General features: G+C 45.6%; 1 protein-coding gene across 1 annotated transcript; it reads right to left on the bottom strand.

Moving 5' to 3' along the window:
• Positions 1-3,305: 3,305 nt before the first annotated feature.
• LOC141073047 (uncharacterized) lies at positions 3,306-48,046 on the bottom strand. The gene is made up of 5 exons (XM_073560366.1): positions 48,030-48,046; positions 34,128-34,236; positions 21,630-22,021; positions 18,072-19,692; positions 3,306-4,771 (listed from the first exon to the last, which is right to left on the bottom strand). Exons 3-5 carry the CDS (start codon positions 21,880-21,882, stop codon positions 3,568-3,570), a joined length of 3,078 nt encoding a protein of 1,025 aa, XP_073416467.1. The 5' UTR covers positions 21,883-22,021; positions 34,128-34,236; positions 48,030-48,046; the 3' UTR covers positions 3,306-3,567.
• Positions 48,047-52,155: the final 4,109 nt, after the last annotated feature.

The following is a 52,155-nucleotide window of genomic DNA, read 5'->3' as shown; positions in this document are numbered from 1 at the left end:
TGTTTGCCTGTTTTGGATTGCATCACACTTTTGACTCAAATTGAGTCTGTGATCTATTAGTATACCCAAGTCTTTTTCACATGTGCTGTTGCTTAGCCCAATTCCTCCCATTCTGTATATGCTTTTATAGTTTTTCTTGCCCAGATGTAGTACTTTGCATTTCTCCCTGTTAAAAACATTTGTTAGTTGCTGCCTACAGTTTTAGTTTGTTGAGATCTTTTTGAATCCTCTTTCTCTTCTCTAGTATTAGCTATCCTTACTAGCTTTGTGTCATCAGCAAATTTCATCAGTTTACCCTCAATTCCATCATCTTTATCACTGAGGATGTTGAACAACACCGAGCCCAGGACAGAGCCCGCTTGAGACATTCTTTCATCTAGAGTGCAAACGTTTATGACCACTCTTTGGGTTTGATCTCTAAGCCATTAATGGCAATGGCCATTAATGAATCCACCTAACAGTAACCTTGTCCATTCCATAGTCATTTTTTTCATTAAGGATAGTATGAGATACTTTGTCAAATGCTTTGCTGAACTCATGATAAACTACAGTGTTTTCCTGATCTACTCAGTTATTCCATCATAGAATTAAGTTAGGCCCACATGACTTATTAGTTACAAACTCATGCTGGCTCTGGCTAATCGCTTCATTCTTATAAAGGTACTTGCGTACATGTCGTCTATTTGTTTGCTCAAAGATCTTTCCTGGTATAAAAGTAAGGCTCACAGGTCTATAGTTCCCTAGGTCCACCTTCTTCCCCTTTTTGAGGATAGGGACAACAGTTGCTATTCTCCAGTCTTCTGGGACTTCTACTGTTCTCCAAGAATTTTCAAAGATTATAGAGAGTGGTTCAATAATTTCCTCTGCTATCTCCTTCAGTACCCTAGGATGTAATTCATCTGGACCTGGGGACTTGAATTCATTGATGTTAGCTAAGTGTTCCCTCACCATCTTACTGTTTATAAATACTGTGGATTCTTCTATTCCTTCAATAGTACAGCAAAGATCAGTTGATGGTATATTTACTTTCTGAGAGAAAACACGTGCAAAATAGGAATTTAACAGTTTGGCCTTCTCAACATCATTTTACAATTTTCATCCTGTAAAAATCCTATAGCATCTTTGACTTTTATTTTACTTTTGACATATCCCCAAAATCTTTTCTTATTGCTTTTGACGTCTCTTGCAAGTCTTAAAGGGATTCTGTCACCCCATTTTTCGACTATCAGCTGCCGGCACCGCCATCAGGGGCTTATCTACAGCATTCTGTAATGCTGTAGATAAGTCCCCGATGTAACCTGAAAGATAAGAAAAATGAGTTATATCATACTCACCCAGGGGCGGTCCTGGTCCGGTTTTGGTCCGATGGGTGTCGCTGTCCGGTCCAGCGCCTCCCATCTTCTAACGGTGACATCCTCTTCCTTGCTTCCCGTCGTGGCTCCTGCGCAGTCGCACTCTGCTCTACCCTGTTGAGGGCAGAGCAGAGTACTGCAGTGTGCAGGCGCCGGACTAGTTCATAGAGGTCCGGCGCCTGCGCACTGCAGTACTTTACTCTGCCCTCAACAGGGCAGGTAAAGTACACGTGCGCCGCGACGGGAAGCAAAGAAGAGGACGTCATTGCTAGAAGATAGGAGGCGCCGCACCGCGACACCCATTGGACCAAGACCGGACCGCCCCCAGGTGAGTATAACACGCTTTTTCTTATCTTTCCGGTTACATCGGGGGCTTATCTACAGCATTACAGAATGCTGTAGATAATCCCGATAGCAGTGCCGGCAGCTGATAGTCCAAAAATAGGGTGACAGATTCCCTTTAATTTATTATCAGTTATCAATAATCTGATTTGTGCCCTGCAGGTTCTGCAGACAGCATCATATTCTTCTTTAGATATGCCTCCCTCTTTCCATTTGATATACATTTCTTTATTGCTTTTTAACACGTCTTTAAGTTCTGTGCTCATCCATCCTGGTTACCTGAAATGTTTCCTACTCTTCCCTCTTTTTGGAATTGTTAGGAATTGTGTCTTGAGAATCTAATTTTTCAAAATTTCTAATTTTTCCTGGACATTTAGAATATCCAGCAATTGGATCCCTCCAATTCTTTCTGAGTCCCTTAAAATCTGCCTTTCTGAAATCTAACCTTGAAGTCTTCACAGGTTTTCCTCATCTAGTTATCCAAAATTCTATGCCAGCATGATCGCTGCCTCCTAGGGACCCAGCCACAATTTCCTCCTCAACTATTTCCTCCCTGTTTATAAGGATTAGATCCAAGGTAGCAGATCCCCTTGTTTTCTCCCCTACCTTTTGGAAGATAAAGTTGTCAGCAAGAGAGGATAAGAATTTGCTGGAACTGTTACGTTGCCTGAAAGAGATTCCCATCAAATGTCTGGATAGTTGAAATCTCCCATGATTACTACATCATATTTTTTGAGAACTTGGCCATGTGATGGATAAAGAGTTCATTCCTATCTTCAGTCTGTCCAGGTGGCCTGTAGCAAACGCCTACAATGGTGTCCCTTCCATTGTTCGGTCCTTGTATTCTTACCCAAACAGTTTCCACAGAACTCCCAGTCTCTGAAGCTTCAATCTCTGTGCAGGTATATGCCTTTCTAACATACAATGCTACACCTCCTCCCCGTTTATTAAGTCTGTTTTTTTGTAAATAAATTGCATCCTTCTAGCCTTGTAGTCCAATCATGTGTATCGTCCCACAAAGTTTGAGTGATGCCAATAAAATAATCTCTCTCTTCCTTTGTTAGTAGCTCCAATTCTCCTTGTTTGCTGCCCATACTCTGTGCATTTGTATAGAAACATATTCGTTTGTGATCAGTTTCTGAAAGATGAAAACTTTATGGGTGACAAAATATGACATAAACCAAACAACCTCCTACGCACAGTATGACGGTGGCCCCCACAAATTTGAGAAAGGTCCCCACAAAGAAAGTGATGAGTTTCTCCACACACAACATGATGCTGTCCCACATGTATGATGAATCCCACAGTATATCAGCCCAACACTACCCCCTACACAGTATGAAAACCCACAATTTTTCATTCCAGTAATTTCATTTTATGTTCTTATGAAGCACGTAAAGGGTTAAAAAACTTCCTGAAAGCTGTTTCGTATACTTTGTGGGTGGAATTTTTAAAATGATATTCCATCAGTGGAATTTCCAGTATATAGACCCCTCAAAAATCACTTCACAAACTAATAGGTTCCTAAACACGCTTTGAAAATAACAAAAACTTTCTAATACCCTTTTAACTCTTGTGACAAAGTAAAGAATTATGCTGACATAGTAGACACAAGGTAAATGTTATTTATTTTTGTCTAGTATAAGTATCTGGTGTGCAGGGATAAACGTTCAAAGTTTAAATATTTTTAATTTTTTTGGTCAAATTTCTATAAAGCAAAACATATTGATATAAATGTATTACTAAAATAAAGTACAATGTGTCAGGAAAAAAGAAAACTCACATAACTGAGATATGTTGAAAAATTCCATCGTTATTACCACAAAAAAGTAACGTCAGATGATTTGAAACATTTTGCTAGTTCACTAAGGGGTTAAAGTGGCATCTTCCCACTGTGAGTTCTCTGGTGTCTAACAAGTTGTGATTTCTTAGTAAAACATTTCCCACATTCTGAACAGGAATACGGCTTCTCTCCTGTATGAATTCTTTGATGTGTAACAAGAGATGATTTATCTGTGAAAAATTTCCCACATTCTGAGCATGAGAATGGCTTCTCTCCTGTGTGAGTTCTCTCATGTCTAAGAAGTTGTGATTTCATTGTAAACAATTTCCCACATTCTAGGCATGGAAATGGCTTCTCTCCTGTGTGAGTTCTGTCATGTACAGTGAGAATAGATTTTTTAATAAAACATTTCCCACATTTTGAACATGAAAATGGTTTCTCCCCTATGTGATTTTTCTGATGTGTAACAAGAGACGATTTATCTGTAAAACATTTCTCACATTCTGAGCATGAAAATAGCTTCTCTCCTGTGTGAATTTTCTGATGTGTGGCAAGATGTGATTTATCTGTGAAACATTTTCCACATTCTGAACATAAAAATGGCTCCTCTCCTGTGTGAATTTTCTCATGTAAAACAAGATGATTTTTCTTAGTAAAACAATTCCCACATTCTGAACATGAATACGGCTTCTCTCCTGTGTGAATTCTCTGATGTACAACAAGATGTGATTTATATGTAAAACATTTCCCACATTCTGAACATGAATATGGTTTCTCTCCTGTGTGAATTCTCTGATGTGTAACAAGATTTGATTTATATGTAAAACATTTCTCACATTCTGAACATGAAAATGGCTTCTCCTCTTTGTGAATTCTCTGATGTATAACAAGAATTGATTTATCTGCAAAACATTTCCCACATTCTGAACATGAGAATGGCTTCTCTCCTGTGTGAATTCTTTCATGTATAATAAGATGAGATTTCTTCGTAAAACATTTCTCACATTCTGAACATGAAAATGGCTTCTCTCCTGTGTGGGATCGCTCATGCACAACAAGTCTTGATTTAAATGCAAAACATTTCCCACATTCTGAACATGAATACGGCTTCTCTCCTGTGTGGGATCTCTCATGCACAACAAGATTTGATTTAAATGCAAAACATTTCCCACATTCTGAACATGAGAATGGCTTCTCTCCTGTGTGGGATCTCTCATGCAGAACAAGTCTTGATTTGTAAGCAAAACATTTCCCACATTCTGAACATGATAACGGCTTTACTCCTGTGTGAATTCTCCTATGTTCAGCAAGTTTTGATTTATCTGTAAAACAATTCTTAAATTCTGAGCATGAAATTGGCTCTTTAAATTTGGGCGCTCTGTGATCTTCCACACTTCTTCTGTCATTTTTTTTTTGCTTAAGAGTTTGTGATGAAATAGGAGATAGTTCTTTGGTATAAAGGACTGAGGGTATATCTGAGATGTTGCCATGATCTTCATATGTTTCTTGTTTGATGCTACAATCATCTGCCTTAAAATCTGCATATATCACATGTCCTTCGGAGCTGCTGGTACAGTGATCTGCCAAGAATAAAACTGATTTATTTTTGAACAAAATAAACTTAAAAATTCTTTTCATCTAAATCTGAAAATGAAAAATGTAAGAAAGTAAGAAATCTAAAATGTGTATGGTATGTACAACTTCAATGAATGACTAATTACAGTGTAATTTACATGATGTGATGACTGAACAAATAATCAATTGTAATGTTCCTTCCCGATCATTGCCTTTCCTTCTGAAAATAAAAAAATCTTCTGCAATAATAATACATACATGAGAGAATGGAAACAAACCATCACTGCTACATCAAAAGAAAGCTAATAATCCCCAATCAACTTCCTATATCATCATTCAGTTATATTCTTCCTGCAGCAGTGAACTGCGTGTGGGGAACTCAGCTGGCAGGTCAGCTCATCAGACTCTACCGAGGGAGGAAAGAGAGAGAGGAGGAGGGAGATGGGGGCAGGCGCAGCTATAGATGCTCACTGCGCAGGCGCCAGATTCCCAGCCCCGCAGTGTGAATACATCATAACAGACTGCAGGGTGGGATCTGGGGCCTCCGCTACACGCAGGCGCGATAGCCTGATGTCAGTTCTCTGGCAGCGCGCACTGCACATGCCCAAGAACTGTTGGCACAGTGCAGGCGCCGGGCATGTAACAGCAACACAGGAGGCGGCGCAAAGATGCAAGAGGGGGATGATGGACGGCTGGGAGGCGGCTGACACAGGGGGAGACACCAGACCTCTGGGACTCAATACAGGTATGGGGCGTAATTTATAAAAGTCAATATTTCAGTGTTATTAGGGATCAGAAACATAAGAGTCACATTCACAGAATGCAGCCTTAGTGCTGCTGAAGGTGGCTGTTTAACTTAAAAACGCCCTGGGGGGGGGGGTGACAGGTTCCCTTTAAATCCATACTGTAGATGCACAGCTGATGTTATCACACAAAGCGCTATCACATTGTCGCCATATACAAACTGTATTTTAGGTTAATGTGGGAATCTATAGCAAAAAAATGAAACAACACATAATAACATAAAAGCTATAGCCCAGAAATGTCCGGTGAATGAGGAGAATGTGACTTATTCATTTCGTGGTGACTCCTCATCAGGACGGTTACCTATAAGATCTTCCTCTTTGCACCGCCACTCATCTCCCCGCACAATTTTTTCATCTTTCTCCATTATGGCTTCAGGATTATTCTTCAGATTTTTGCCTGGATTTCAAAACTGTGAAAATAATAATAATGTAAAAGTCACAGACAGAAGGAAAACTCACGTGGAATGTTCTAGATGGACGCTTTTACTACAAGCTCGTGTGACACCTGCACCGCCAACCGATGCCGACATCACCACCTCCTATATCACCAGTACCGCCCTCAGAGTCAGTATAGCAGTGCCTAGTGATACAGTAAAAGCCGGGTGTCACGGGGCATTGGGGGGGGTAGACAGGTGATGTGGAACCGGGACTCCTGAACTGCCCCTAACACTAAGGGGGTACCCTGACTTTCCTTTACTTGGGGGTACACTTGAAGGTAGTGAGGCCCAAGTCCCCGACCTGTCCCTGTCTCCTGTTTAGCCCTGAGGTAAACCCCCAACCCCCTCCCCAGGAGGTGAGACAGGGAAAAAGTGTACTACACAAAATCCCAAAGGAAAGAGGGAAAAACAGCAAAACACTTATCTTGCTCTGCTGCAGTCATCAGGCAGCAGAGTGAATCACTGGATAAACTTTTCGCAGTGGCTCAACACCTAAGAGCCAGCTGCCACCTTCACCACCTACCTCTGCTGCGGACACCGGGCAGTCAGAGTTCACACCAGTTTCAGCAGTGGCTCTTCACCTCAGAGCCCGCCGCTCACTTCACTGTGGTTTGCATCCAAAAGGAAAATGCTGCTATTACCAACACCTGCTCATAGACCATGTGACCCTATATAGGAAAAGGGAATGGTCAAATGATCAGGGGCCAAAAGCTGCTATAACCCCACTGACCACCGGGGGCAAAAGGCAAACTAAAGAAAGTATCAGATGTAATGACACTTGTGGCCACCGGGGGCAAAAACCCATATCAAGCCCCCAGAAGCCTGAAAATAAAGGTTTTCATGAGGGAACCCAGACTCTGACACGGATCCAAGAATTGGACCGTGACACCGGGGTCGCTGGAGCAGGGTATGCTAAGTGTACCACATTACGAGAAAGTGATTTACTTCTTTACTTTGTCTTCGCTTTTCGGATGCCCTAACGTGTTTATTTTTCCATTATATCAGGGTGTGTGCACACGCACACGGGTCCGCAGCGGATTTGGCCCTGCGGATCCGCAGCAGTTTCTGCTGCGTTGTACAGTACCTTTATTTTCTATGCAAAATGAAAACTGCAGTGCAGATGCTGCGGAAGTTTCAGCGCGGATTTGCTGCGGTTTCAAATCCGCAGAAAGAATTGACATGTCAATTCTTTCTGCAGATTCCGCTGCGGTTTGCCATATGCTCCATTGTAGAGATGATAAACCGCAGGGCAGAACCGCAGGCTAATCCACAGATAAACCGCAGGTCTTCTGACCTGCGGATTTATCTGCGGATTTTACTAAATTCGCGCGGAAAAAATCCGCAGAGCATTCCGCAGCGTGTGCACGTACCCTAAGAATTTTTTTTATTTGGAAATGTTAAGTATTAATAAATAGTACACTACTTTTGTGTAAAAGAAGGTTTTGCTGACATGACATTACATGTGATATTTTAGTTTGGCTGGATGTAAGTTTAGAATTCCATGAATGGACACAACAGCTGTTATGTGAGACATATACATTGACTTGCGAAAGTATTCAGCCCATTGGCATTTTTCATGTTTTGCTGCCTCACAACCTGGAATTTCACTATTTTTGAGGGTTTGCATCAGTTCACGAAAAGAACATGCCTACAACAGTGAACATTTGGCTTTCTTTTTATTGTGAAGCAAACAACAAATAGAACGAAATAACCGAAAACTTCACTGTGCATAACTATTGATCCTTTCCTAAAGTCAGTACTTTGTAGAGCCTCCTTTTGCAGCAGTTAGAGCTGCAAGTCGCTTTGGATAAATCTCTATCAGCTTTTCACATCTTGCCACTAGGATTTTTGCCCATTCATCAAAGTAAAACTGCTCCAGCTCCTTCAAGTTAGATGGTTTCCTCTAGTGACCAGCATTCTTCAAGTCTGAACACAGATTCTCAATTGGAATAAAGTCTGAGCTTTGATGCCACTCCAAAATGTTTACACTTTTCCCATTGAACCACTTGAGTGTTGCTTTAGCAGTATGCTTTGTGACATTGTCTTGTTGGAAGATGAACCTTCGTTTCAGTATCAAATCACTGACAGCCTAAAACAGGTTTTGCTCAAGACTATTCCTGTATTTCACACCATCCATCTTCCCTTTGACTCGGACCATTTTCCAAGTCCCTGCTGCCGAAAACATCCCCACAGCATGATGCTGCCACCACCATGTTTCACTGTGGAGATGGTATTCTTGGATGATGAGCTGTGTTGGTTTGGCACCAGATGTAGCATTTAGTTTGGTGGAAAAAAATTCAATTTTGGTCTCATCTGACCACAGCACCTTCCGACTTACATTTGGGAAGTCTCCCACAAGTCCTTTTCCAAACTCAAAATGAACCTTACAATTTTTGGGGGTAAGTAAAGGCTTTTTTCTGTCCACTCTTCCATATTGGCCTCCTCTATGTAGTGTACAGCTTATTGTGGTTGTGTGGAGAGATACTACAGTCTCTGCTTGGGAACTCTGAAGCTCCTTCAGGGTTACCTTTGGCTTCTGTGCTGCCTCTCTGATTAATGCTCTCCTTGCCCAGCTTGATCAGAGATTGGGATATTTTTGTATAACTTCTCAACAACTTTGTCCCTGACTTTTTTCGAGATCTCTTTGGTCTTCATGGAGTTGTTTGGTTAATGGTGCCTCTTGCTTAATGGTTTTGCAACCTCTGTGGCCTTTCAGAGGCCACAGACCTTGTGACACTTAGATCATCAGTATATACACTTAGGACTTACAAAAAGCTGGTATTATCTCAGGTCAGAGACACTACTCCTCTCAGCCTGCACATTCCTTCATGTTTTATATTAGCAGTGACACAGCTCAGCTTCCTGCCATGCTCCAAAGGATGTCTGAAAGCACATTAAAAAATCTAAGTGCGGTATGTGGCACTCGGGGGCATGGAAATCTCATTGGGACATCGAGTATTTTCCATTTACCATTGAGATTATCACTGATGTCACTACCAGGCATCAGTTTTAATTTAACCCTTCCTATACAAGTAGTAAATCTATTCATCCGTTATCTACAAATGGATATTAACTAGCCCTGGCCTTTATTATAAAAGGGGCACTGGCCAGAGATCCACTAACAATGTTATATTATTATATCCTTGCATCCAGTGTTGCAATCGGGACTCTATTGGGACACAGCTGTATAAAACATAATAGCTACTCATATACAGCAGTGTCCCAATATATGGTCAGAACTTGGGTGGATGTTAATTATTTCTACTTTTAAAATTTTATAAACCTAAATAAAAGTAAATTTTTATTCACATCACATTTTCCCCTTTCCTACTAATCTAACTCTGCTTTGTTTGAAAACTGCAGCTCACATAATTCTGCATCGTGCGGTCAAAGAACCATGAATGTAACAGATGTGATATCACAGAGCACAATCCCTCCGACATTCAGAGATTTACCTCCTGTCTCTCTCTTCTTGCTTCTTCTTTCTTCCCTCCTTTCTTCCCTTCTTCCTGGTTGACTCTGGATCCGCCTCTCCCTGTAGGATTGTGCCGTCCCGAGAGACACCTCGGCGCACCGCTGGCAGAAGCGCCCCTGAAAACACGGACAGATTACATACAGTTTTGTAGGACAATGTTAGTAGTTTGAAATGTATGCGTTTGGGAATTGGGAGCCAATGAAGAGATTTGCAGAGGGGAGAAACGGAAGAGTAGCGAGGAGAAAGGTGGATTAGTCAATTAAGGATGACCTGGAGATTTGCAAGAGTGTTTGCATGGAGGCCACAAAGGAGGATATTGCAGTAGTTGAAGCCTGACAAGAAGGAGGATATGGCTGATGGACACTCTGGGATTCTGGACAGCAGAGAGGTGACATCAGGGCCAGAGAGGTAGATCTGAGTATCATGAGCGAATAGATGGTACTGGATGCAATGGGACTTTATGAATTGTCCTAGGCCAAAGGTATAGATTGAGAAGAGTAGAGGTGCCAAGACAGAGCCTTATGGGACACCAACAGAGAGAGGGTAGGATGAATGTTAGGGACGGCGGAACGCATTAAATATTAAATAATAGAAAGTGTGTTCGCCGCCCGGGGTCCACCGTGCAGTAGGTGTTAAAACCGCTGCTAGACAATGGCAGACGCGCTATATGGCGGTATAATGTGCACGGGTTCAACGTCACCCGATGTGCGCAGAGCGGACTCTTAACTCACAGAGGCGCTGTAACATAAACACCGAGCCTGTTAGACTCACAGGTCTCAGCGAAATTGCACGCACGGTATCTGGTCACAGGACACGGGCCCAAGACAGGGGACGGTGTCTGTCTAGACCTACCGTGCAGCGTCGCTACTGCGGACGCCGGCAAGTGCTGCTGAATGCAGCGTGGCGGCAGACACAGCCGCTATGCGATAGTGCCGTGAGAGACGTGACACCACCGGACGCTAGTGTAGAGGTGCGGTGTGCACAGTGGCCTAAGGTTTGCCACTGACTGGCGCTGACTCTTTCTATAGTTCCCTATCCACATGCATAATATCAGAGGGAGGGGAATCTTAAAAAGTCAGTCACCAGAATCATACATCCATCACCATTCACACATCTAGCAAGAAGAGTCTATACTAGCGCATGGCCGAACGGCCATGCGGGCCTTTTATAGCCGTGCGCTGCCGGGACCTTCCAGATCTCTGAGATGGACCAATCAGATCAGGAGAAGGACCTGAGCGGGATGAGAGGACTTAGCCTCTAAAGTGGCTTGCTGCAGGACAGCCTGCGCTGCTATTGCTGACCCAGAGGTGGCAGCAACAACCATTCCTACGGAGCTGGTCTGAGCAGAGCGTCTGGGACGCCGAGGTTGCTGTCCAGGCTCCTGAGTGGTCAGTGGAGAATGGGAGACCACCGGATGCAAGGCTCTGGATTCCCGCTGTACAGCTGCAGGAACCCGACGCCTAACATTGAGGAGGTAATATGGGAGTGGGAGACACTAAACGTGCAGTTGGAATGGTATGAGGAGATGCAAGGGAAGAGAGGATTTGTAGAAGCAGAGAGTGATCAATTGCGTCAAATGCAGAGGACAAGTCTAGAAGGAGGAGTATAGAGAATTATCTGTTAGCTTTGGCTGTAAGTCGATAGTAATTTTGATCAGAGCAGGTTTCAGTGAAGTGGTGGGGATGGAAGCTGGATTGTAGGTTGTCAAAGAGTGAGATGGGAGGGAAGTTGAGCATGGAAATGCTGTTCCGAGTAGATTGGAGGCAAACGGGTGCAGCAATAGGGGGCAATAGCTAGATGTAGAGCTCGGGTTGAGGGATGGCTTCTCTTGGATAGGTGTCATGCCTGGAAGCAGAAAGGAATATACCAGAAGTTAGCGATAGGTTGAAGAGGTGGGTTAGGGCTGGGATAAGCGTGGTGGGGAGTTTGAGGAGGAGGCAGTATGGGGTCCAGTACTCAATGTCAGTGAGTACTGCCATGTACGAGATGGGCGAATGAGTCACTGACTGACGCGAGTATGGCGTTGTAGAAAATGATGGCACTGTCTGTGTCTTGGAGTGAAGATATGGAGGACAGCGGTATAATAGAGTCAGAGTGTGTAAATATTTGGGTGTCCGAGCTTTCTGCAGCGGGGGGCACTGATTGTTGGACATGGGGGGCAGGTGAGGAGGACAGGGATGAGAAAGTGAGTAGATGGTGGTCAGATGGAGGCGAGGTGATTTAGTGAGGCTAGATAGGGAGAAGAGGTGGGTGAAGGTAAGGTCTAAGGTATGTCCGTCTGTGTGTGTATCTAATCTTATGTGTGATACCGTCTTCTTTTTCATTGTATCTAGTCACATGTGCTATTGGTTTCTAAACTAATGTATCTAATTTGTACATGTAAGATACAATCTGCTGAATCACTGTATATAGTGCAGGCACCCATCATACCGTAGCTGAGCTATGTATCCTCTCATGTGTGATTCTGACTGATGAGCTGCTGTATCTGATCTTATGTGCGATACTGTCTGCTGAGCTGCACATCTAATCCTATCACGAGTGATATTGTCTGCTGGGCCACTATATCTAATCACAGCATATGTGATATCATCTGCTGAACTGATTAAACCTTTCCCAACATATGACGTACTGGTATGTCATATGCCATCTGCATGACTTTGATCCAGGCTCAGGAGCTGATGTTCTGCTGGCAGATGATGGCTGTGTTATTGAGCCATCATCTGCCACTAACAGCCGTGAGTGGAGTGGCGCTCTGCCCATGGCTATAGACCTGTTGAATACTGGTGCCACTCTATCCAGCCATCGGCCAACCTCAATGCAATTTTACTGATAGAAACCAAGGACGTCTACTCGGTCCGTGACTGCACAGATAGATAACCCAGTGATAGCTCTGAGTACCGATAATGTAGATGTCAGTAGCTGCCACCTGCAGTCCCATGTAACACCACTGATAACACAGTGATTATACACGACAGAATAAAACCTAAGTGCAAAGAGACGTTCAACATGTTGGAAAAAAACTGCTGCTCACATAATTCTGCATCGTGCGGTCAAAAACCATAAATGTAATAGATGTGATATCACAGAGCACAATCCCACCGACATTCAGAGATTTACCTCCCGTCTCTCTCTCTTCCCTCCTGTCTCTCTCTTTCCTCCTCTCTCTCTCCCCTCCTGTCTCTCTTCCCTCCTGTCTCTCTCTCTTCCCTCTCGTCTCTTTTTCCTCCTGTCTCTCTCTCTTCCCTCCTGTCTCTCTCTTTCCTCCTGTCTCTCTCTTCCCTCCTGTCTCTCTCTCTCCCCTCCTGTCTCTCTCTTTCCTCCTGTCTCTCTCTTTCCTCCTGTCTCTCTTTCCTCCTGTCTCTCTCTCTCCCCTCCTGTCTCTCTCTTCCCTCCTGTCTCTCTCTCTTCTCTCCTGTCTCTCTCTTCCCTCCTGTCTCTCTCTCCCCTCCTGTGTCTCTCTTTCCTCCTGTCTCTCTCTTCCCTCCTGTCTCTCTCTCTCCTCCTGTGTCTCTCTTTCCTCCTGTCTCTCTCTCTTTCCTCCTGTCTCTCTCTTTCTCCCCTCCTGTCTCTTTCTCTTCCCTCCCGTCTCTATCTTTGTTACCTCAGTCTCGCCTTCCTTCTTTCCCTCTTTCTTCCGACTTCCTGGCTACCTCTGGCCCCGCCCATCCATGTAGCCCCGCCCCTCCCATGTGACCCCGCAGGCTGATAGCTGTGAGGCTGTAGAGGGGAGGGAGCAGCTGTGAGGGTCCTGTCTCCACTGCTGACTGCAGGCTGTGGGGATTCCTGCTACTTCACCAAATACTTAGCTGTCCTGAATATTGAGCTCATGTTGTCCTTAGCAGCCCACTATTCTTGCTGCATATGCACTCCTGCCTTTGCATTAATTGAACTGTCATTTCTTGCACAAAGCCAGAGGAATGAAACCAGAGACACAAGACCAAGATGTATGAGGGGCGCAGAGGCGTTATGAGGCACAGTGGTACTATGAAGCCCCCGTGAGGCACTATGAGTCGCTGTGAGGCACTACAAGCCCCAGAGCCTCCGTGAGGTGCTATGAGGCAGAGATGTGGGGAGGAGGACTGCAGTCACCGGGCACATACCCAGGGGACCGCCATCAGGGTTCCTGAGGGAACGATACTGGGAGAACAGTAAAGGGAGAGACTTGACTGAAGTTGTCAGGGAAACGGGGCGGGGCAAGGGTAAAAGGAGCAGGGGGCGCGCTGAAGAGGCTGTTGGGAGAGAGTGTGACAACAGACAGGAAGCCGTGTGAGACAGAGGACCGAGGGAGCGGCCGGTGTGTTGTGGAGAGACCGACAGGGCCCTGTGAAAGGAAAGCTGTGGACTAGTGACATGTGAGAGCCTTGCACCGGCGGCCGCTGCCCTCATACGGTCACATACAGCCGCCCCTGCTGTTTTCCATCCTGCTGTAACAGGTCCACGACCTCCACTGACCGCTGCGACTAGAGACTATTCCTTTACAGCAGTCAGGACACTGCCCCCCTGCCTTCTCCCACAGCTGCGGCCCTGTCATCACCAGCCCCAGGGGGGCGCCACCTCGCTACAGGCGGCAGTAGAGGCCCCCGTCCGGTTTGCTGAGGGACTCTGGGCAGAGACTGGTGAACGGTTACATTTAGAGACTGTGTCATCACCGCGCCCACCGGCATTGTTCCTTCAGGGCCTGTTGCGCCCCATTGGCACCGTTTCTTCAGGGCCTGTTGCGCCCCATTGTCATCATTTCTTCACGGCCTGTTGCACCCCACCGTCACCGTTTCTTCAGGGCCTGTTGTGCCCCATCGTCACAGTTTCTTCAGGGCCTGTTGCGCCCCACCGGCATCGTTTCCTCAGGGCCTGTTGCACCCCACCGACATAGTTTCTTCAGGGCCTGTTGCGCCCAGTTTCATCCTGGAGTATCGAGGCGACAAGGCAGCCGCATCAGCGACCTCTACGCGGCCACGCCTGTGAACCTGACAGACCCCTGGAAGCATAAGTTTATTATAGTAGATAAGGACCCCCAGTTTGGTCATACGTGGCCTATAGCACCCCGGGCAAACCGGGTTAGTCGCATCCATAATAAGAAAGTGTTGTTAGGTTTGTTGAGTCCCTAAGTGGACTGGTTATTGTTAACCCCTTTTGTTTGCTCAATATAGCCCCAGCGGCTACAGTTTATAAAAGTTGTTTCCACAAACCACACTCAGTCTCGTGCCTCGTCACTGCGTCATGCGAACCTGCTGAACCCTACACAGACTGGGACTGCGCTTGCGAGACCTGACTTAAAATTACATTTAAGAAAGCAATCCATCTGAATTCAGGATAAACCTCCACTATGAGTGGTATATTTCAATTGTCCGATTAGCCCCACCTGAAGGAGCCAATTTAATGTTGGCACAGCTGCAGGGCAGTCTTCAGAGATAATGTGCAGAATTAACCCCAGGTGTTCTCCTATGGACAGAGTAGACAGGCTAATTCTGGTTTGTTGGACAACAGTGAAAACATCTGTTTATTTAACCACAAAATGCTCGGCCTAAAGGCCCTTCTCACATAGCGAGATCACTAACGAGATCGCTGCTGTGGGACGCCCTCACACCCAGGGCAGTGGGGTACTCGGTACCGGGCCCGATGGTCCTTAATGGGAGATGTCACGGTAGCTGGAACCTGGCCCATGGCCCTGGGAGCCTATTGTAAATGTTCAGTGTCAATGTGTAAGTCGTGACGCCACCTGTGGTGTTCGGCAATGAAGATGTAAGCCGACGCTGCAGACAGATCCTCTGGGACAGAAGGTGTGGTGCAGCATTGATGTTATAGCCCTCCACAGGCAGGGCTGTAGTCCCAGGGCAGAGTAGGTGAAGTGACACGTAGATGGTGTAGTGTCAAGCGCAAGGAATGTAGCAGTGCTGGGCAGGTTGGTGCAGGAATAAGTGGACACCAGGGCATGTAGTTCCAAAGCTTTACTCACAGTCTGTTGTACAAACAGGTGCCTGCCTCCGTGCCGTGTCCTCCGGGTCAGGGACTCAGTCAACCTCCAGGCCAGATGGAATACTCCTTTCCAACACTCCGCCAACATGTGCCTTTCTGAACGCCTCCTCTTATAGTGCCTTTAAATGAAGTACTCCTAGTACTGAGTTACACTGGAGTCCTTCCTGTCCGATGTTCTTATGAACTCTAATTGTACAGCAGACAGCTGTAGCCTGCTTCGGGGACTTCTTGCTACTTAGTCCCGGCTCACTATCCAGTTGCTGTTGTGCCCCCAAGTGTTGTGTGGGAATAAAGTGGTCACTACTTCTATTCCTCCGGTGTCTGCTGCAGGACCATTAGTATCCATACAACCTCGGGACCGGGCCCCAGCCTTGCGCTTGGAACTTCTAGGAAGGGTTCTCTTCTAACCCACGTCCTCTGTTCCCTTTTCCTCCTCACGTTCCGTACTAGTCTTTCTTTCTATGGAGAATCAGGCTTTCAGTCTATGTTGCTCTCTCTCTTCCTTTCCCGTGCCAGCAGACCCAGGTCACTGGGATCTGCTGCAGCACTTCCATCCATCTATCCCTCTCTCCAGGGATCTTCTCTCCAACTCTCTAACCAACTGACTGTTGTCCTAAACTCTTCCTGCTCCTTGTAATGTAATCTAACTCCACCCACCTCCCAGCACGTTTCGTGTTCCAAGCAGGGAGCCACCAATGGGTGCTTTGCTATACTCCAAGCAGGGAGCCGCCGAAGGTACTTTGCTACACTACTCTGTGGTGTGGGGTGCAGGTGATGGAGCGTGGTCAGGAGTCTCCACCTTACCTGGATGGTTGGATACCACACCTCAGGAAGAGGTGCAGTACCTCTGTGGCGACTGAGCCTCAGGGACGCCACAGATGCGTCACCGATTTTGTAACGCAACAGCGATCACGCTACATGTGACACATAGCGGCGACCGGGCCCCCTGCTGGATATCGCTGATCGTGCTCGAATGCCCTGGGCCATTTTTTCATCGTCGGCGTCCTGCTGGCCAACATGCATTGCTGTGTTTGACGCCGACGAGCGACCTCGTTGGCGACACAGAACTCAGCGATGCAGGCTGGAATCGTTCAGAATAGCTGCTGTGTGACAACGCACCAGCGATCCTTACCAGGTCGCTTCGTAGTCGGGATCGCTGGTGCGTCGTTGAAGAGATCTGCCTGTTTGGCAGCTTACTAGCGACCATGTAGCGACGCACCAGCGATCGTTACCAGGTCGTATCATTGTCGGGATCGCTGGTGCGTCGCTATGTGAAACGGGACCCTAAGTTAAACTTTGAAGTCCAATCAAGAGTCCTGTGCAGCCATGACATGTTACCCAGACATGAGTCAAATCTTTAGCCTCGAGGTCCAAGGCCTAGCTTCCCCATAAAGACAAACTTCAGCAGGAGACCCTAGGCCCAGCTTTGGCATGAAGGCATGAGGCTAATATCAAACCAGAGTCCTAATCCGTGAAGACAGCATTAACACCATGCATTTACCTGTGCTGCTTCTGCTTACCATTAGAGGAACAGAGGAAGCTGGTAATGCTGAAAACCCCCCATGGAAGGACACGGTGTCACAACTAGGAATACTGCATTACTGCATTACTGCAAATGTTGGCTGGTTGTTGGCTAAAGGACCTCTACCCAAGAGTTGTTGGCCCTGGACTGCTTGACAGCGGGAAGGGAAGGCCAAGACCACCCGATCTCCCTGAGTCCATACTCTGACACTCCACAGGAGATATCGTCACTCTAGGAGCAACCTCTCATGCAACACTCTCCTGTGGGGATAGAGAAAACACTGAAGGGTGGAGGTGGGTGCGGCCTTTTAACCTCTCTGTGATTCTGTCCAGTAATAGGACAAGGAAAGATTACCTCCTGGTATGCTGTCCAGAGAGACCAACTTGAAAATAAGTTTTGTGAATTGACCTAAATTAATGAAAACTTGCTGTTAAACTTTTAACTCTTCTGACAAAATAAAAGGACATCTGAAGAATTATGGTGACATAATAAAACATAAGGTAAATTTTATTAACTTTTTTGTTTAGTATAACTATTTGGTTTACGGGTGTAACCCAAGTTTGATTATTGCAAATTATTCATATTTTTTGTTTGACAAGCTTCTTACATTTTAATAAGTAAAAGCAAAAGTTATTGATTTAAATGTATTACTTACATCAATTAAATTTTTCAGAAAAAAAAATATTCCAGGTAACTGTGATAACTTGAAATATTCCATTGTTATTACAACAATAAAGTGACACGTCAAATTTGAAAAACTGACTTGGTTACTAAGAGGTTAAAATTGTTTATTCTCAGTGTGACTTATCTGATGTCTAGTAAGATGGGACCTCTTAGTAAAACATTTTCCACATTCTAAACATGAGAATGGCTTCTCTCCGGTGTGAATTCTCTCATGCGTAACAAGATGATATTTCTCAGTAAAACATTTCCCACATTCTGAACATGAGAATGGTTTCTCTCCGGTGTGAATTCTCTCATGCCTAACCAGATAAGATTTTGTTGTAAAACATTTCCCACATTCTGAACATAAAAATGGCTTCTCTCCTGTGTGAATTCTATCATGCCTAATAAGATTACATTTCTCAGTAAAACATTTCCCACATTCTAAACATAAAAATGGCTTCTCTCTAGTGTGACATTTCTCATGTTCAGCAATATTTGATTTATCAGAAAAACATTTCCCACATTGTGAGCAATAAAATGGCTTCTCTACTGTGTGACCTCTCTGATGTATAACAAGTGATGATTTCTCTTTGAAACATTTTCCACATTCCGAGCATGAGTATGGCTTCTCTCCGGTGTGAATTCTCTCATGAACAATAAGATGAGATTTCTTACTACAACGTTTCCCACACACTGAACATGAAAATTGCTTATCTCCTCTGTGAATTCTCTCATGTGTAACAAGAATTGATTTCCTTGTAAAACATTTCCCACATTCTGAGCATGAAAATGGCTTCACTCCTGTGTGATTTCTCTGATGTACAACAAGAGTTGCTTTTTCTGTAAAACATTTTCCACATTCTGAACAAGAAAATGGTTTCTCTCCGGTGTGATTTCTCTGATGTATAATAAGATGAGATTTCTTAGTAAAACATGTCCCACATTCTGAGCATGAATATGGCTTCTCTCCTGTGTGACTTCTCTGGTGTGCATCAAGAGTTGCTTTTCCTGTAAAACATTTTCCACATTCTGAACATGAAAATGCCTTCACTCCTGTGTGAATTCTTTCATGTATAAGAAGATGAGATATACTATTACAACGTTTCCCACATTCTGAGCATGAATATGGCTTCTCTCCTGTGTGAGTTCTCTGATGTACAACAAGATTTGCTTTTCCTGTAAAACATTTTCCACATTCTGAACATGAAAATGGCTTCTCTCCTGTGTGAATTCTCTCATGTATAATAAGTTGAGATTTCTTATTAAAACATTTCTCACATTCAGAACATGAATACGGCTTCTCTCCTGTGTGATTTCTCTGATGCACAAGAAGAGTAGATTTTTCTGTAAAACATTTCCCACATTCTGAACATGAATATGGCTTCTCTCCTGTGTGACTTCTCTCATGTACAACAAGACTAGATTTGTAAGAAAAACATTTTCCACATTCTAAGCAAGAAAATTGCTTCACTCCTGTGTGAGTTCTCCAATGTTTAGCAAATTTTGATTTATCTGTGAAACATTTCTCACATTCTGAGCACGAAATTGGCTTCTTTCTTGTGCGTGCCTTTTTATTTTCTACAATTCTTTTATTTTGCTCAACACTCTGTGAAGAATTAGGAGAAAGTCCTTTGATAGGAAGGGCTGAGGATATATTTGAGATGTTGTCATGATCTTTATATGTTTCTTGTTTGAAGCTATCATCTTCTACTTTAATATACGAAGATATCAGATGTCCTTCGGAGCTGCTATTATACTCATCTGCCAAGAATAAAAGTGAAAGGATTTTTTAACAAAACTTTAAAAATCATATTCATCTACATACAAAAATTACAAATTTAAAATGCTAAAACCTTCATACAATTGTAAGGGTGTGTGCACACGCTGCGGATTCTGCTGCGGTTCCACAGCGGATTTGGCCGCTGCAGGTCCGCAGCAGTTTTTGCTGCGGTGTACACTACCATTATTCCTTATGGGAATAAAAAACCGCAGTGCAGAAGGTGCGGATTTTTCCGCGCGGATTTCCTGCGGTTTTGAAACCACAGAAAGAATTGACATGTCAATTCTTTCTCCGGATTCCGCTGCGGTTTGCCATCTCCTCCATTGTGGAGATGAAAAACCGCAGGGCAAAATCGCAGAGCAATCCGCAGGTCTTTTGACCTGCAGATTTACCTGCGGATTTTACAAAATCTGCACCCCATTCCGCAGCGTGTACACGTAGCCTAAGGCATGTACTAATGCTTTATTATTAACTGATTAAAGTGTCATTTACATGATGTGATGACTGCAAAAATAATCAATTGTACTAACGTTCCTTCCCAATCATTGTCCAATGCAAACATCAAACAATAAAACATTTGTGTCAATGATCCTATGTTTTATATATACCTGTATTTTTCGGATTATAAGACGCACTTTTTTCCGCCAAATTTGGGGGGAAAATGGGGGTGCATCTTTTAAATATTCCTTACCAGCTGTGGTGGAGCAGGGTCCCAGGGTCGCTGCAGGCCGCAGGCTGGGAAGAGGGGATGTTCGGATGTGTGTCGCGCCGTTGTGGGTATACTGTTGTCATGGGAAGCCTAGGTAACTTTAGGCTGAAACCCCGGGGCCCCTGCGGTGTCCCTCAGACTAGGGGAAACCCTGTCTGTCCCTCAACCCAGGGTTTACACTGAAGGTGTGCCTGCCTGGGCCTCCACCCTGTCCCTGTCTCCTGTCCAGCCCTAAGCTGAACCCACCACCCTCCACCCAGTGAGGAGACCAAGCACCAGACCCCACAAATAAGTATGGACAGGGATAACGGAAATGCACCACACCGCGAACACACAGGGGAATACAGTAATGTGCAAGGTCAACCAAATAATACAACACAGGGAGGCAAAATGGCAACAATGGAATATACTACACCAGAAACCGTATGCTCCTTAGACCACCACTCCAGACCGGTATCGCTTAGCACAAGGCAAGAGCTATAGTCGGCAACGCCCATAGTCACACAGGGCAATTTAAAGACAGAGGGCGTGGCTAAGCCCTCAGCCAGAATGACAGCCTGGTTAACCCAATCCAAGCCGGATCAGAAGACCAACCAGCGCCGCTGAGAATCATGTGGTAGGATGGGGTATTACCACAGTCTGCTGGACACCCTGGTGCGAACAGTGTCCGACATGACAACTGTGCTGCGGGTGATCTCATCTCCCAAGATCTTGGTGTCGAGATCTCCATCTGCGCATGCGCTGCCCCTGGCAGCCATTTTGCCAGAGTCAGCCGCATAGGAAACCATAGAACTGCGGGGGCTCTGGCCTTTCACAAAATGTCGGCAGTGATCCCGCAGCACGCGACACCCACAGCGGCGCGCCGCACATCCGAAAACACACTTATCCCAGCCTGGAGCCTGCAGCAATGCTCCACTCTTGCCTCTTCCAGCAGCGACCCTGGGAACCCGCTACACTGGGGAACATTGCCTAAGCAGAAGGAATCAACTGTTTTTCCAGGATAACCTTTTATGCGGCTTGATTCATACGTCCTTCACAAAGGTTAACCTGCCCAATTCCAGCCTTCCTTGCTGAAGCATTCTCAGATCATCACCGATCCTCCACCAAATTTCACATTGGGTGCAAGACACTGTGGTTTGCACGCTTCTCCAGGTCTCCGCTTACCCATTAAATGACCAGGTGTTGAGCAAAACTGAAAATTAGACTCACCAGAGAAGATTACCTTACTCCAGTCCCCAATGGTCCAATCCTTATGGTCTTTGGCAAACTTCAGCCTGGCTCTCCTTTGCTTCTCAATGATGAAAGGCTTTTTTCTAGCTTTACATGACTTGAGCCCTGCCTCTAGGAGCCTGTTACGAACTGTTCTTACCCTGCACTTCACCCCAGCTGCCATTTGCCAGTCCTTTTCTAGGTCACTTGATGTCATTCTGAGGTTGCTGAGTGACATTCGAATAACGGTCATCCCGGTCAGTGGAGAGTCGATTTCGCCCTCTGCCGGTGTAGCTTTATTGCCCCCAATGTCTGCTGCTTGACCTCGTTGTAATGGACTGCCGTCTTAGAAATTTTAAGGATGAAGGCAACATGACGCTCACTGTATCCTTCTGCAAGTAAAGCCAGAATTGAGCCCTTCTTTTCCTCACTCAACAATTTTCTTTTCAACTCCTTTGGCATGGTTAAAAGTTACTTTTTCATTCCTATTACTTTTGGGATATTACTAGCACTTGTTTTGCAATCCAGCTTGTCCTATTGCAAGAGGATTGTGAACACCACCGCAGGGTTTTTTATACTTTCCTTAGTTAAATAAGATTTGGTTCATGTGATCACCTAATAGGAAGCACATTAAGTAGAATGAAGCTATTTTTTATAAAACTGTGCAGTGGTCTCTTAATTTTTGCCAGAGCTGTATATATATATATATATAAATATATATATATATATATATATATATTAGGGATGTGACTCGCTTAGGTGCAGCGGGAGACAATCATGAGACAGGTTCTTCCCAAAGTTCATGTGGTTTATTCACTTCATAAACCCACAAGGCAGCGTAACACTGAAAGTAACCTTCAGCTCAGGCAAAGGAACACAAAACGTCCGTGGTTGGAGGCTCGGACCAAGAGTCACAGCCCATGCTGGGAGCTGTAGTCCTCCCCATATACACTTTCTGTAGTGTCCCACCTGACCTGGACACATGGAAGTCTGTCCACACTCTGACAGACTCTCTCACACTCACCTCAATTACATAGCCCTGTAACCACACCCACAGGTGATCACATGGCTATGAATCACTAAAGGTTCTATTGCACAGACACACACAGGCTTCCCTGACACAGTGTAACAGAAATATCAGCAGTACCTCTGCTGATCAATACACCCTGGAGTCTGCATCCCAAGGCCACCCACCTTGAGACCCATAATGGTCATTTAGGACCCTGCTCCTGTTACCACACTGAATGTGCCTGTACACCCGTCCTGGGACACCCACACAACGCCCCCTAGCTGACATAGTGGTCACTACACCACTATATATATATATATATATATATATATATATAGATATAAACTGTATATGTCTGCAGCGCATCTATTGTATACATAGAAAATGTGCTGCAATATAAATGCATAAGAGAACGGAAACAAACCATCATTGCCCCATCACAATGAAAGCTAATAAGCCCCAATCAACTTCCTATATCATCAGTTAAAATGATACGATGATGTTGCAGTCCTTACGGGAAGTAGACAGTTGTAGCAGTCATCTTTCTCTGAGCAGTGACTGTTACATCTCCCTTTACTGCCTCAATGACTGGAAGAAACCGGCTACAGAGAAAATATAACTTCACTTCCTCCCAGCAGCTGCTCTTCCAAGAAAAAAGTCCATGATTTAAATACTATTTACCGTACCTACAGATTATCTCTATATCTTTATAAAGGCAGATAATGGCCTGTAACAAGCACTGATGGATCATATGGGAGCATTTTTCTTCCCTCTCTCCATAACAAACAGATGAATGCTTGGTCGAATGTTCATCTCTACAGAGGATTCGGGAGAGACATCGGACAGCAGACTCAGAGAGGTATAATTGTGTATACTAACATTAGGTGACCAGAAAAATGCCCAAAAGAACAAGTCCGAAGCTATGAAGGCCCACAAGAAAACCCACAACCTGTTATGCTATATAGCTCCGGAGCCTGTAAACAGTGTGGCCACAGCTGCATCAGCATGCGCCCATTTTTCTGTGTGTGAATACGGCCTTAGACCTCTTTAACTCCTTGACAGTGCGGCCAATTTCCATTTGTGTATTTCCATTTATTTCCTCCCCTTCTTCCCAGTGCTATAACTCTTATTTTTGTCTCCACATGGACATATGAGGGCATGTTTTTTGGGGGGACAAGTTGTACTTTTGAATGCCATCATTTATTATACCTCATAGTGTAGTGGAAAATGGGAAAAAAATTGCGGTGAAATTGTGAAAAAATACAATTCTGATATTGTTATTTGGGAATTGTTTATATGGTGTACATTTTATGGTAAAAATGACCGCGCTATATGATTCTCCTCATCAATATGATTACAGCGATACCAAACATGTCTAGTTTTTTTTAATTATTTAGTGGTGAAAAAAAAAATCATAAGTTTGAAAACGAATGTTTGGTTTGTGTCACCATTTTCCGAGACCCGAAAGATTTTAGTATTCGACCGATGTAGCGGTGAAAAGTCTTATTTTTTATGGGGCGAGAAAACGGTTTTATTAGTACTATTTTGGGATAGATGTGACTTTTTGATTGCTTCTTACAGCCCTTTTTGTGGAATTGCAAAAACCAAAAGCGTAGTTTTGTCGTTCTTGAATTTTTTCCGTTTACAGTGTTTACTGAACGGGTTCATTGTTTTTGCATTTTAATAGATTGGACTTTTTTGACATACTATAGTCTTTGGATTGTAAGACGCACTGTTTTTTTTTTGGGGGGAGGATAGGGTGCATCTTATAATCCGAATGTAGCTTTCTGGGGGGTGGGCGGATGCGGTGGAGCAGGGTTGCTGCTGCAGGAAGCTGGAGGCAGCAGTGGGGCGATGCTGCAGGCTCAGGCTGGAAGGAGGGGGATGTTCGGCGGTGCAAGGCTGCAGCAGGATCCAGGCTTTCAAAAATGTCAGGAGTACTCTCACTTTCCATCCTTTTCACTGCGGTTTACTTCGTAAAAATGTCCGACGGAGGCGCCATATGCACAAATTAAGATCTTGGTCATTAGCTGACCCCCTGCTGTCATGACAATGCATCGGTGACCCGCGATAACCTCACTGGCGTACTGATGGACGGAGAAAATGACGCAAGCGTGCATGTTGGCGCGTGTTACATTCTGCTGTATTGACAGCGGTATTTAACAGGGTAACAATTGCAGGCGGAGCACTGCTCCGCACACGACTTTTAGCTCCAGGCCCTGGCTGAGATACACAGCTATCACTTGCCGGGTATGGGCTGGCTCGCTGCGGGAGCACACTCCATATACCTACTTCTGACATGTGTCAAACATGCTGTTTTGAACTGCTGATATGTGCCTCTAACAGCCGTGGGTGGAATCGCGATCCACCCGCGTCTGTTAATCCATTAAATGTCGCTGTCAAACTTTGACAGCGGCATTTAACTCGCGCTTCCGGCAAGCGCGCCGGAAATCCTGCCCATCAATGACCCCATCACGTGATCGTGAGTCACCAATGGATTGGCATGACAACCAGAGGTCTCCGGCAGACCTCTATGGTTGTCACTGCCAGATTGCTATGAGCGCCGCCTGGTGGTTGGCGCTCATAGCAAGTGAGCAATTCTGCTACATACAGGCAATCTGATCATCGCCTGTATGTAGCAGAGCCGATTGGGTTATGGCAGCTTCTATTCTCCCATGGAGACTATTAAAGCATGACAAAAGTAAAAAAAGTATTAAAAATATTAAAAAAAATAAACATTCAAATCACCCCCCTTTCACCCCATTCTAAATAAAACAATAAAAAAAAATCAAACATACACATATTTGGTATCGCCGCTTTCTGAATCGCCCAATCTATCAAGATAAAAAAAAATTAACCCGATCGCTAAACGGTGTAACGAAAAAAAAAGTAAAAACGTCGAAATCGTATCTTTACCAAAATGGTATAAGTAAAAGTAAAAACGTCAGCTCGGTGTGCAAAAAAATAAGCATTCACCAAGCCCCAGATCACGGAAAATGGAGACGCTACAGGTCTCGGATAATTGCGCAATTTTTTTAAAACAAATTTTGGATTTTTTTTTCACCGCTTAAATAAAAAATAACCTATACATGTTTGGTGTCTATGAACTCATAGTGACCTGGAAAATCATAATGTCAGGTCAGTTTTAGTATTTAGTGAACATGATAAAAAAAAAAACATAAAACAACTTTGGGATTGGACTTTTTTGCAATTACACCGCACTTGGAATTTTTTTCCCCTGTTTTCTCGCATAAGACATGGTAAAACCAATGGTGTCGCTCAAAAGTACAACTCATCCCACAAAAAACAAGCCCTCATATGGCCATTTTGACCAACAAATACAAAAGTTAGGGCTCTGGGAAGAAGGGGAGCAAAAAATGAAACTGCAAAACCAAAAATAGCTCTGGTTGTTAAGAGGTTAATATACACTGCTCAAAAAAAGAAAGGGAACACTTAAACAACAGAATATAACTCCAAGTAAATCAAACTTCTGTGAAATGAAACTGTCCACTTAGGAAGCAACACTGATTGACAATCAATTTCACATGATGTTGTGCAAATGGAATGTTAGGGCTGGCGGAACGCACCAAATTATAAAATAATAGTAGGTGCGTTCGCAGCCCGAGGTCCACCGTGCAGAGGTGGTATACTGCTGCTAGGTAATGGCGGAAGTATAAAGCAGTGTGGAAAGGTCAAACATGGGATACGTCACCCAGTGTGAACAGGAGCGGACTCTGTTAACTCACAGAGCCGCACTACCGCTGAACATAAATGCCGGGGCCTGTTTAGCTCACAGAGCCCGGCTAAAGCGCGCACAGAAAGCGGCCACAGAACTCTACCCCAAGGACACGGGGTTAGAGTCCCTCTAGGCCCTCTGAGCGCACGGCGTCGCTGCCACGAACGCCGCTATAGACGCTGGCAATGGAGTGTGGAGCACGTGCACTGAGGTGTGCCGAGTCACTGATGATGCCTAAAGCCTGACTCAGACTCTGACCTACCTACACCAGAGACATTCATACGTGCATACACCATTCACTCCTCATAGTCTGAAATTACAGTCTATCCTAGCGCATGGCCGAGCGGCCATGCAAACCTTTTATAGCCGCGCGCGTCCGGGACCCTCCTGGCTTCTCGGATGGGCCAATCCGAACACGCGCAGGACCTGAGCACGTGACCTTCGATCTCCAATGGGAGATCACTCCATGGGCATGCTCATTGGCCCGACATGGGGACTTAGTCCCTGGAGAAACTCGCTGCTGAGCAGCATGCATTGCCATAGCTGTGCTAGAGGTGGCAGCAGCAAGCAAACCCACAGAGCTGGTCTGGGCAGAGTGCCGGGTCCGACAAGTTTGCTGAGCAACCTCCTCTGTGGCTGGGGAGGAATGGGAGCAGAGCTCGGGATTCCCGTTGTGCAGGAACCCGACGCCTAACATTGCCCCCCCCCCCCCCCTCTGAGCCTTGCTCAGCTCGAATTCCGCAATGAGAAGTGAAGCGTGGATGTTCTCCACTGGCTCCCAGGACCGAGCCTCTGGACCATGACCCTTCCAATCCACCAAATAAAACTTTTTACCCCGCATCATCTTGCATCCCACAATGGCATTGACCTCAAACTCGTCAGACGACAGGTCTGATGTCCCGGCAGATGGCTCAGAAAACCGGGACATGTGAACCGGCTTAAGTAGGGACACATGAAATGTGTTAGAAATAGCCAAGTGTGGTGGAAGGGCCAGGCGGTAGACCACAGGATTGATCTGCTCGAGGACCTTGAAAGGGCCAATATAGCGCAGTGCGAACTTAGCGGATTCAGTCCGCAGCCTGATGTTTTGGGCAGAAAGCCACACTAAGTCGCCAGGGGCGAAGGTCAGAGCAGGACGCCTGTGTGCGTCAGCGGAGGCCCTCATTCTCTCCTTGGAGGCCCGGATAGCATCATGCGTGTGATCCCAAATGTCACGTGCCTCCACTGCCCAGTCTGCCACCCTAGAGTCGGTGGATGACACGGGCATGGGCACGCGGATGCTGGCCGTAATTTAAGAGGAATGGGGTCTGACCGGTGGAGTCGGCCACAGCGTTGTTCAAACCGAACTCCGCCCACGGCAGCAAGGATGCCCAGTCATCCTGCCTGGCCGAGACAAAATGTCGCAGATATGTCGCCAGGGTCTGGTTGGCTCTCTCAACCAACCCGTTCGTCTCAGGATGATAGGCCGAGGAGAGATTTAGCTCGATGCTGAGCAGAGAACAGAGCTCTCTCCAGAACCGAGACGCAAACTGAGGACCCCGGTCGCTGACAATCTTATCCGGTTTGCCGTGCAGGCGGAAGACATGTTTAATAAACAACGCTGCCAGTCCTCGTGCAGAAGGTAGCCGCGAGAGTGGCACCAGATGCACCATCTTGGAGAACTGATCGGTCACCACCCAAATGATGGTGCTGCCACTGGACTTGGGCAGACCCACCACAAAATCCATACTGACCATCTCCCAGGGCCTGTCCTCTACCGGCAGGGGATAGAGTAACCCAGTGGGCCACTGCCGAGAGGACCAATTCTGGGAGCAAGAGACTTTAGTCCCTGACGTTACGGGTCATATCTGGCCACCAGTATGTCCTCGCCAGAAGCTCAGAGGTCCGTTTGGTCCCAAAATGTCCACCCACCCTGGACGAATGAGCCCAAGAGAGGACCTCCGGTCGCAGATGAGCAGGGACAAAAGTCTTGCCCGGAGGTACAGACTCGAGGGCGACCGGAGCCACGGTCCTCAGGCTCTCAGATGGGACTATCAGCCGAGGCTCCTCCTCCTCCGATGACACCACGGAGCGGGAGTGAGCATCGGCTCGGACGTTCTTCTCCCCGGAGAGAAAATGCAAGGTGAAGTGGAATCGGGAGAAGAACAAGGATCATCTGGCCTGGCGAGAATTCAGCCGCTGGGCTGTTTGCAAATAGACCAAATTCTTGTGGTCGGTGAACACCTGAAAAGGGTGGTGGGCCCCCTCCAGGAGGTGTCTCCACTCTGAAAAGGCCAACTTCATTGCTAGCAACTCCCTGTCCCCGATGGAATAATTCCTCTCCGCCGGAGTGAAGTTCTTGGAGAAGAAGAAGCATGGGTGCTTCCGACCTTGCAAGTCGTTCTGGAACAGGACCGCTCCAGCACCGACGGAAAAGGCATCCACCTCCAGAATGAAGGGTTTATCCACAACGGGGTGATGTAGAATGGGAGCGCTAGCGAAATGGGTTTTAATAGAGGAGAAGGCCTTGGAGACAGGTTCTGACCACAACTTGGGGTTTGCACCCTTCTTGGTGAGGGCTACCAAGGGCGCTACCAAAGTTGAGAAGTGGGGAATGAATTGGCGATAGTAATTTATGAACCCCATAAAGCGCTGCACCGCTTTGAGAGAATGGGGTTCCTGCCAATCCATCACCGCCTGTAGCTTGGCAGGATCCATGGCCAAACCCTGGGTAGAGATGATATAGCCCAAGAAAGGCAAGGACTCCTGCTCAAACACACACTTCTCCAACTTGGCATAGAGGGAGTTTGCCCGCAGGAGGTCGAAAACTTTGCAAACATCTCTCCGGTCGGAGTCAATATCTGGAGAGTAAATGAGAATATCATCCAGACAGACTATAACCGAGGTGGTAAGCATATCCCGGAAGATATCGTTCACAAAGTCTTGGAAGACGGCTGGGGCAATACAGATATTCATAGTGCCAGTCTCTGGTGTTAAATGCCGTCTTCCATTTGTCCCCATCACGGATGCGAATCAAACAGCTCCGATATCAGGGATAGAGGATACTTATTCTTAACGGTGATGGCGTTAAGACCCCTGTAATTGATGCAAGGACGTAGTTCCCCACTCTTCTTCTGGACGAAGAAGAATCCCACCCCCGCTGGTGACACTGACTTCCTAATGAATCCTCTTGCCTGATTCTCCCTGATATATTGAGACATGGCCTCTGTCTCCGGGAGAGATAGGGGATAGACTCGACCCCGGGGAGGCTCAGCACCAGGCAAGAGGTCAATAGGACAGTCATTGTTGCGATGCGGTGGAAGTGTCTCCGCCGCCTTTTTGGAGAACACATCCGCATACTGTCGATAGTGTTTGGGAAGCGAGGAAAGATCTGCGGGGACCTCGGTGGAGGCAACCTGGACGCATTCCCTCAGACATCTACCCTCACATGACTTACTCCAACGAAGATTTCTCCCCGAGGACCACTCTATATGGGGAGAGTGATACTGCAACCAGGGGACCCCTAGAAGGACCTGGTCGATACCCTCGGGCATGACGAGGAGGGATATTGTCTCCTGATGAGATGGAGACACCGAGAGTGACAGTAGAGCGGTTTGGTGGGTAATCTATGAGGGCAGAGTCGTGCCATTCACTACTCTGACGGTGAGTGGCTTGGACATCATAAGCAGTGGTATCGCGTGCCGTTGAGCAAAGGCAGATGACATAAAATTGCCCTTCTCTCCGGAATCCACGCAAACCTCCACCGCCAGAGTGGAAGAACAAAACCCAAGTGTCCCCTTAAAGGACAACTTGGAGGAAAAAGCAGCGGATTCTAGTGAGCTGCCTCCTACGGCCACTAGGGGCGAGCGTCTTCCCAGCCGCTGTGGGCACTGGTTGGCAAAGTGACCGGACTGCCGGCAACCACGACAGATCACAGGGGCTCGAGCGGGCCGGGGCCTGAATCCCTCGCAGGAAGCCCTCCGACGCTCGGACGCCCTATCGGGAGATTCCAGAGGTTTAGCAAAACTGGGTGCCAACCTAAACCTCTGCCTACACTGGGACCGCTCCAACCTTCGCTCGGCAAAGCGAAGGTCTATACCGGTGGAGACGGTGATAAGCTCCTCCAGTGTAGCAGGAATCTCCCTGGTGGCCAGAGCGTCCTTCACATGGCCAGCCAAACCTCTCCAGAATGCCGGAATGAGGACCTTATCTGGCCACTCTAACTCCGAGGCCAGCGTCCGGAACTGGACGGCAAAGTGGCTGACCATGCACGAGCCCTGTGACAATGCCAGCAGCCGGAGCGCGGTGTCATGGGTGACTCGCGGTCTAAGGAAGACATGCTTCAGAGTGTCCAAGAACCGTGATGCATTCTGCACCACATGATCACCACGCTCCCACAGCGGTGTGGCCCACTCCAAAGCCCTACCCGACAAGAGGGGAAACAATAAATCTCACTTTGGCCGCTCAGAGGGGAATCGTGCTGCCAGCAGCTCCAGCTGTATCGAGCACTGGCTCACAAAACCCCTACAAGAGGCACTATCACCCGAGAACTTCTCGGGCAGCGGGAGGTGGGACAAAGTCGGGGCAGGGATGGCAGTGGTCACATGGGAGACAGCCTCTGTGGCTGTCTGAACAGCGACTGCAGTAACATCCGCAGCTGAGGCTGAACGCTCGAGAGCCACCAACCTGCCCTGCAGCTACCGGATGTACTGCAGCAGTCGCTGTTCGTCCGCCATTACTAGCCAGACCCTGGCGCTAGGATAATGTTAGGGCTGGCGGAACGCACCAAATTATAAAATAATAGTAGGTGCGTTCGCAGCCCGGGGTCCACCGTGCAGAGGTGGTATACTGCTGCTAGGTAATGGCGGAAGTATAAAGCGGTGTGGAACGGTCACACGTGGGTTACGTCACCCCGTGTGAACAAGAGCGAACTCTGTTAACTCACAGAGCCGCACTACCGCTGAACATAAATGCCGGGGCCTGTTTAGCTCACAGAACTCGGCTAAAGCGCGCACAGAAAGCGGCCACAGAACTCTACCCCAAGGACACGGGGTTAGAGTCTCTCTAGGCCCTCTGAACACGCGGCATCGCTGCCACGAACGCCGCTATAGACGCTGGCAATGGAGTGTGGAACACGTGCACTGAAGCGTGCCGAGTCACTGATGATGCCTAAAGCCTGACTCAGACTCTGACCTACCTACACCTAAGCCTGGGCGCTAGCAGGCTAGGCTGCACAACACATGCGTACCAAGGGTAGGGGTTTCAGAATGAGTCAGTCACCAGAGACATTCATACGTGAATACACCACTCACTCCTCATAGTCTGAAATTACAGTCTATCCTAGCGCATGGCCGAGCGGCCATGCAAACCTTTTATAGCCGCGCGCGTCCGGGACCCTCCTGGCTTCTCGGATGGGCCAATCCGAACACGCGCAGGACCTGAGCACGTGACCTTCGATCTCCAATGGGAGATCACTCCACGGGCATGCTCAGTGGCCCGACATGGGGACTTAGTCCCTGGAGAAACTCGCTGCTGAGCAGCATGCATTGCCATAGCTGTGCCAGAGGTGGCAGCAGCAAGCAAACCCACAGAGCTGGTCTGGGCAGAGTGCCGAGACCGACGAGTTTGCTGAGCAACCTCCGCTGGGGACGAATGGGAGACCGCCGGGAGCAGGACTCGGGATTCCCGCAGTGCAGCAACAGGAACCCGACGCCTAACATGGAATAGACAACAGATGGAAATTATTGGCAATTATCAAGACACTCTCAATAAAGGAGTAGTTCTGCAGGTGAGGTCCACAGACCACATCTCAGTACCAATGCTTTCTGGCTGCTGTTTTGGTCACTTTTGAATGTTGGTTGTGCTTTCACACTCGTGGTAGCATGAGACGGACTCTACAACCCACACAAGTGGCTCAGGTAGTGCAGCTCATCCAGAATGGCACATCAATGCAAGATGTGGCAAGAAGGTTTGCTGTGTCTGTCAGCAAACTGTCCAGAGGCTGGAGGTGCTACCAGGAGACGTGGAGGGGGCCGCAGGAGGGCAACAACCCAGCAACAGGACCGATACCTCCGCCTTTGTGCAAGGAGGAACAGGAGGATCACTGCCAGAGCCCTGCAAAATGACCTCCAGCAGACCACAAATGTGCATGTGTCTGCACAAACGGTTAGAAACCGACTCCATGAGGATGGTCTGAGGGCCCGACGTCCACAGATGGGGGTTGCGTTCACAGCCCAACACCGTGCGGGACGCTTGGCACTTGCCACAGAACACCAGGATTGGCAAATTCGCCACTGGCACCCTGTGCTCTTCACAGATGAAAGCAGGTTCACACTGAGCACATGTGACAGACGTGACAGAGTCTGGAGACGCCATGGAGAGCGATCTGCTGCCTTCCATATCCTTCAACATGACCGGTTTGGCAGTGGGTAAATAATGGTGTGGGGTGGCATTTCTTTGGAGGGCCGCACAGTGTTGGGCTGTGAGCACAACCCCATGTGTGGACATCAGGCACTCAGACCATCCTCATGAAGTCACATTTGTGGCCTGCTGGAGGTCATTTTGCAGGGCTCTGGCAGTTCTCCTACTGTTCCTCCTTGCACAAAGGTTTTCCACATGCTGCTGGTTTGTTGCCCTCCTACGGCCCCCTGGTGTACTGGCCTGTCTCCTGGTAGCGTCTCCAGCCTCTGGACACTACGCTGACAGACACAGCAAACCTTCTTGCCACAGCTCGCATTGATGTGCCATCCTGAATGAGCTGCACTACCTGAGCCACTTGTGTGGGTTGTAGAGTCTGTCTCATGCTAGCACAAGTGTGAAGTCACAACCAACATTCAAAAGTGACCAAAACATCAGCCAGAAAGCATTGGTACTGAGATGTGGTCTGTGGTCCCCACCTGCAGAACCACTCCTTTACTGAGGGTGTCTTGATAATTGCCAATAATTTCCATCTGTTGTCTATTCCATGTTAGGCGTCGGGTTGCCAATAATTTCCATCTGTTGTCTATTCCATTTGCACAACAGCATGTGAAATTGATTGTCAATCAGTGTTGCTTCCTAAGTGGACAGTTTGATAGCACATAAGTTTGATTTACTTGGAGTTATATTCTGTTGTTTAAGTGTTCCCTTTATTTTTTGAGCAGTGTATGTTTATGAAGTGTTATACATTTATTACATTTATGACTAGTCATTTAAATCACTAATTATATGTCTGTGGCCTGGACTGTTCTTGAATAATGAAGAATAATTGGTTTCCATATATTGCATACCTCGATGTGTGGAGAAGCTGTATGGTCGTGCATTAGGAAGTCATGGCAATGGTGCAAATATAAGGCTGGATAAGCCCAGGTATTATTCTGCTTTCTCTTATAATCTACTCCTGGCTGTAACTAGGAGGAAATTTTCTGAAAATGAGTATGTTAGAAGTTCTGCTCAGTTCAGTATATCAAATAGGTTACATTTTAAACCTGAAGCCACGATGGTTATCATAAAAAAAAGACTAAACGATGTTTGTAACGTGTCATCGTCGATGATCTATCATCTCAATCTATTCTTAAATCCATATTGTAGACGTACAGCCGATGTTATCCTACATAGCGCCATCACATTGTCAGCCATATATAAACTGTATTTTAGCTGAGTGGGGGGAATCTATGGCCCAAAACAACTGAAAAAAACAAAAAACTTCTATCCCAGAATTGTCCGGTCCGGTGAATGAGGAGAATGTGACTCTTCTCTTATTTATTTCGTGGTGACTCCTCATCAGGACGGTTACCTGTAAGAACTTCCTCTTTGCACCGCCACTCATCTCTCCGCACATCACTTTCTCCTTTCTCCATTATGGATTGTGGATTATTCTTCAGATTTTTGCCTGGATTTCAAAACTGTGAAAATAATAATATATAATAAAGTCACAGACAGAAGGAAAATTCTGATTTCCTTCATTATTTTGTCTTCACATTTCGGATGCCCTGACATTTTTATTTTTCCATCGTATAAGAACTGTTTTACTTGGAAATTTTGTATTTTTGGGGTACAATTTTTAGTTGGGTCATAAGCAATTTTTTTTTTTAATGGTGTTCACCTGAGATATAAATGGGATGTTAGAGGAATCCGTCCATCCTTTTTTACATGCAACTCAGTATGGTCTAAATCAGTGTTTCCCAAACTCCAGTCCTCACGGCCCCCACGGGTCATGTTTTCAGGATTTCCATAGCATTGCACAGGAGAGAGAATTCCTGATGCCTTGATGATACTTCCATCATCTGAGCAATTCTATGGAAATCCTGAAAACATGACCCGTGTGGCCGCAAGGACTGGAATTTGGGAAACACCGGTCAAAACTAAAGAGATAGGTAGATGAGAATTAGAGATTTTGAAGAAAAGTGGTAAAAAGATATCAGCCCAATAAATGATGACATAAGGGATGAAATAGAGCAAGAAATGCCATACAAGGTTAAGAACCCAAGAAAAGGAAAAATGAGCAGGGCAGTTAGATGCCCCAAGGAATTGCACAATGCAGATGGGCATGTATGAAGGAATGACGAGGATATGAATGAGGTATCGATAAATAAAAAGAAGATGCAAAAGTCAGAGGAAAATGATACCAGTAATAATAAGGTACAAGTATATACAGTATCCAAAGTTTGGACACATCATACGAAGAGAGCAATCACTGGAGAAGGACATCATGGTCGTAAGAATAGAAGAAAGAAGGCGAAGAAGAAGACCAACAACTTGATGGCTTCAAACTATCAAGTTAATGGCGGAGAAGACCCTGGTGGACCTATCTAGAATTGCACAAGATCGATCTTTCTACAGAGCGTTCATCCATCAAATCGCCAAGGCTCGAGACTGAGCCGAAGACCGTTAATAATAATATACAGTATATAGTGCTGCCAGCTATAATCAATAGGCATAAAATATAGTAATGCTAGACATCCAACATATATAGTGGTGACTGGAATCACAGACAGCACAAAAAAGCATCCAAAACATAATTTAAAGGGAAGGTACCTCGATTTTTAATGTTGCATTAATAATTATTGATTATTTAATCATTTATTTTTAATACATACAGTTGTGGCCAAAAGTATTGACACCCCTGCAATTTTGTCAGATAATACTCAGTTTCTTCCTGAAAATGATTGCAAACACAAATTCTTTGGTATTATTATCTTCATTTAATTTGTCTTAAATGAAAAAACACAAAAGAGAATGAAGCAAAAAGCAAAACATTAATCACTTCACACAAAACTCCAAAAATGGGCCAGACAAAAGTATTGGCACCCTCAGCCTAATACTTGGCTGCACAACCTTTAGCCAAAATAACTGCGACCAACCGCTTCCGGTAACCATCAATGAGTTTCTTACAATGCTCTGCTGGAATTTTAGGCCATTCTTCTTTGGCAAACTGCTCCAGGTCCCTGATATTTGAAGGGTGCCTTCTCCAAACTGCCATTTTTAGATCTCTCCACAGGTGTTCTATGGGATTCAGGTCTGGACTCATTGCTGGCCACCTTAGAAGTGCTTTCTCTCAAATCATTTTCTAGTGCTTTTTGAAGTGTGTTTTGGGTCACTGTCCTGCTGGAAGACCCATGACCTCTGAAGGAAACCCAGCTTTCTCACACTGTGCCCTACATTATCCTGCAAAATTTGTTGGTAGTCTTCAGTCTTCATAATGCCATGCACACGGTCAAGCAGTCCAGTGCCAGAGGCAGCAAAGCAACCCCAAAACATCAGGGAACCTCCACCATGTTTGACTGTAGGGACCGTGTTTTATTCTTTGAATGCCTCTTTTTTCTCCTGTAAACTCTATGTTGATGCCTTTGCCCAAAAAGCTCTACTTTTGTCTCATCTGACCAGAGAACATTCTTCCAAAACGTTTTAGGCTTTTTCAGGTAAGTTTTGGCAAACTCCAGCCTGGCTTTTTTATGTCTCTGGGTAAGAAGTGGGGTCTTCCTGGGTCTCCTACCATACAGTCCCTTTGCATTCAGACGCCAACGGATAGTACGGGTTGACACTGTTGTACCCTCGGACTGCAGGGCAGCCTGAACTTGTTTGGATGTTAGTTGAGGTTCTTTATCCAACATCCGCACAATCTTGCGTTGAAATCTCTTGTCAATTTTTCTTTTCCGTCCACATCTAGGGAGGTTAGCCACAGTGCCATGGGCTTTAAACTTCTTGATGACACTGCGCACGGTAGACACAGGAACATTCAGGTCTTTGGAGATGGACTTGTAGCCTTGAGATTGGTCATGCTTCCTCACAATTTGGTTTCTCAAGTCCTCAGACAGTTCTTTGGTCTTCTTTCTTTTCTCCATGCTCAATGTGGTGCACACAAGGACACAGGACAGAGGTTGAGTCAACTTTAATCCATGTCAACTGGCTGCAAGTGTGATTTAGTTATTGCCAACACCTGTTAGGTGCCACAGGTAAGTTACAGGTGCTGTTAATTACACAAATTAGAGAAGCATCACATGATTTTTCGAACAGTGCCAATACTTTTGTCCACCCTCTTTTTTATGTTTGGTGTGGAATTATATCCAATTTGGCTTTAGGACAATTCTTTTTGTGTTTTTTCATTTAAGACAAATTAAATGAAGATAATAATACCAAAGAATTTGTGTTTGCAATCATTTTCAGGAAGAAATTGAGTATTGTCTGACAAAATTGCAGGGGTGTTAATACTTTTGGCCACAACTGTAATTAAAAGTACCACTTTAGAAGTTTTTTGCTTATTAATTTTTACTTTAACCGCTGGGGGCTACCATTTTCATTTGGGGGTATGTAAGAGTCTGAGCACGACAGTTACTTCACATACGGCAGCCCCTGGGCATAAGAGACTGTGGCCGGATGACGACCACTTCTCTTGTATTGAGGCCACTCTTCAGGCCTTTAGCTGCGACCTGGATTCGTCAGTGCGTGCGATGACAGGAGCTGTCGGGAAGAGGAGCTGCCGGGGTGAGGTGAGAATCTGCGGCGGCGAGCGGTGACCGCAGCTTGTCAGCCGCAATCACTGCTGACCTGTTTAGAGCACACAGACAACACAGAGCTGCGTGGGAGCTCGAGGAAGGTAAGTAGAAGCATTTATTTATTTTATTTGCATTGAATATTTGGGGGACCTATACCATGATGGGAACTATATACCTAGATGAGGGGGCCATATACAAGGATGCACTATATGAGGCCATTATACTGTGGGGCGTGGATATAGTGAAGTGGACAGAAGGGGGTCAAGCATTACACTGCTGATCTCATAGAAGTGCACAGAGCAGGGTAACATTTCTACGAATTCAGTGGTGTAATGTATGACATCGCTCCATCCACTTAATAATAATAATACATTTTATTTCTATAGCGCCGACATATTCCGCAGCACTTTACATTTCAGAGGGGACTTGTACAGACAATAGACATTACAGCATAACAATAATCACATAGATTATAACAAATACCAAGAGGAATGAGGGCCCTGCTCGCAAGCTTACAGTCTATGAGGAAAGAGGTAGACACGAAAGGTGGGTGGTAACAGTTGCCCTGATTGTATGGACCAGCCATAATGTTAGGTGTGTGACAGTACGGACACAGAGGGCTAATGGATGCATAAAGCATGTGGGAACATGATGCGGGAAATCTGGTTATGGTAAAACTTTTGGCTGTGCCACACAGGGATAGATTAGGTTAATGTGTAGAGGCGATAGGCCAGTCTGAATAAATGTGTTTTCAGGGCACGCTTAAAATTGTAGGGATTGGGGACTAATCGTATTGACCTGGGAAGTGCATTCCAAAGAATTGGCGCAGCACGTGTAAAGTCTTGGAGACGGGAGTGGGAGGTTCTGATTATTGAGGATGCTAACCTCAGGTCATCAGCAGAACGGAGGGCGCGGGTAGGGTGGTATACGGAAACAAGGGAGGAGATGTAGGGTGGTGCTGAGCCATGGAAGGCTTTGTGGGTGAGGGTAATAAGTTTATATTGAATTCTGGAGTGGATGGGTAGCCAGTGTAATGACTGGCACAAGGTCGAGGCATAGGTGTAACGATTAGTGAGGAATATGATCCTGGCTGCAGCATTCAAGACAGATTGGAGAGGGGAGAGTTTGGTAAGAGGGAGACCAATTAGAAGAGAGCTACAATAGTCGAGACGAGAATGAATAAGAGAAACAGTACGAGTTTTTACGGAGTCAAAAGTAAGAAAAGGTCGAATTCTAGAAATGTTTTTGAGGTGCAGATGACAAAAGCGAGCCAGTGATCGAATGTGGGGGGCAAAGGAAAGCTCGGAGTCAAGTATGACCCCAAGACAGCGGGCCTGTTGCTGGGGAGTAATGGTGGAACCACACACAGAAATGGCAATGTCGGGTATAGGTACATTAGTAGAGGGAGGAAACACAAGGAGTTCAGTCTTTGACAGGTTCAGTTTCAGATATAGTGAGGACATGATGTTAGACACAGCGTTTAGACAATCGCCGGTGTTTTCTAGAAAGGCTGGCGTGATGTCAGGAGAAAAAGCGTATAATTGGGTGTCATCAGCATAGAGATGGTACTGGAAACAAAATCTACTGATTGTTTGACCAATAGGGGCAGTGTACAAGGAGAAGAGGAGGGGGCCTAGAACCGATCCTTGAGGAACCCCAACAGTTAGGAGAAGGTGAGAGGAGGAGGAACCGGCAAAAGATACAGTAAAGGAGCGGTCAGAGAGATAGGAGGAGAACCAGGAGAGAACGGTGTCCTTGAGGCCAATGGAACGGAGCATAGTGAGGAGGAGCTGATGATCCACAGTGTTGAATGCTGCAGAGAGATCCAAGAGAATTAGCATGGAGTAATGACCATTTGATTTAGCTGTTAGCAGATCATTAGAGACTTTAGTGAGAGCAGTTTCAGTGGAGTGTAAAGAGCGGAAACCGGATTGGAGAGGTTCGAGAAGAGAGTTATCGGAGAGATAGCGGATAAGACGGGAGTGGACAAGGCGTTCCAGGAGTTTAGAGATGAAGGGAAGATTAGAGACAGGTCTATAGTTAGCGGCACAGTTTTGGTCGAGGGATTAGTAGTATAATGAATGACACCGCTCCGTCCATTTCTATGTGATCAGCAGTGTAATGTGTGACCCGCCCCTTCCACTTCTATGGGAGTAGTAATAAAGTGGACAGAGCGCGGTCACACATTATCCCACTGCTCCCATAGAAGTGGCACAGTGAACGCTATGGAGTGATGCAGACGCAGAGGGGGATTGATGGGAGAGAGCATCCAGCTCCCTCACTCATCATTGCTTTCAGCTGTATCGGCATCTAGCTGATACAGTTGAATTTGTGATGCGGGCTGGGGGGCCCAAAGCTTGGCTCCACCCCCTGCCCAACAGACCTCACAGCGGCTGCAGCCAGGGAGATTGTCTCCATGCTCTGCCATAGAGGTTAACTGCATCAGCGCCCGCCAATACAGTTAACAGTAGAATAGCTCCAGGTGGGCCCCTCAGAGTGCAGGGCTCGTGGCAACAGCCCCCACCAGTAGTTATGCTACTGAGTATAACATATTACACCACTGCTCCCATAGAAGTGGACGGAGCGGGATCACATCTTACATACATTAGATACTGTGTATCTAACCCCATCCTGTGTGATACACGCCGCTGAGCTCAATATCCAATCCTATCATGTGATAAACTACACTTAGCTCTGTATCTAATCCCAGAATGTTTCTCTAAGTGTATCTAATCACGCACGTGCTACACTCCACGTATCTAACCCCAGCTTACGATACAGTGAGCAGCACCAACTAACAGAATCAGCGCTGCCGGACGTCCTCGGTAAGGCTAGTTTCACATTTGCCGCAGTATGTGGATGCCGCCGCATGCATCAATTTGACAATGTGGCGCCCGCATAAAATTCCAACGTGATGCGTTCTACATGGGTTGCCGCACCGTCAAAATGACGCATGCGGCTGCGTCCGAATACTGCGGCATGGCCTGCGTGCCCAATGCTAAAGATAGGGTGCGCAGGCCACATGAAGCCGCATGCAGAAATAGGCGGAGCTGACCGGAGGAAATACCAAGCATTTTTAAATTAGTTTTCATATTTTACTTCATTAAAAACAAAATGATAATGTCTTTTAAAGACGTTAATACTTTAAATTTTATTAATTGTCCACCTTCAAACTAAGCATGAAGAAGAAGAAATAGTCAGAGATCAGCTGCAGCCCAGACTTCCTTTTCATGTTCAGTTTTTCTGAAGGCGGGGACAGTGACACCAGCAATGACTGGGTGCCAGACATCGCGTGTCATTCCACCGCATCACAGCCCACGGGACTGCGAGTGCCGACACCACAGGAATGGCACTGGCACAGGGAGGTGAGTATAAGCTATTTTTATTTTATCAGGGCCAAACATTTACATCAAAAAGGGGTTTTCCTAGTAGTGGACAACCCCATCACATATCTAATACATGCTCCCAGATGTGTCTTCTGGATATCCAGGTAGTCAGTCCTACACACACAGGCCCGGATTGGTAATATGCCCAACCGGGCATTTTTCCGCTGGGCCGCTGTCATGTGGGCCGCTGTCATGTGGGCCACGGGCTTGCCAGCTGATGCGGCCACTGGCCTGGCTGTTGTTCCTGCCGCCGGCCCTCTGGGCGCACTGCAGGGAGATAAGCCGCCATGCACCCCATCCTCGCCCTAGACCCCCCCCGCAGCCACTCACAGCATCGCTTGTCTGCTCTCTTCTCTATACACAGGACCTGTGATGAGGTCACAGGAGGGGAGGAGTCAGGGGTCACATGATCAGGCGCCTTTGTCCAGACCCCTGATCATGTGACTCCTGACTCCGCCTCTCCTGTGACCTCATCACAGGTCTTGTGCACACAGCCCTGCCTCTTGGTGTCTGCCAGACTCTGCTGTGCTGGTTGTCATGGTGCTGGATTCTGGATGAGGTAAGTATGTGTGGGGTCAGAAGGGGTTTACAGGGTAGATGTAGCAGAGCTGTGTGTGTATGAGGTGTACGGAGCGGAGCCGTGTGTACGAGGTGTACGGAGCGGAGCCGTGTGTGTACGAGGTGTACGGAGCGGAGCCGCGTGTGTACGAGGTGTACGGAGCGGAGCTGGATGTGTGTGAGGTGTACAGAATGGAGCCGCGTGTACGAGGTGTACGGAGCGGAGCCGTGTGTGTACGAGGTGTACGGAGCGGAGCCGTGTGTGCACGAGGTGTATGGAGCGGAGCCGCGTGTGTACGAGGTGTACGGAGCGGAGCTGGATGTGTATGAGGTGTACAGAACGGAGCCGCGTGTACGAGGTGTACGGAGCAGAGCCGTGTGTGTACGAGGTGTACGGAGAGGAGCCACGTGTGTACGAGGTGTACGGAGCGGAGCCGTGTGTACTGGGTGTACGGAGAGGAGCCGCGTGTGTACGAGGTGTACAGACCGGAGCTGTGTGTGTACTTGGTGTACGGAGCGAAGCCGCGTGTGTATGAGGTGTATGGAGAGGAGCCGCGTGTGTATGAGGTGTACGGAGCGGAGCTGGATGTGTATGAGGTGTACGGAGAGGAGCCGCATGTGTACGAGGTGTATGGAGCGGAGCCGTGTGTACGGGGTGTACGGAGGAGCCGTGTGTGTACTTGGTGTACGGAGCGGAGCCGTGTGTGTACTTGGTGTACGGAGCGGAGCCGCGTGTGTACTTGGTGTACGGAGAGGAGCCGCGTGTGTATGAGGTGTACAGAACGGAGCCGCGTGTACGGAGAGGAGCCACGTGTGTACGAGGTGTACGGAGCGGAGCCGTGTGTGTACGGAGTGGAGCCATATGTGTACGGGATGTATGGAGCGGAGCCAAGTGTGTACGAAGCATACAAAGCGGGCTTTTCCCACGGACACAGGAGTATACGGCGGAGCCCCGAGGAGCATTTTAAAACTCACACATGATGTTCCACCGGAAGTGATATGCTGGAAGCTGACCGGAAATGAGATAATTTCATGAGGAGATTGTGACGGAACTAGGAATGCTTCAGTTCCATCACCATGTCCTTCTCCGACAGCGAAGACAGCAGGATCGCCTTGGAATCGGGGATGCCGGCCATGTGAGCGGATCATGATATGTCCTGCATCAGGAAGCTCAGGTGGGCACTACAATGGGAGCCAGGCTGCTATAGTACCTTTATAGAATCTTTCTTTATTTCTTTCTCTTTTTATTTCTCATTCTGTGTTCTGTCTTTCCCTCAGTTTCTTTCTCTCTCTCTGTTCTTTCTTTCTCTCTAATCTTTCTTTTTTCTTTCTCTCTCTCTCTGTACTTTCTTTCCCCTTTCTTTTTCTTTCCTCTCTTTCTCTCTGTTCTTTCTTTTCTTTACTTGTTTCTTTTTCTCTCTGTTCTTTCTTTCTTTCTCTCTGTTCTTTCTTTCTCTCTCGCTCTCCTTTCTTTCTCTCTCTGTTTTTTTTTCTCTCTCTGTTTTCTCTCTTCCTTAGTGCCAGTAAGTGTGCCCATAATGCCAGCCACTGTGCCCTCAGTACCAATGTGATCAGCAGTGCTAAATGGGTGCAGTTGGCTGTGGACATGGGTGTGACTAGTTGCGAAATGGATGTGGCCGGGGCGTGGGCTAAGATTTGCTTGACCCCTTTACTCCCAAGGGTGGTTTGCATGTTAATTCCCTGGCCAATTTTTACAATTCTGACCACTGTCCCTTCATGAGGTAATAACTCTGGAACGCTTCCATGGATCCCTGTGATTCTGACATTGTTTTCTCGTTACATATTGTACTTCATGGTAGTGGTAAAATTTAATTCATATAGCTTGCGTTTATTTGTGAAAAAATGGAAATTTGGCGAAAATTTTGAAAATTTCGCAATTTTCCAACTTTGAATTTTTATGCTCTTAAATCACAGAGATACGGCACTCAAAAAACTTAATAAGTAACATTTCCCACATGTTTACGTTACATCAGCACAATTTGGGAACCAAATTTTTTTTCTTGTTAGGAAGTTATAAAGGTTAAAATTTGACCAGCGATTTCTCATTTTTACAACACCATTTTGTTTTTACGGACCACATCACATTTGAAGTCACTTTGAGAGGTCTATATGATAGAAAATACCCAAAAGTGACACCATTCTAAAAACTGCACCCCTCAAGGTGCTCAAAACCAGATTCAAGAAGTTTATTAATCCTTCAGATGCTTCACAGGAATATTTTGAATGTTTAAAAAAAAATGAACATTTAACTTTTTTTCACAAAAAAAATTACTTCAGGTTCAATTTTTTTTATTTTACCTAGGGTATCAGGAAAAATTGGATTGGAAAAGTTATTGTGCAGTTTGTCCCGAGTACGCTGATACCTGATATGTGGGGAGAACCACTGTTTGGGCACATGGCAGAGCTCAGAAGGGAAGGAGCGCCGTTTGACTTTTTCACTGCAAAATTGGCTAGAATTCAGATTGGAGGCCATGCCTCGTTTGGAGAGCCCCTGATGTGCCTAAAGAGTGGAAACCCCCCACAAGTGACCCCATTTTGGAAACTAGATCCCCCCCAAGGAATTTATCTAGATATGTAGTGAGCACTTTGAACCCCCAAGGGCTTCACAGAAGTTTATAACATACAGCCGTACAATTAAAAAAAATCATATTTTTTTCCACAAAAATGATCTTTTCACCCCCAATTTTTATTTTCCCAAGAGTAACAGGACCATAAAAGTTATTGTGCAATTTGTCCTGAGTACGCTGATACCCCATATATGGGGGTAAACCACTATTTGGGCACATGGCAGAGCTCGGAAGGGAAGCAGCGCCATTTAACTTTTTTGGCTGGAATTGAGATCGGACGCCATGTCGCGTTTGGAGAGCCCCTGATGTGCCAAAACAGTGGAAACCCCTCAATTCTAACTCCAACCCTAACCCCAATACACCCCTAACCCTAGCCCTAACCCTAGCCCTAATGGGAAAATGGAAATAAATAATTTTTTTTTAATTTTATTTTCCCCTAACTAAGGGGGTTATAACGGGGGGTTTGATTTACTGTATATGGCGGGTTTTAATTTTTGGCAGCTGTCATACGCTAAAAGACGCTTTTTATTGTAAAAATAGTTTATGCATCACCACATTTTGAGAGATATAATTTTTACATATTTTGACCCACTGAGTCATGTGAGGTCTTATTTTTTGTGGGACGAGTTGACGTTTCTATTGGTATCATTTTCGGGCACGTGACATCTTTTCATCACTTTTTATTCCGATTTTTGGGATGCAGAATGAACAAAAAACCAGCGTTTCATGAATTTCTTTTGGGGGGTGCGTTTACACCGTTCCGCGTGCGGTAAAATTGATAAGGTGGTTTTATTCCTCGGGTCAGTACGGTTACAGCGATACCTCATTTATGTCTTTTTTTATGTTTTGGTACTTTTATGCAATGAAAACAATTTTATATGAAAAAATAATTATTTTTGCATCGCTTTATTCTGCGGGCTAAAACTTTTTTATTTTTTCGCTAATGATGCTGTGTGGTGGCTCGTTTTTTGCAGGACAATATGACGTTTTCAGTGGTACCATTGATATTTATATGCGTCTTTTTGATCGCGCGTTATTGCGCTTTTTGTTAGGCGGTATGATAATAAATGATTATTTTTTGCTTCGTTTTTTATTTTTTTTTTTCTGCTGATGTGACCGCTCTATAGGGGAGATCATCGTGGGACAATCGTTATTAAAGAGGGACTGCATCGGACAGGGAGTATACTGTTGGTTTGTTTCTTTAATTTTTTGTTACAGGAGATGATGGCTTTACTTGGATTTAGGCGTGTAATAAAAATATTGAAAAAATGTGTTTTATTTAATTAAAATACTTTATTCTTATGTGTGTGTCCTTTTTTTAACCCTTTGATACTATAAGATTAATAATGGATAGGCGTCTTATTGATGCCTCTCCATTATTAGCCTGGCTTAATGTCACCTTACAATAGCAAGATGACATTAACCCTTTATTACCCCATATGCCACCACTACACGGCAGTGGGATGAGAGAGGCTAAGTGCCAGAATGGGAGCATTGCACAGATGCGCCATTTCTGGGGCGGCTGCAGGCTGGTATTTGTAGCCAGGGGGGCAATAACTATGGCCCTTCCCAGGCTATGAATATCAGCCCGCAGCTGTCTGCGTAGCCTTTCTGGCTATAAAACATAGGGGGACCCCATGTCTTTTTTGGGGGGTTCCCTTGTTTTAATAGCCAGTAAAGGCTATGCAGACAGCTGCAGGCTGATATTCATAGCCTGGGAAGGGGCCATGGGTATTACCCCCTTCCCAGGCTACAAATATTGTCCCCGGCCGTCAGCTCTTCCTCTCTGGAGCAGAAAGTTGTGCAGGAGCCCACGTCATTTTTTTCCCGTTTTTTTTTTCAAAATTACACATATTGTTCATTAATAAACATCGGCCTTGCGATTTTACATCTATCTATATCCATGGATATATCAAAAGATAGATATATCTATCGATAGATACAGATATTTCTATCGATAGATATATCTATCGATAGATATATCGATAGATAGATATATGTATAGATACATAGATATATCTATGCATATATCTATCTATCCATATATCTATGTACATTTATCCATAGATATACAGTCATGGCCAAAAGTATTGACACCCCTGCAATTCTGTCAGATAATATTCAGTTTCTTCCTGAAAATGATTGCAAACACAAATTCTTTGGTATTATTATCTTCATTTAATTTGTCTTAAATGAAAAAACACAAAATAGAATGAAGCAAAAAGCAAAACATTGATCATTTCACACAAAACTCCAAAAATGGGCCAGACAAAAGTATTGGCACCCTCAGCCTAATACTTGATTGCACAACCTTTAGCCAAAATAACTGCGACCAACCGCTTCCGGTAACCATTAATGAGTTTCTTACAATGCTCTGCTGGAATTTTAGACCATTCTTCTTTGGCAAACTACTCCAGGTCCCTGATATTTGAAGGGTGCCTTCTCCAAACTGCCATTTTTAGATCTCTCCACAAGTGTTCTATGGGATTCAGGTCTGGATTCATTGCTGGCCACCTTAGAAGTCTCTAGTGCTTCCTCTCAAACCATTTTCTAGTGCTTTTTGAAGTGTGTTTTGGGTTATTGTCCTGCTGCAAGACCCATGACCTCTGAGGTAGACCCAGCTTTCTCACACTGGGCTCTAAATTATGCTGCAAAATTTGTTGGTAGTCTTCTGACTTCATAATGCCATGCACACGGTCAAGCAGTCCAGTGCCAGAGGCAGCAAAGCAACCCCAAAACATCAGGGAACTTCCGCCATGTTTGACTGTAGGGACCGTGTACTTTTCTTTGAATGCCTCTTTTTTCTCCTGTAAACTCTATGTTGATGCTTTTGCCCTAAAAGCTCTACTTTTGTCTCATCTGACCAGAGAACATTCTTCCAAAATGTTTTAGGCTTTTTCAGGTAAATTTTGGCAAACTCCAGCCTGGCTTTTTTATGTCTCGGGGTAAGAAGTGGAGTCTTCCTGGGTCTCCTACCATACAGTCCCCTTTCATTCAGATGCCGACGGATAGTACGGGTTGACACCGTTGTACCCTCGGACTGCAGGGCAGCTTGAACTTGTTTGGATGTTAGTGGAGGTTCTTTATCCAACATCCGCACAATCTTGCGTTGAAATCTCTTGTCAATTTTTCTTTTCCGGCCACATCTAGGGAGGTTAGCTACAGTGCCATGGGCTTTACACTTCTTGATGACACTGCACACGGTAGACACAGGAACATTAAGGTCTTTGGAGATGGACTTGTAGCCTTGAGATTGCTCATGCTTCCTCACAATTTGGTTTCTCAAGTCCTCAGACAGTTCTTTGGTCTTCTTTCTTTTCTCCATGCTCAATGTGGTACACACAAGGACAGAGGACAGAGGTTGAGTCAACTTTAATCCATGTTAACTGGCTGCAAGTGTGATTTAGTTATTGCCAACACCTGTTAGGTGCCACAGGTAAGTTACAGGTGCTGTTAATTACACAAATTAGAGAAGCATCACATGATTTTTCGAACAGTGCCAATACTTTTGTCCACCCTCTTTTTTAAGTTTGGTGTGGAATTATATCCAATTTGGCTTTAGGACAGTTCTTTTTGTGTTTTTTCATTTAAGACAAATTAAATGAAGATAATACCAAAGAATTTGTGTTTGCAATCATTTTCAGGAAGAAACTGAGTATTATCTGACAGAATTGCAGGGGTGTCAATACTTTTGGCCATGACTGTATCTATAGATATATGGATAGATCTATCTATCCCACATTTATCTATCTATAGATAGAGGGAATGAGATAGATAGATCTATACATAGATAGATCTATTAATATCTATCTATCTATCTATCTATCTGTGTGTGTAATGGAGTGTGGGTTGGACAAATGTAATAGAGGAGGTTGGACCAGAAATGATATCACAAATCTTTTTTTTTTTTTTCTGTTAAATAACATATCTTTATTTAGCATACAAAAAAGCATACAAATCCGCATGATAAAAACGCATGAAAAACCCGCGGATTTTTACCTGCGTTTTCTGCCAAGAGGTGCAGATTCTGTGCAGAAAATACTGCTGGCAAATCTGCAACGTGTACACATACCCTTAATGTAATAGATGTGATATCACAGAGCACAATCCCTCCGACATTCAGAGATTTACCTCCCGTCTCTCTCTCTCTTCACTCCTGTCTCTCTCTTACCTCCTGTCTCTCGTCTTCCGTCTCTCTTGTTCCTTCTTCCTGGCTGACTCTGGCCCCGCCCCTCCCTGTAGCCCCGCCCCTCCCATGTGACCCCGCAGGCTGATAGCTGTGAGGCTGTAGAGGGGAGGGAGCAGCTGTGAGGGTCCTGTCTCCACTGCTGACTGCAGGCTGTGGGGATTCCTGCTACACTGCACCAAATACTCAGCAGTGAGGGACACTCACTTCAGGAGACTCTCCGATCTCTTCCCAGATTTCAGCTCCATGAAGGAGGAAGAGAAAACATAGATCCTGCTGGGAGAGGAAGAGAGCGCAGTGGAGATAGCAGCGCAGTATGTGAGCACATGCTATAGGCCAGGGGTGGGCAATTAATTTTCCCAAGGGGCCACATGAGAATCTGGCACTGCTGTGGAAGGCTGAACCAATCGGCTGAACTTAAAGTGGTGGTCCGAAACCAAAGGTGAATTTCATATTAAATGTATATCTATTTAGTGTAGTAATCTAATCTCGTTTTCTAATATACTTCAAGGAAAAATTCCCTAACGTACCCTCTACATTCTGACTTACTGTCTTTATTTTTAACGTCCCATGACATTTTGCTTGAGATTCACAGCGCATGCTGGGATACTCGATTGAGGGGGCTGCCACAGACTCTGCGCCCTCTCTGAAATGAGGCGCCATCATGTAAATTGTGACGTATACTCGGTAAGAGCTTCTTATGCTATATTCCTGTGAATGCACAGTGACAGTGCGCTCCCTTGCTGGCTCTAATGAGAAGTGATGACCCGGCAGGGACCAGTCCAGTCTCTGAAACAAATGACGCTTCTTTTCAATGTGGGGAAAGCAGGAGTGGCAGTGACCGCAGCCTCTGTCCCCTGATGATGTCCCATGTGAGTACCCCAAAATGCACTGCGATTCTCAAACAAATGTCCTTGGAAGTAAAAAAAACAAAACAAAAAACAAGCAGACAGGAAATTAGAGTAGAAAGGGAAAGGTAGAAATTTTTTATTTGAAATATATTAGAAAAGTGATTAGATTATTGAATTAAGTTTAGTATGAATGTCACCTTTGGTTTCGGATCACCCTTTAACCCCTTTCTGACATCAGACGTACTATCCCGTCCATGGGACCCGGGCCCCTATGCCCATGGACGGGATAGTACGTCTACCGCGATCAGAGGCGCCCACGTGGTGAGCGCCGCTGATCGCGGCCGGGTGTCAGCTGATTATCACAGCTGACACCCGGCACAATGTGTCAGGGGCGGTCACGGACCGCCCCCGACACGTTAACCCCTTGCACACCGCGATCAAACACGATCGCGGTGTACCGGGGGTTAAAGGGAAGCATCGGCAGGGAGGGGGCTCCCTCTGTGCTTCCCTGAGCCCCCCACGGCAGCGCAAAGTGCAGCGCTGCTGCGGGGGGCTCCTTTCCTGCAGGCCCCCGAATCAAAGATGGCCCCCGTCGCCATCTTGGATTCGGGGGCCTGCAGGAAGCTGGCTACCTCAGTGCCTGCAAAGCGCAGGCAAGAGGAAGTCTTCTTCAATGCCTGTGACAGATTGCTGATCTGTCACAGTGATCTGTGATGTGACAGATCAGCGATCTGTCACAGGACAGTGATGTCCCACCTGGGACTATTTAATAAAGTTAAAAAAAAAAGTGTTAAAAAAATTAAAAAAAAATCGCCAAATAAATTAGAAAAAAAAAAAATATTCCCCCAAATAAATCCATTTTTTGGAAATAAAAAAACCCAAAAACAATAAAAGTACACATATTAGGTATCACCGCGTCCGTAACGACCCGCCCTATAAAACTGTCCCACTAGTTAACCCCTTTAGCGAACCCCTTAAAAAATAAAGATAAAAAGCGAAGCAAAAAATAATGATTTATTATCATACCGCCAAACAAAAAGTGTAATAACGCGCGATCAAAAAGACGCATATAAATATCCATGGTACCGCTGAAAACGTCATCTTGTCCCGCAAAAAACAAGCCGCCACACAGCATCATCAGCGAAAAAATAAAAAAGTTATAGCTCGCAGAATAAAGCAATGCAAAAATAATTATTTTTTATATAAAATAGTTTTCGTTGCATAAAACCGACAAAACATAAAAAAAGACATAAATGAGGTATCACTGTAACCGTACTGACCCGAAGAATAAAACCGTTTTATCAATTTTACCGCACGCGGAACGGTGTAAACGCACTCCCCCAAAAGAAATTCATGAAACGCTGGTTTTTGTTCATTCTGCGTCCCAAAAATCGGAATAAAAAGCGATCAAAAAATGTCACGTGTCCGAAAATGGTACCAATAAAAACGTCAACTCGTCCCGCAAAGAAAAAGACCTTACATGACTCGGTGGGTCAAAATACGGAAAAATTATAGCTCTCAATATGTGGTGATGCAAAAACTATTTTTACAATAAAAAGCGTCTTTTAGCGTGCGACAGCTGCCAAACATAAAAACCGCCATAAATAGTAAATCAAACCCCCCGTTATCACCCCCTTAGTTAGGGAAAAATAATAAAATAAAAAAAATGTATTTATTTCTATTTTTCCATTAGGGTTAGGGTTAGGGCTAGGGTTAGGGCTGAGATTAGGGATAGGGGTGTGTTGGGGTTCGGGTTGGAGTTAGAATTGGGGGTTTCCACTGTTTGGGCACATCAGGGGCTCTCCAAATGCGACATTGCGTCTTATCTCAATTCCAGCCAATTCCGAGTTGAAAAAGTCAAATGGTGCTCCTTCCCTTCCAAGCTCTGCCATGCGCCCAAACAGGGTTTTACCCCCACATGTAGGGTATCAGCCTACTCAGGACAAATTGCAAAACAATTTTTGGGGTCCAATTTCTCCTGTTACCCTTAGGAAAATAAAAAATTGGGGGCAAAAATATCATTTTTGTGGAAAAAAATGATTTTTTTATTTTCACGTTCGAGAGTTATAAACTTCTGTGAAGCACTTGGGGGTTCAAAGTGCTCACCACACATCTAGATAAGTTCCGTGGGGGGTGTAGTGTCCAAAATGGGGTCACTTGTGGGGAGTTTCAATAGTGTAGGTACATTAGGGGCTCTCCAAAGGCAACATGACACCCGCAGACCATTCCATCAATGTCTGCATACCAAAACGTCACTACTTCCCTTCCGAGCCATGACGTGTGTCCATACAGTAGGTTTCTCCCACATATGGGGTGTCAGCGTACTCAGGACAAATTGCACAACAACTTTTGGGGTTCAATTTCTCCTGTTACCCTTGGGAAAATAAAAAAATTGGGGACTAATTGATCATGTTTGTGGAAAAAATACGATTTTTTTATTTTCATGCCGGGGCATTATAAACTTCTGTGAAGCCCTTGGGGGTTCAAAGTGCTCACCTCACATCTAGATAAGTTCCTTAGGGGGTTAGGGGGTCTAGTTTTCAAAATGGGGTCATTTGTGGGGGGTTTCCACTGTTTAGGTACATTAGGGGCTCTCCAAAGGCAACATGACACCCGCAGACCATTCCATCAATGTCTGCATTCCAAAACGTCACTACTTCCCTTCTGAGCCCGGACGTGTGTCCATACAGTAGTTTTCTCCCACATATGGGGTATCAGCGTACTCAGGACAAATTGGACAACAACGTTTGGGGTTCAATTTCTCCTGATACCCTTGGGAAAATAAAAAAATTCGGGACTAATTGATCATGTTTGTGGAAAAAATACGACTTTTTATTTTCATGCCCTGGTATTATAAACTTCTGTAAAGCCCTTGGGGGTTCAAAGTGCTCACCTCACATCTAGATAAGTTCCTTAGGGGGTCTAGTTTTCAAAATGGGGTCATTTGTGGGGGGATTCCACTGTTTAGGTACATTAGGGGCTCTCCAAAGGCAACATGACACCCGCAGACCATTCCATCAATGTCTGCATTCCAAAACGTCACTACTTCCCTTTCGAGCCCTGACGTATGTCCATACAGTAGTTTTCTCCCACATATGGGGTGTCAGCGTACTCAAGACAAATTAGACAACAACTTTTGGGGTTCAATTTCTCCTGTTACCCTTGGGAAAATAAAAAAATTGGGGACTAATTGATCATGTTTGTGGAAAAAATATGATTTTTTTATTTTCATGCCCTGGCATTATAAACTTCTGTGAAGC

This window comes from Dendrobates tinctorius, unplaced genomic scaffold (assembly GCF_039654945.1).
Source record: "Dendrobates tinctorius isolate UK_male_01 unplaced genomic scaffold, ASM3965494v1 ptg000295l, whole genome shotgun sequence".
Taxonomy (NCBI): domain Eukaryota; kingdom Metazoa; phylum Chordata; class Amphibia; order Anura; family Dendrobatidae; genus Dendrobates; species Dendrobates tinctorius.
Note: the sequence above shows the minus strand (reverse complement) of the source record. Positions and strands in the feature narration are given on the sequence as shown.

Excerpts from the sequence above, each read along its gene's own strand:
- LOC141073047 (XM_073560366.1), bottom strand. The coding sequence starts at position 21,882 with ATGACCGTTATTCGAATGTCACTCAGCAACCTCAGAATGACATCAAGT. Across the intron at positions 19,693-21,629 it reads GAGTAAGGTAATCTTCTCTG|ATGAGTATAATAGCAGCTCC; the intron begins GTGAGTCTAATT and ends TATTCTTGGCAG. Across the intron at positions 4,772-18,071 it reads CATCTTACTAGACATCAGAT|AATTCACACAGGAGTAAAGC; the intron begins AAGTCACACTGA and ends TGAACATAGGAG.